The sequence below is a fragment of the Arachis hypogaea genome, chromosome 3, assembly GCF_003086295.3.
Source record: "Arachis hypogaea cultivar Tifrunner chromosome 3, arahy.Tifrunner.gnm2.J5K5, whole genome shotgun sequence".
Taxonomy (NCBI): domain Eukaryota; kingdom Viridiplantae; phylum Streptophyta; class Magnoliopsida; order Fabales; family Fabaceae; genus Arachis; species Arachis hypogaea.
In genome coordinates, this window is record NC_092038.1 from 131,076,846 (window position 1) to 131,147,380 (window position 70,535).

The window sequence follows — 70,535 nt, forward strand, 5'->3', positions numbered from 1 at the left end:
CTCAAAACTAGAGAAATATATAATTAATGTTAAATATATTGGGTTATGTTTTTAAGATCACATGTCTGGAAAAATATTCTAACATGATAAATTTTGGTGGCAAAACTAGGACACTAAATATAAGATAGATATAATTCTCAAATATTTATAAAATATTTTGAATATAGTATAATTTTTATTTCTATCTATTACACTTATCTAAATAGTTAGAGAATTATTTGTTATAATTTTTTAACAATATATTATTATCTTTTACTACTCAAATCAATATTTATCATTATTATTAATTTGACACTATTTTATATAAGTTAAATATATTCATAAATAATTTATTTCAAAAATATATTTCAGACATAAATATAAAGAAATAGACATTTTTCGTATATCGCACGATTACATAGACTGTTTACATGTGAAACTACATGTTATAGCAATTAACAAGTGATTATAACATATCATTTCAAAAAAGGAAAATAGTTGGTAATGAAAATCAAATCCAAACATCTCCATGCAAGTATTGTTACCAAGAAGTTCATGTTGCACATTATAAGGGATGAACAGAATCTTTCATCTAACACCATCTATTACAAGAATATACCATTTCCAAAATTTAATGATAATGGTATCATAGTTTTTCCTAATACATACAGGATTCATATCCAACCTATTGAATTAGTTTCTCATATTATAAAGATACTCCATATCATGAATATACAAGTGCATTTAAAATGACATCTTCTTAGTTATACTGCATATATTTGGTACTGAATGCTACTAACAAGGACTTATCTAAAATTGATTTGGCTATCTCAAATTGAACCATATAAATAAGCACTTGTTAAACAAGAAGATCACAAGAAAAAACGTTTCGTTTTTAAGCATGACTAGAAAGAAGGTGAAATTGGCTTTCATAGTGAATGATTCAGCAAGAAAGGCAACTTTCAAGAAAAGGAAGAAGGGATTATTGAAAAAAGTTGATGAACTCAGTACCCTTTGCGGGATTGATGCATGTGCTATCATCTATAGCCCGTATGATCCCCAACCAGAGGTTTGGCCGTCGCCATTGGGGGTTCAACAAGTGCTTTCCAAGTTCAGGTAACTTTGCAGTTACTTACTGGTTTGTTATATGCACGATTTTTGTATTTAATTTAATTTTCTGATTACTATGATGGTTAGGAGGATGCCTGAAATGGAGCAAAGCAAGAAGATGGTGAACCAAGAGAGTTTTCTAAGGCAGAGGATCGCGAAGTCGACAGAGCAGTTGAAGAAGCAGACCAAAGAGAATAGAGAGAAGGAGATGACCCAGCTCATGTTTCAGTACCTTGGTGAAGGTAACATCATGCACAATGTGAACATGCTTGATTTGAACGATCTTGCATATTTGATTGATCAGTATTTGAAGGATATCAATAGAAGGATTGAATTGTTGACAAGAGAGTCTCAGTCTCAGAGTCAACCCCCAATGCCACCACCACCGGTAGTTAAAGATGAGGTGGCAAATGTTGAAGAAGAGGGACAAGGGAGCCATGCCCAGCAAGGTTTGAACATCAACATGGATTCCATGCAACCAAAGGAAAATTGGTTTGTCAATTTGATGAGTGGTGCTAATGTGGATCAGCCACATGTATTTGGAGATGCTAATCAACAGAGTGGATTTTGGCCTAACACATTTTTCCATTGAAACAAACAAACGAAGAAATTCAAGTGTTATAAAATATAATATAATAGAGATATGATTATGACCTTGTTATGTTCATTTTGAACATTAGAAGATCTAGTTCCTTTTGTTATGTGTTTATATGTGAAAATAAGTGACCATGTGCTGGTGGTCTATGACTCTTAAGTTTGGCTTGTTTTTCTCTTTGTTATGTCGCTCTCTGTTTTAGTTTGATAAACGGACTCTTGGCTTTTGGTGTGGCTTTTTATTTTGAGATTTGCTGCTCCTCTCATGATTCCAAGGGATGCATTTCAAGGAATCAATTGAATATTTGGGCATACATAATGCAATTTCCATGCTCTGTTTAAGAGTCATAGAATGAATTTCAGAGAGAGAGAGAGAATCTCAGATTTTTCCAAAAAATGAATTTCATTATTCAAAGAATGAATTGAATGTTGGAGCATATGCTTCCTTTATGCGAGTATCTTTGTACAACAAAGAATGAATCAATGTTCTATGCTATATTGCTATGAATCTATGACCTACACAAGAAGAAAAAAGATGGAAGTAATTAAGTATTATGTGTCTAATTAGAATGACTTCTTAAGGTAGTTGAGTTCCAATGAAGAAGAATCAACACACTGTGCCTTGCCTCGATAAGCATTCAACAGTTTGAGCAACTCAGTAGCCTTCTCCTTAGTGCTATCATCACAACCAACTTGCAACACAACCAACAATTTCTGAAAGGCACCAACTTGAAGGGCCTCAATCAGAGCCCCTTCATCACTCTTATCCCACACCTTCCAAAGTATAGAAACCGCAAAGCTAGAGGCCAATTCTGACACCCTCAAGATCTTCTTGATTGCAAGGGGAACCATTAGAGCATTGCTCTTGGCAAAATCCTTCCCCTTTTGGAAATCACAAATGGAATCCAAGACCCCCAATGCCTTCTCAGTTATCCCTCTTTCACCATCAAGAATGATATCCAACAGCAATGAGACCAAACCTAATTCCACAAATCTCTCTGCAATTAGTTCTCTACTTTGTGCTAATGAAACCAAATTGAAAATTGTGGCCAAACATGATTTTGTAGCAATTGGACCAATTGGCTCCCTAATCATCTTAACCAAAGACTCAACAAGTTGTTCATTTTTCTCCAGTGCTTCAGCACTTAGCTCCTTAATCACCAAAGAAGCACCTTGTCTTGCTCCAAGGTCATTACCACCTAGGAACAAAACCAACCGAGTCAACGAATTTTCCGAGCCCAAACACCCTTTACCCTCTTCGCCAATAGGAAGCATCCACGTCAGATTCTCCAAAATCTCTGCCAAGACAACCACGTGCTTGTCGAACGAATCACGTGAGAAATTCTGAAACGCACGTGCGAGTACATCAGCGGAACCGTTGCCAACGACGCACCTCTTGTTCCTCTCGTTCTCCTTCCCCCAAGCCTTGATCTTGGCCAAAGATTCCCGACACGTGGCGTCATCACCGTGCTGTGAACCGGACAACAAGGTCTTACATTCCCGGGAAACGTCGTATCTGGAAAGGGGAACCCTAGGAGTGGGGATCCTCTGGACGCCATGGGAGCTGTTATCGACGCACCAATCCTGAATCATCTTTCTGATGGCGTGGTTGGGGATCATGTCGGAGGTAGTTAGGAGCTGTTTGGTGACGGGGCAGGTGTTGTTACCGGATTCAAGCCACTTGTCGATGCTGTCCCTGTCGTAGGTTATGCCGGTTGAGAGGGTAACGGGGTCTTTCATAATGTCCAAGCTCACTGGGCAGCAAAAGTGCACGGGGATGACAATGTCATCGGCGGAGGGAGGTTGATCCTCCTTTGTCACCTTACGGAGATGGCGGAAGACCTTTCTTTTGGTCCAAGACAAAACCATTATGTCTTTCTTCTTTGTACGTAACTGATAGATTGATGAATCTAAGTGTAATTGGAAGCTAAAGAATGTTTGTTTGGGAGAGTTGGGTTATTAGATTTATATACATACGCGGGTCAAAGGAAGGGTAAAGAGTTGAGTGCGTGGTCCAAGAGAATGGTTCAAAGTAAGAAAATGAAATGAAACGAAGGAATATAGTGTTGACCGTTGAATGTTTGAAGCAACGATATTTGTCAATAAGGGACAAACAGAATATTTAATAACGTAGAAGAGTAGTACAAATGAGAAAGTAGGGATAGTACATAGTAGTTTGAAGGGGATTGTGTTATTGCACCCCGAAGCAAGCTCAAAGAAACTCGTGTATAGCGCGTAACAGCTACGCGGCTGTGTCCGTGTAGGCGTAGCGTGTCCGCCACCTTCTAATTTAACAGTAGTATGCACCCGCTAACAACACAAGGTGGGATCAACTGGACAAAGTACTTATGTAAGATTTTTTATATCACAAAAACTTTTCGATAGAATTGAATTCTTTTTTTTTTTAAACAAAGAAGGCTAAACACATTAAAGCGAAGCAATAAACAAAAAAAAGAAAAACAAACAGATTAATTCATAGTCATTTTCGGTCTTATTATCAACAATCAAAAGGATTATTATCAGTTTATTTTTTATAGTTCAAAAACGTCCTTCTTTATATGTCTTCAACACCTGCTTTTTGTTGGTTGAATATTTTGGCATTCTGTTCCAACCAAATATTTTAAATAATTGCAAAAAATCCAACCAGCAACCTCTTTTTTTCTATCTTTTTGTTATGCATGCTCGTCCAACTCTCAAACAGTCCTTTCATGGTTTATAGGATGGCCCACGGTCTATCAATACGTCTCAACCAATTGCACCACACCTGCCACGAAAACTCACATAAAAGAAACAAATCTTCTAGCTCCTTATTGCACAGGACACAAAGATTATCATTCTGATGAATAACACCTACTCTGTTCAATCTCTCTTTAGTATTCACCCTGCCTATTAGAACAAACCATCCAAAAAGCTCAATTCTCGGAGGTACCAACCCTCCCCAAATCGAACTAGTAAAACTGTAATTCGTAATCTCTTTCGAAAGAGTCTCCGTTTGCAATACCTGCACAAAATATTTAGTAGAGAAAATACCTTTATTATCAAATTTCCACACAACATTATCCTCTCTACCAATTGATAGTTTCATTGGCCTTAATCGCTCATGAAGTTGATGAACCAATTCCAGCCCCCATTGGAACAACTCTCTCCTCCAAAGGAAATTCTAAATCTACTCTAACCCATCCCAAAATCCACAGTCCCCTACCACAGATGCTTGTTGATTTGAAATAGAGAAGAGCCTTGGAAAGCTTGCTTTCAGAGGGCCACCTTGCACCCAATTATCTTCCCAAGACAGTGTTCGTCTTCCATTCACTACTTCCAATGCCAAGCCACTAATAAGTTTTTCTTTCACCTGTTGGTCTGTTATATTCAACTGACAGATGTCTTTCCACGGACCCCCCTTAACTGGTAAAGTGTGACTAGATAGCATAACTTTAGGGTTCAGGTTATTACAAGAACAAACAACCTTCTTCCACAGCGGACAGTCCTCCTTAGAAAACCGTCACCACCACTTAAACAAAAGCGCTATGTTCCTAATCACTGCATCTCCGACCCCCAAGCCTCCAGCTTTTTTTGGAGCTTGCTAGAGGCATACCAAAGTTACCATCCTCCTTACACCACATAAATCTCCTCTGAAGGGCAACCAACTTGTCAGTGACCACCTTCGACATCTTGTACAGATTAAGGTAATAGATCGGTAAGCTATTCAACACCGATTTGATGAGAACTAGCTTCCCGGCTTTGTTTAGAACCTTCGCTTTTCATAAGCTGAGCTTCTCTTCCACCTTATCTATGATCGGCTTCCAAGTCTTCGCCAAACGCGGATTCGCTCCTAAAGAGATTCCGAGGTATCTAACTGGTAAAGTCGTCTGCTTACACCCCAAAAGGCCACATACATGCTCCACCCATTCCTGCTCACAATTAACTGAGATTAAATTCGACTTATCAAAATTAATGCTCAGCCCAGACATCATCTCAAAACAACGCAGCAACCTCTTATAATTCACAATTGTTTCTGTCTCTGGAGGGCAAAGCAAGATAGTATCATCTGTGAATTGGAGATGCGACAATTCAATATGATCTCTCCCGACTAGCAACGAAGCAATGCGCCCATTCCTTACGGCGATCCCCAGCATCCTATGCAACACATCAACCACAAGAACAAACAGAAGAGGAGAGAGAGGATCTCCTTGTCTTAAATCCCTCTCCATTTTAAACGGTTTGGATGGTGAATCATTAACCAGGACAGACATAGAGGCCGTAGTGACACACTCTTTCACCCAATTCATCCACCTTTGACCGAAGTCCATCTTTTGAAGGACTATATATACAAAGCTCCATCTGACCCTATCGTAAGCTTTCTGAAAGTTTAGCTTTATGATTGCCGCATTCTTTCTACGCGTCTTGAGCCATTGAACCGTCTCACAAGCAATGAGGGCGCCGTCATGTATTCTTCTACCCTTGACAAAAGCACTCTGTGTATCTCCAACCAAATCTGGCATGACTGTTCTCATTCTTCGCACCAAGACCTTGGAGATCACCTTATATACACACCCCACCATACTAATCGGTCGAAAATCCTTAATCTCTTTAGCACCCACAAATTTTGGAGCTAGCATCACCCACGTGACATTCGCATCGGACGATAGCTTAGCAGTTTTGAAGAAATTCATCACCGCTGCAGTCAACTCCTTACCTATATCCTCCCAGCATTGTTTGATGAAGTTCATATTGTATCCATCACTACTTGGAGCTTTAGAGAATTCACAGTTCCAAACTGCCTCCCTAATTTCCTCCACAGACGGCATAACCTCCAGTGCTGCCGCCTCTGCTCCATCAATCTGTCTCACTCTCACCAACTCATCCTGAAAGCCAATTCTCGGAACATATTCTTGCATATACAACTCCCTAAAAAACCCTCTAGTTGCAACCTTTATTCTTGTTTGATTCCGCACTAACCGACCATGAATCGTCAGAACATCAATCCTGTTATTCCGTCTTCTAGTCGAGGCAATGTTATGAAAAAATCTAGTATTTTTATCCATGTTCTGTTTTCAGTGTAGCTCCTTCCTAATATACCACTTCTCACAAAAACTCACCAACGCCTTCGTGCTAGCCTCCGTTGTACCATCGTAATCATTCTTAATTTAATAATTTTTTTTTCAACAAAACATTAATCAAATTATATAAAGAAAAAAAAACACTCCATCAAAATATTCACCACACGAAAAACCACTTACATTTCTTAACCCTCGCTTTTCTCGATGGCCACATTATCAGTCCATAAAAGCTTCTTTTATAATAATAAGTACTACAATCATAATAACCAACTCAATAATTCAACTCAAACGTACCTGTACTGTGTTAATGTTATACAGATAACTATGCCTAAACCTAAGCCAAACAAAATACAATATTGTTAAGTGGCGGCTTCTGCAATGCACCTCATAAACAGATTTTAAATTCCCATCGTACCCTTAATTGCTGCCTCTAATCCTCCATTATCATTGATTCATTATCATTGTTTCCCAGCTTCATTCATTTTAAATTTTATTATTACACGAATATAGATGAGGTATTATCCGAATTTAAATTTTATTGTATTTGTATGTCTGATTCATATACTTTTAATTTACTCTACAGTATATTGTAGTAATGTTGAATATACAGTTTCATTTGTTTAAAAATTTGATAACATAATTCAATTCTTTGGTTTAAAAAAAAAAAAATCAAACTGCGATCGTACATATTTTACCCTTTTCATATTTGATATTTTCTAGACATAAAAATCTTACATGAAATGTAACCAAGCAAAAGAATATCTCACACTAAAGAACATAAAAGGTTAGAATATATTGTATTCATTTGATTCGTTTGCAACAACGACGAGTGAGTAACGTTGCAAATTAAGGATGATAAAAGGAGTATTGGACTATTGGTCCAGCCACGTGTTACGTGTAGACTATAGATCTTTCAATTTTCTTTTACAATAGACCATGCAAGTCCATGCCCATCTTTCATGTATGGTCACCATGTGATAAAAAATTAAAAACACTGAAAGATTAATTTTATTCATAAGTAAATTTATTGTTCTAAAACTTTCATAAATAAAAATAATTAATAGCTTATTCATCCTTTTGTGTATAAAAGTTAATTTCAGTAACTTTATATAAAAATAGTAGTTTACTTCTAATTTGGTGTGAAGTGTGACATGACTTGTTCCCCTTAACACTTTATTTTGTTTGGTAAACTTTTCCCCAAACACATGAAAATTACTAAAGCAACTTTTGGAACCCTTCTTCGGAAATGGTGAAGCTGAAGTCTCTTTTTGGATGGATAACCACTTGCTTCCTTTTTACCAAGAGAGGTAGGCATGCAAATGCAATGCAGCAAGCAACAAATATTTAAAGCTTTTCCTTAACTACTTCTATACCTGCCTAATTTGTCTGCTTCACAAATTCATGCTCAATTCAAAAACTGCTTAACATGCGCCAGATTCCCCGGAACCATTCAAATTGATGGCTACCTTACAAAGTCATTAGTCAAGTTATTAGGATTCAGAGGCACAGCAACCAAAATAGAACATCTCTATCTCATATAATTGTTACACAACTTGTAGATTTTTTCATTTTAAGAATCCACTGGTTAAAAAGAATGTCATACCTAAAGTTAACCGAGGGAATTTGGCAGTAAAACTCCTTAAACAAATGCTGGGGAGGTACAAGATATACCGTGGAAGAAGTTACAGTTACTACAGTTACACCATGAAACATGATGGAACATGTTCATATAAGAAAAAGCCAGCAAGAAGCAAAGAAAATGATGAACCAAAAATACACACTACAAAACCACAATTAACATTATTTACAGCCAAACCTGAATCACCTCCCATCTGCTGAGGTGAAAGATTCGGCGAATCCGTAAGGACGGGTAGGGATGCTTGTCTGCGTGTTGTCCAAGCTTGGTAGGAGCGAAGAAGACGACGACTCCATTTGGCTTCCACCTTCGTAAGCCTGCCACTTCTTAAGCGCTTGCGGCAAAGACATGTCGAGGTCAATGCCGTATATGTCTTCGGGGTTCTGATCAGATGGTTTCCAGAGTTCTACAAGAGAAGCAAGCACGTTGACAGCATGACCCATGTCAGGCCTTTGATATGGCTCCCTCGCACAGCAGTGGCCGGCTAGCTCTGCCACGGTGTGTACACTAGCCAGCGTTTCCTCATCAAGCTCGATTGTGGGGTCAATGGCCTTTCGGAATGTGTCCTTGTTTATGTACATTCTGCGGAACCATGTAACGAGGTGCACGCTATCCTCCGGCTGGGTCTCGTCAAGTGCTCTTCTTCCGGTTAATAGTTCCATCAATATCACACCAAAGCTGAACACATCAACCTTGGTTGTGACTCGGCCGGTAACTGCAAGAAGAAAGCAATACAATTGCCAGTGTTAAGACTTTTCCCCGAAAAATCACTTATTACACAATAAAGATGAAACTCAGCTTGTGAAGTTTTGATATTAAAGAACAATAAAAATCAGAACAAACACATTCAACCATTCAAGTTGGTATCACCAAGCCAGGAGTCTCGTCATTTCTACACACCAGCAATTGCATTCGCTTGTTTACTTGCATTGAATTGACCAAACATTGACTTAGTTGATATAAGAAAAACACGTCCATACTCCTTACTAGTTACTACCTTGCTTATAAAGAATACTGAATGCTAGCTTACCATAATCCCATAATAAGTTGATCAAACTTTTATAACTTTTTTCCTAACATGCTTTGCCATTGAATTGATATGCATAGGAAGTAACCCACATTTATGGCAATCAGCAAACTAAACCATAGCAATATCTAGATCATGATCAGATTATCATACTCATTGCTTGGCATGAATACAAAAATCGACCTAGCACACAAACAATGGAAGTTATATACTATTTTTTCAGTAAAAAGAAAAATACCTGCATATTCTGGAGCCAAATACCCAAAAGTTCCTGCAATTCTTGTTTCTATTGAAGCCTTGCCTTCTGGAGCAAGTCGCACAAGACCGAAATCTGCAACCTTCGCCCTCATATCATCTCCAAGGAGAATGTTTGAAGGCTTTAAGTCCCTATGTATGAAGCTTTGATGGGCCAAGCTATGAAGATACTCGACAGCCCTTGCCACATCCAATGCAATGGTTAATCTTCTATTCCACTCCAACGGCTTTAGTCCTTCTTCTAACCAATTAAAAAGATGCCTACTTAGCGTCCCCTGAGGCATGTACTCATACACAAGAAGCTTCTCATTCCCATCCAAGCAGTAGCCAAGAAGCGAGACAAGATGCCGGTGGCGAACCTTAGTCAAAACAGCAATTTCAGACTTAAATTCTGCCGCTCCCTTACCGGATATTGCTCCGATCTCCATTCTTTTCACTGCAATTTTTGTGCCATCATGTAATTCACCTTTATAAACTGTTCCAAAACCTCCTTGCCCCAATATATTTTGCTCACTGAAATTGTTAGTGACATTCCTCAGGACTTGTATAGAAATTACCATATTTCCCGCTTCGACCATCTGGATATCCCCTCCTTCGCTGCCAGGCACAGTTTGCGATTCACTAACATTACCAACACTGACACTTGAACCCGCAACAGTTATCTTCACACTTTCATTGTCCGACCCAGAATGACGAGGGTGGACAACTAGCTCACGCGGACTCTGCACCTTGCTCAGCCGTTTCTGCTTCATCCTATACAAGCAGAAAGCCAATAAAGCAATCAAAGCAATCAACAATACACCTCCAACCACAGCAATAACAATCACTAGTACATGCGAAGACTTCTTTTGACCACCATTCCCTTCTATTGTGTTTGGAGCAGTTGAATTTGGAGACGAACCTGGAGGGGATGGGCTAGGCTTATCCTTCCCTATATCCTTGTTACCACTTATGGTAACAGCTACACTGCTCTTAAACTTTGGAACATTCCCATAAAGCTGATTGTTTGCAACATTCAGCTGAGTAAGAACAGGAAGAGCAGCTAGCTCCTCAGGGATTGGACCAGTAAGGTTATTATCAGCAAGAACCAACCTTTGCAGTGACTTGAGTGATGCAAAATCGGGCGATATCGTGCCGTTAAGCCCCATCTTCTGAAAATTAATAACTGAAATGTTCCCATTACTACAAGTAATCCCAATCCAATCACTACAAGGATCATTCCCTTTCCAATTCTCAGCAAACCTTTGGGGATAACCCATAGACCTAACAATAGAAAGTAGAGCATTCACTCTGGAATCACAATTACCGGGTTTAGTCAAACAGAAACTGTTCAAACCACTCATATCAACTACAACACCAGAACCAAACACAGGAACTGGACCCTGCAACAAGTTATTAGTCAAGTTCACGACTTTAAGCGACTTTAGGCTCTGCAGAGAGGGAGGGACAGGACCCGTGAAAGAGTTATCCCTCAAGCTCAAATCTTCCAAGTTTTGGAAGCCAGAAAAATCGGGCAAAGGCCCAGAAAACGAGTTCTGGTGCAACCAAACCTGCGTCAGTGACGTCATGTTCTGCAAAACATCAACGTCCCCACCAAGCTTCGCATCACCCTTTTGCCCGTTCAGCCACAGACTCTGAAGTTCCAAACTGGAAAACCCCGAAGGCAACGTACCCTCGATGCCGTTTATCGCTAAATGCAAATGGCTCAACCCGGGAAACACGTCAGAGTTGAAAAAATCTGGGATTTTTCCAACTATGTTAGCGCTATTCGCTGAGAAGTTCTGAAGCGCCGAAGCGTTCTGCAGAGACAGAGGAAGCTGCCACGCCTGAAAAGGGTTGTCGTCGATCTCCACTGCCTGAAGCTGTGACATTCCGGCGAAGAAACCTGCAGGAATGGAAGTGAAGCCATTGTTACTTAGAATAAGGACTTGAAGCGAACCCAACCCGGATAGGTCCGGTAGTGGACCCGAAATGTTGTTGAACTGAAGCTCAAGGCGCTCCAACTGGGTCAGGGTTTGGAGGGTGTTGTTGGGAATTGTGCCAGCAAGTCCTTGGCGTCCGATTTGGATCCGGGTGACCCGGTTGGAATCGGAGCAGAAGACGCGACTCCATTTGCATGGGTTCGGGTCGGACCAGCCAAGTGATTCGGGTGGGTTTAGTGCATGTTTGAGTGCTAGCATTGCTTGTGCGTCTGGGGAGGCGGGTTGTGAGTGGGTGAAGAGGATTAAGGAGAGGAAGTGGAAGCCACATAGGAAAATGGGTAAAGTTTTGAGCTTTGTGGTTTTGGAGTTGTAGGTGGCTTTCTTCTTCCTCATGGCGGTGCTATTGAGTGCAGAACTGGGAAGAGAAGTAAAAGAGAAGAGAGAAAGAAAGGTGGTGCTGATTGCTGATAACGGTGCGGATTGGGCATTGGGATGGGGGAAGTGTGTAATAACTCGCAACTGATGTGTGCCAAATGAGAACCAATATTTTATTATTTTTTTAATATAATTTCTTAGCTTAACTGAACTCTCGAGAGAAATACCGATTCTTTTGAGAAAATTTTCTCTGTTTCCAATAAATGAATCTAAGAGCATAAACTAAATTTTATTGATAGTAAAATAAATATGTGACAGAAATGGAAATTAGCTGTTGAAAATAATATTTTGTTTTGAGTTGCATGCACATGGGGGTTGGGACCACAGTTGGGCTGGCATTGACTCATATGACATTGCAAAATGGCTGGAAATCACTGGCTATGATTCTCGCCGAGGGGTCCATTCGCCCAACTTGGGTTCCTTTCATTTTTTGCACTTCCCTTCAATTTGTGAAGCACAAAAGAGTTCCATTTATTAAATATTTGCTGAAATGGCCTAAGTGTGAAGGTGAATCCAAAGTTCCAATGATGTATAATTGACATGAAACTTTCGTTTCATATTTCGTCAATTAGTAAAGAAAGGGAATGGTGATGAAATATAGTCTGTGTTTTTCTTATTAGGGGATTAGATGCATCATGCATGTGCGTCTCTGCCCCTATTACGGCACCAACATGATCATTAAAAAGTAATGATACTTGTCATTGTCAATAGATTACAACCTTGTGTGTTTAAAGAATTACAGACTTCCACATGTTTATCTACCAATCTTTTTATTTTTCATTTTAAATAAAAAATTAAATACTAGCAAAATATTATTCGAGCATCATCGAGGCTATCAGCTGTTTGACATTTTCGTTTCTAATCTCTTGTATAAACTGCTGGGATGTCTATATTTTAATCTTCTCAAGTTAGTATTTCTAAGCAAGACAAATATTATTTAAGGTGAAATCTCATGTGCAGTCGACTTCACGTGAAATTGATTATTGAGAATCGTTAAATAAAAATTTAGTCATATCAGTCAAATCATTTAACAACTCTCAGTTATCAACTTTATGTGAAGTCCACTGCACCTGAATTTTCACCATTATTTAATTGTCAACATTTTTGACATTTTTTCTTTACACATCCAAAAATGTTTACCAAATGCACATATATCTCAATTAGCTAGGTGTTGCAACTTTGTGAAAGGTTGTTGAGTGTTGACTCTTTTTCGAGAGTAGTTAACATCTGTATTTCTTAGCTTACAAAAATTCAACACAAAAAGATGACATATTATGTATAATGAAAATTCTTTTTTATTAAATCTGAAAGTGAATGTTATAGTACTTATCATATTGTAGCTAAGTTACTAGTAAACAAATAATATTTAATAAATTTTACATAATTTTTTTTACTTTAAATATTTTATTTTTTATTTTAAAAAATAAATTAGACAATTTAAGTACCATAACAAAAGCACCATAGAACTTACCAAATCTAAAATCAATGTAAAATGTGAAGGACACAATGAAAATTCTTTTCCAATAAGCATGTTACAGAGTAACTCTTACCCTAATAAAAAAGTTCAAACATATATGTTAAAAAAAAACACAGATGCTATGTTAATTTTATTGTAGTTGAAAAATAAAGGTCATTTTAGAATAATATAACCCAATCAAATTTTATGTAAAATTATATATGTGGATAACTGCATTTCTCTACTAGATCCCTCAATGGCATAATCTTGAAGGCGAAGCTATCTACATTTTAAATTGTCTATTTAAAAGCTTTTGTTATCTAATTTTTTATTTTCTTACCGGTCACTTGTTTGTTATCTAGTTTTTTATTTTCCTTTTTTTTAAGACACAAATTTTCGTATAATTATATATGTAAAGTTGATTGCTAATAGTTGTTAGATAATTTGATATATTTATTTAAATTATCATCTAATAATTATTAAATATCAACTTTACTTGAATATAAATATATTTAAGTTTCAATTTTTTTAAATCTTTTTTTCTTAAGTACAATTGGTCATGTCCAGAGAAGTTACCAAATCTGAAGAAAAACAAGGCTGAAGGGACAAGATACAATAAAATGACAAACCAGTGTTTAAAGCATTTTTATAACCTTTTTTTAGCAAGAGATTTTACAAGAACAATGACTGAATGACTCAAATACATGTATCTTTAATTTGTTGAGTATGACTAAAGTCTTTAGTACATGTCTCTATCCTTGATGTAAGGCTATGGGTTTAAAAAGTTATACTTTTTTGTATGGACACCAAAAAATAATTTAAAGTTAAGGATAAGGCATTTTTTTTTAATTAAGAGTAAAGTCTAACCCATTTCATCCTTAACTAGGAGGTTGATCAATAAAGTGTATTATTTTTTAGCAGAATATGACGCAGTGTTTTTTTTTCTTGGTCTTGAATATGAAGCAGTTTGAGTTGGTTGTTCTCACTTTGGGCTTAACCCAATGATCTTTGGGCTTCACTTTTACTGGTCCAGCCCCTCTCTCTTTCCTAAAACTTTGATTCGCCAAATAAGAGTGCCTGACAAAAATATAACGGTCAATTTTATAATCGCTATAAATTGATCTCTAAATTTTGTTTAATTTGTTTTTTATATTAAATTTTAAATTTAAAAATAATTTATTTTTATATTTTTAAATTAAATATTAATTATTAATTTTTTTATAATTTAAGCATCACATTTTAAGTATTATAGTAATAATCAAATATAAAAGAGAAAAATAGGGAAACAAAATCTTGAATGGGAATAACATTATTTTTTGGATCATTTCATCCAAATGTAATATTTGTATTCACTTTCCATGTTTTACAATTTAAACAATATTGAGTCTCATAAATTTTCTCAATATCTCCTATTATTATTATTATTATTATTATTATTATTATTATTATTATTATTATTATTATTATTATTATTATTATAACTAAAATGTATCACATATTATTTTTTATTATAATTAAAATTAATTTTTTTAAATTAAAAAACTATCTCCTTCTTTCTCTTATTTTTTTTATTTTTCTCATTTTTTATCTATTTTATCTCTCTTATATATCATTATCAATAACTAATTATAAATTTGACAATTAAAATATATAATATGGCATTTTCTAATTACGATTAAAATTAAAATTGAAATTAAAACATTAGAATTAAAATATAGTTATATTATATTACTAATTTAACAACCAAAATATGTCACATGACTCTCTCATTAAAATTGAGATGAAATATTTCCCTTCAAAATTAATAAAATTTCATTCCTTCATCTTCTTATGTCTAATTTACCTCTCTGGTTTTCTATTTTTCGTTATCATTCCCACTCTATATATAAATATTATATTACTGATTTGACAAATCAAAATATATTACGAGTAATTCTTTCATTACAATTAAAATAAAATATTTTTTCCAAAATTAACAGACACTCTCTTTCTTCTTTTTTATCCTTCACTCTTTTATTTCTAATTCTCTATCTCTCTCTTGACATTTTTGTTCTATAAAAAAAATTAATTAATAAATAAATTCATAAAATTATAAAAAATGCATCAGATTTATAATTAAATATAATAAAAATAATCCCGTAAGATTATTTACATATATTATTTTTATGCATATTTTTTTAATTTTTTTATTTATCTTTTTACTGTTTATCTTTTTAAATTTTTACTTTTCTTTTTTTGAATATTTATTATATATAATTTTAAGAAAAATACTAATGTTGTAATTAATAATTAGAATCAAGATTCAATAATTAAAAAAATAACTTTTAATTAATTTTATAGCTATTAATATAAACTTTTTGATACTAATATGTAACTATATTTTTATATATAAAAAATATTATTTTTAAATAGAAAACATAAAAATTAATTATTTTCATTTGTGCAAAATCCAATTAAATATAAAAGTATACGCACTAAATTCTTTTAAGTTTTTGATAATGAATATTAAAATTAATTATTAGTAAAAATTTAAATTCTTTTACATGAAAATAATAACTAAAAAACTTATTATTTGATTTTTTTCTATCTATAAAGATCTTGATCTTCCTAATTGACAAAAACTTTTGTTTCCAATAATATTTTTGTAAAGGAAGTTTAATTTTATAAATTTTTTTCTATCACAATTTATAATATTAGGACAAAAACTGACATAATTTAAAAAAATTTATATTCTCATAATATTGTTACGACAAAAACACTATATATCTAATACTCAAATCCGATACCATTAAAAAGAGGGAAACATATACGTTGGCTACCACACTCAACCAATTTAGGGCTGTAATATCTTCTTCAAATTCCAATAGTGTGGGTGCAAATCATTGATGCAAATACGAAGTGAGCTCCAGCAGAGAACCAAACACCATGCAAAGAAAGACACAAGCATGATATAGAATAATATATAGTAATATTATTCATGCTTTGTGATTTCACCATAGAGTATAGACAAAGGTAGATAGAAAAAATCCTCAACCCCATTATAACATATAGAATAATCGACTTTAACTATGTCAACATGGAAAAAAAGAAAAAAAAAAAGATGTGGCTTACAGATATAACTTGACTTTGGATTGTAAACAAAGAAGAATTCCTCAACACACATGGCATCCTATGATGTCATGCATAACACAATAAATAGAAATTGAAGCAAGCAACTATATATATACTTTGATTCGAGATTTCACCACTTATGGTATTTCCCTAATTAAAAATATTATTCCTCTTTTGTATCCTATTATGTATCCATCTAAGGCATAGATTCTATGTACCAATAAGAATCTTTAAGGTATAATACTTCAACCGTTTATGCACTGATCATGTTTGGCCATATCATATGCCAGTAAATTAAAGCATAGTAGTCAATCATCCAATTGATGTTCATATAAATGCTCTAAGCACCAATAGTGTTTTATCTTTTATCCCAATTGAACAATTGTTTTAATGGTGTCTGACCAATATTGGTTTAATATAAAGGCCTAAGGTTCAAAATTCAAATTTAATCAGAACTCAAAGAAGCGTATTAGGAAAGCCCTCCAATTGATGATTGGAATAATGAACATATTTATGTATGTGTTTGACAGTAAGATTGAATTTATATTGGAAAAAGACATGGCTATGAATGAATGACTAAGCCTATAACCTCTGGTGGGCTCTTACTAATCAGCACTAACTACATCTTTGTGGTAAAATTAAAAAAAAAATGTAAAGTAATTGAAGCATAGGAATATATTAATGGTCACCAACTAAGTGGAACTACGAACTTACTTAAAAAATATCAATATCATTAAGAACTGTAATTATCACTAGAGAATTATTATGTATTATCATCTTCTGCACTAATTAATGCTTATTGCTGTTGATTATATCCTATATTGCTATGCATTTTTTATTTTGAAGAAATTAAATACTTCGTTCTTAAAATACTAATATATTTAAATACAAATTATGTCTAATTCTCTAAATATATATTATATGTATTGTTAAAGTAAATAATAATTCAAAAATGGACTAATTTGAGGCAGTAATGGAGGCAAAGGTGGTGAAAGGAGTGTGTGTTGGGAACTGCACTAAGCTGCGGAGACATGGACTTGTCTCTAACTGCCATGACCAAAAGTTGGAGTGTCACTTGGTCACGTGCCATTTCTGTGATCGAGAGTAAAAGAGAAAAGAAAGTATAGGCATGAAACATGAAACATGTAAGTTGTAACACTAATCTTTTGGCTTTGGCACTGTATCCTAAAATTTATAATAATAAGGTACTGTACATTTGTATTGTTTATTCTTGTGACTAATTTCGATTGGACTAAGATCAAACACACGTGGATACTATGATATGTTGACACTACATTGGGCTAATATTTTTTTGAATTAAAAAATAAGAATATTTGTCTTGATCACACACTATTAGAGTCACTAATCTACTTTGAACATGTGCTTAGGCCTTAATGGGGCTACTTAGTAGGTAAAGCATTTGCCTCTAGCCTAGGAGTTCTTTCAGGTGCAAACTATATGGAAATTGTAAAATTTGCATTGATTTGAGGAGCCTATGTGAGTATTCTTCCTCCACCATCTCCAACTTTATAAGACTAATCCTCTTTGAACATGTGCTTAAGCTTCTAAAGTCTAATTAAAATATAATTTTAACTTTGGCTGTTTCAACAAAAATGCCAGATGCAGGATCCAATTTATGCATAAAAATATTCTAACATAAAGTGCTTTTTGTATGATAACTCTAGTTTTTTATACACCTTGCCTTGTCAGCCCCATTAGATAAGTGCTTCCCTTTCATGTACTTTCTATATTATAATATTTATTGGCTTTTATATAGTTTCATTTTTCTGTTTAATCTAACTAAATATTCTTTTGCCATTGCGTAGCTGGTGCCTTCAAGATTACATTCAAGCATAATCCTGACACGTTATACAGTAAAAGAACAAGAAAAAAAAATCTTACAAACAGAGAACCTTAAGTAATTGATCACAAAACAGGTATAAGAACCAGCTTAATTTATAAGAAGATTTATTCCACCTAATCCGTATATTGATAGGAACATAAAGATTGAAATAATACTTGCTTTTGTTTTAGAGACTCTAGTTTGTAGGAGATCATCCGTACAGGGACAATAATGTAAATTTGGTATTATTATTATTATACTAGATAATTTGAAACTCTGCTAATTTGCGGCAGAAAATAGTATAAATTTTGAGAAAGATTAATGAGTGTCTATTTTATAAATGTTCTTAAGATTATCAATTTGTATTTATATAAGATAACATTTCAGAACACATGCTTAAAGTCCAATTGGTCCCTGACGTTTAGTAACTTTAAAAAATGTGTGAAGGCAGTTTTATTTATTTATTTTTAAATGGATTTGTTTTATATTTGAAAAGAATCACAATTGAATATGATGAATACCCATAACCCACCAGATAGATTTAAAAGCTTTTGAATTTATTCTCAAATCACATCACTATTTTATCTTATTTTTTTATTAGCACATTCCTCTATTGATCCTGTACAAGGAAGTGTTTATGATTGAAAAGATAAACCTGTCATATGATTATTTGTGAGAGCATTATTGTCTAGGAGAACCGTTGTGATTGCAATCATGTGAATCCATGTTGGTATGCGTACAATATACCAATGGCTATGTAATTATAAGGAGGGATTTTATATACAAATGTGACTTCCAAAAAATTCTGTTCACATTTTGCATAGGGGGTCTAATATAAGTTACTTTTTTTTGTGAAGAGCCATGAATGTTTATAGCTTAGCATGATGGATTTTGTGAGACCCATCTATTTCAGATCTAATAAATGGGATGAGAACTCTGGCGTGGCTGAAATTATAGATCAAAGGAAGAAGAAAAAAAGGGTGCAAAAACATTGGACCCTATATGGCTATGATGATGCTATAATTTCGTGCGTGGAATAATGGACCATCCCATTAGCAAAAATGTCAGTTTAATGATGGAGATTGAAGGCCATGTATGGTAATCTCTTTTAGTGAACCTTGTTGTGTTTCAATTTGGCCTCACAAATCCTTCTAAATAATCTTAGTATTATGTAATGGCTAAGATTGATGTCCTTTTCCAAGAACAAAGAATCACGCATGTAAAATGTATGTTCAATTGTAAGATTGGTTTATTCGGAAAAACAGTGGCCAAAATTTGATGAAAATGATTAGAGCCAATGACAAGTAACTATATATACTATACTCAATCAAGACCATGCTTAATTACTTTGAGAAATTTTATTATGATTATCTCTTTTACAGTTAAATGTGAAAGACAAAGGGAATAATTAACTGGGCAGGAAAATTGCAAGGAATAAATAAAGTTAAAGAAAAAAGATGTGACAATAATTGATGATATAAAAATGTTATTGTTAAGAGAGGAAGGACATGTGGTGTATTATTTATTATTAGGGGAGTGGGGTTGTTAAAAAAATAATAGGAGATCTAAAATTAAAGAAATGAATGATGTTATATGTTAGTAGCATAGCATAGCAAAGTGGCATAGTGTAATATAATGGTGGACGTGATGGATGGAACCAAATATATATGAAATGAAACTACTGAAAGCTGACCCCATGCACTATATGGTCTATGGAGTTATCTGAACGCACTTTTGAAGTGGGAAAGAGAGAGACTTTGAGAATCTTTGGTGGGAAAAATAAGAATAATAGCTTCACTACTGTTAGCTTGTTTTTGCTTCTATCTCATACTGTGTCCTCAATTCAATCAACTCACTTGAGGTTTCAATTCTCAGGAAACCCCAAAATTTTGGAAAGGATGTGCACTCCCTCACCCTATTTGATCGAATCCTCCTTTAATGTATTTATTTTTTTAAGAATTCAAGATTAAGACATTTTAATGTCTCTTTTGTAAGATGAAAATTTACGTGTAATTTTTATGCAAAGTTGATAATTAAAAACTATTATTTTAAAAGCAGAACCTCATGTTAAGGAGAGGGACAATGATCTTCCTAAATTTGAAAAATTTTTAGATAAATTATACATAAATTTTAGGTGAAAACTCAAGTGAAGTCAACTTCAGGTGAAGTTGATATCAAAGAGTCGTTAGATGAAAATTTAGTCAAATCAGTCAAATTATTTAACGGTTCTCGATTATCAACTTCATATGAAGTTAACTTCACCTGAGTTTCCATCTAAATTTTAATTTAGTTTTCTCAAAATTTTTTATTTGTCTCATTTTTATTATGAAACAAAATTTTTGATTCCTTCTTAAAGTTTAGTCTAATTCTACTTTTTATTAGATGATAATTTAGTTAAACATATTAAATTATTTAATAATTTTTAATTATTAATTTTATACGAAAACAATTGCATGTGCCTGTATATCTTTCCTTGTCTAAATCTATGTATTAAAATTTAGAGATATGTGTTGTTTTCTTTGGATTATAATTTGTGGCAGCACCTTCCTTTCCTCTGAACTCTCCACTTCCCTGTTACCTTTGCTTTACCATAATTAAACATCAATACAATACCCACCATCTCTATGTCTTTTCTCTTTCTCTCATTCTTTTACTCTTCCTTTATTATTATTCCTTCTTCTTTATTTTCAATAATTTCAGTTAAAATATTGTTCTATCATATTAGGAATTAAAAAATTGAAGAAAGAAGAAAAAGCTCTCAGCTCTCTCTCACCTTATTATTATACATACCTTCTCTATTTTAGTGTAACCAGGAACATAAAAAACAGCAGAGGCTTGTGTTTTGTCTTTCTCATAATAATCAAGCATACCAAGAAAAAGCAACACTGGGGATTCATGTCTCCAATTCCATAGCAGTGTTTTATAGGGTGATCTCAGAAGCAAGCAAGCAAGCCACTCTCATCGCTTGATCTTGAAACTTGTATGTGATCCTGTCACCTCTATAGTATATTTAACTGCTTCTTGTCTTCTTTTTTTTCTGGTTCTTTCTTTCTTGGTGTTTCTGAACAAGTTTTCTTGGAATCACTGCATAGAACAAAATGGTTGATATAATTCTTCTATCTTACAACACTGCCTTTCATACCAACCATTGTAGATTTTGATTCTGGTCTTTAAAGTATCACACGTTACAAGTAAGACTTCTTGTTAAGAAAATGAAACAATTATATATGCATGCAATTATCTGACTTGGCGTATGCAGATATTGCCACTCCTTCATGTTTCTGTTAACTGTTTTTTTTTTTCTTTGTTTTGTTTGATGACATGCTGGTCACTCACTCATTCACTCACTCTAACTCTTATAGATTCTGAATCATAACCTGCACTTGCAGACTTGTAGTTAGGTCCGCGGCTCTCTTCTTTTCTTTTTTCTATATGATTAAGTTAGACTAAATTATGGTTTTCAATCTCCAAAACATTTGCCTTTTGCAAATATCTATAACTGTAATAGTCTGCATACAGAGTCCAAATATGATTTCAGATCATAGTAAGTAAATCTTGTTTGCTTATATTTTTAGTACTTATGGAAAACATTTTGTACTACTAAGAGCTTCTTCTTCATGCCTCTTGCTACTTTGTTCCTTATTTTTCTCTTTTCTTTTTTTTTTTTTTTCGTTCACAAACTTACAGAAGAGTGGGCCAGATCACAAGCACATGGTGAAGCGGATTCAGTATTCTTTACTTAAGAGAGTTTAATAATCTGTTCCTATCAGAATTGTCAATACATAACTAGTTTGACCTTAAATTTCAATCACACATTTGCAAGTTAGAAGGATTTGAGTGGTCCATGTTCAGGAATATTGTTTTATTAATAAAGTCTTAAGAAATAATAATAATAATGTTTGGTATTTGGGTCAAACACAGTAGGTAGAGAGATGTTGTTTAGGATAATTAAAGAAAATATTTGACCATTGTATTGGATTTCAGATCTCCCACAATCTAAATAATGGATTTAATATGTATTAGGTAAGCCAAATTGGGAGGAACTGAAGAGAAGCCATAAGAAAAACTTGTTGATAATATTAATTGTTTATTTTTAAAGAAATTTGTCGGTAACTATTTAGTTGCTGCACCTGTGGTACCAGTAGTACAAAAGCTTTTTGATCAGAAAGTCCCACATGCACTTGAATCACAAGACAAGGCATCATTATTATTCCAATGGAAGTGTGTTTCTATGGTAGGAATAGCATGCCTGTGTTTCTTTACCCATTGTGGATAAAACAATAATAGTCTTTCACTATTCTGAGGTCAAACTCATTCAAGAATTCATGAATTTTTCATTGCAGGAGAAAACAGCTCTTAAATAGGCCCTCCCTATTCTGATGGTAGATTGTTTCACACAGACTGAAAGTTCGCATTATCAGAGTTAATTAAACCATGAAACCAAGATTTGATCTGGAATTGGAGGCCTCAGCAGCAGAATATGAATCTGAAGTTAGCAGCCAGGTTGCTTCCAACATATCCTCTCTTCAAGAAACCTCTGCAGGCCCTTCAACTGACACCTTAACCAACTCTTACAAACTCGCGAATCCAATGGAGTTCGATGCTCTGTCGCTTGATTTAACTCTCAGCTTTGGCAACAATGAAACAGGGGAAAAAGCAGGGGATTCAATAGGACTCTCATTCTCTAGCACTAGTGAAAGCAGCAATGAACCAACTTTCCAAACTGGCACTGTACCAAGAGTCTTCTCTTGCAATTACTGCCAGCGCAAATTTTTCAGCTCGCAGGCTCTTGGAGGCCACCAGAACGCGCACAAGAGGGAGCGAACGCTGGCAAAGCGCGCCATGCGAATGGGGCTATTCTCTGAGAGGTATGCTAGTTTAGCATCTCTGCCTCTTCATGGTTCTTTCAGATCCTTGGGGATTAAGGCACACTCTTCAGTTCATCAGCAAGCATTTGCACCATCAATTAGGCCTCCTGAGATAAAAACAAATGCAAGATTCGACCAAGGTTATGTCGGCCTTCCAATATTCTTGGAGGATGATGAGTCAGAACTGCTCTGGCCTGGTAGTTTCCGGCAGGTTACTAGCGAAGGAGGCGATAGCAATCAGGCATTCGTGCTGGCCGGGAGTTCGAATTTGAGTTTTACTGAGGTGAATCCACCAGTTGAGATAGATAACTCTACACCTGAATTAACATTGAAGCTTTAAAAGTGGTTACTTGGCACATAATCTATATGTGGCTTTGAGTTTGTTCTGCTTTGTTGTTATAATTTTGTACAGTTTATCAAGAGAGACATGCATGGAAGGGCTAAGAGTTTCAGATTGGATAGTTATATTTGCTTGGTCTCATGTATAACTTTCTTCGTTCAGTATTCTCTTAAGAATTCTTGATTTGGTGTTTTGCTTAGTATGTTATCTAATTGTATAAGAGCTCTCAGACTGGGAACACCATTTTGGAGCTTCTTTGCTTGTGATATATAAATCATGTTTTTTTTTTCCCTTACTACTACTGCAATGTGTTCGAATCATTTGTTTCTATTTTGGATCATACTAACTCATGAACTATTTAGCTCTTTTTGGTAATGAAGTGGTCAATGAGACTAATACTGACTAATAAAATTCCAGTCTTTTAATATGGCATGTTATATAATATATAATATATAGAGAGATTCTAATAGATAATGCATAAGAATCTGAACAGTGAATAATAGTATAGAACCGAAGAGCTTTCAAGTTTCAACATCATTTACAGTTTTTCACAAAGTTGCCACGAGTGATGCAATAATGATACTTCAACCCATTATTCTCGGTGAGAAATTATGGACACCAACTTAGAGTTTGTTTGAAAAGTATTTGAATGTGAAAAAAGAATTCTATTTTTTTTAAGAAAAGAATTTATTTTTATTTAAAATTTAATTTTATAATTTGAAATAATTTTAATATACTAATAAAATATAATTTAATTTTTTAGTTTGGAATAACTCTTACCTGAGTTAATTTTTTTTTATAATTTTGTTCTTAATAAAATTATTTTATTAAACATCCACTTATTTAAATAAGGATATTTTTTATATTTGATATGTTAAATTAAATTAGTGTGAGAATTAATTTTAAAATCAGATTCTTTTTAGTCTAATTTGTAAATGAGGGAAAAGTGAGAATTGAAATTCTCAAAGAGTTTAAATTATTTTTTTTACGTGTTCTAAAACAAGAAAAAAATTTATAATTTTTGAGTAAATTCTAATTCATAAGTAAATTCTAATTCATCCACACTATACACTTACATACAAAAGATTATATTTGCTAGTAAATTCATGATAGCAAGTACTTTTTGGTCATGATTCTTGTTTTGAGGATTATCTGAAATTGATTGTTTTTGAGTTTGGACTTGAGGTCAAAATACTCTTGAGTGGTCTTTCGTTCGAGTTGTTTGTGAAGAGGTGAGGGCCCGAGGGGTGATACTGCAAGAGAGTCCGAACTCAAGTTAGCAATAGTTTAATACGAATTTTTAGTAGATTGAGTTTTGAATATATCTAAAAGCGTCATTGTATTTATAGTATAATAGATAACTATTTTTTAGAGTAGTTTTATTTTTTAAAGTGAATGACCGTTCAGTTTTTTTTACAAAAGTTGTTAAAATTTGTCTTTTAAAAAAATAAAAAATATTTTAAAAATCAGTTACTTATTTAAATAAATAAAACCAAAATTTAAGTGAATTGAATTAAATCTCTTAATTAGACTTTATTTATGTTAGCCTGATTAAAATTCTTAGGCTGGGATATGAAAAGTATTGTTCGGCCAATGGACTATTTTCATTGTTGGGTAGATTTGAAGACATGGCCAACCATTCATATTATTCTATTTGTAAACCTTACAAATTAATAGATTTGATTAAATAAAAAACAAATAATGTGCCAAATTATAATTAAAATTTTATCATGTAATTTTTTTCTACAGAAAAATTAAAGCAAAAACAATTCCTCGTCAAATAAAAAATATATTCGATTTGGTTCTTGTTATCATAAATTAATATTTTTCTATTACACAATAAAACAACTGTAAACCAATAAAAAATAACACAAAGTGTTGTATTTATATTATTCTAATTTAATTTAAATATTAATAAAAATGTAACTATCGTTAAACAAATCATATAATAAATTACTAAAAAAATAATAATATTCTATTTTTATGATAGAATGGATGATTGGATTATTAAAATGTGACTACTCACACGAAACTTTTTTACATGTTTAAATAAATTATTTGACATTATACGTGTTAACGTCATAGTTACATAATGTATAAAAATTAAATTTAGAAAATAATTTTATTTTAGAGTGTTGGTTAAGAACTTATAAGATTATAAGATGGTTGGTGGCGTTGGCATGAACAAGTGCATAAAAAACTAACCCAAACAGTTTGGCGCTCTTTTGCTTGTAACTCACCGCGTTTTTTCGTCTGTTTATATTCCCTTCTTCCAAACACACCCCTTGACTGCTCCCTCGTTCCATTTTACAGGTTCCCTCTCTCTCTCGAACGAATTTTCCATCATTTTACGGTTACTTCTTAATACCTTTGATTTGTTTATTTGGTTGATCATACACATGTAACATGTTTAACACTCCAATTCTGGAGTAATATTATTTGGTTTGTCTTATTCTTCTACGTGGATTCTTATTTATTAATATTTGTATGGTTGCTTCAATTGAACCTTCTTCCTGATTTTCATTATGGCATTTTCTCATTGTTGTGTCCGGCTATATTAATTTACTTGATACAGAGACAAGAATCTTTTATAGATATATAGATAGATAGAGGCTAAAAATTTTAGATACGAAAGAGGAATGAATAATATATTTTATCATTGTAATTTTTTATATTTTTTAAAAATTTAAAATACAGAAATCGAAGGATTCGATATTCTAAATTTTTTAATTTTTTTAAACATAAATTGAAAAGTCTGAGTACTAAAATTAGATGATCTGATTTCTATTAGAGGTCAGATAGATAATGGCATTTGATTATTTATTTATTTTTTGCATCTTTTAAAATTTTGTAAGAGGAAGAAGATCTCTTTCATGATGTGATGTAATTAATTATTTTAATGAAATATATGAAACCAAAATCTTGAAGATATTTTTTACTGTGAATGACGAATGTGGACTTGTTAAAGCAAACAAGTGTCATCACAATTAGAATTTAGAATTGACTTTATAGTATTTCCTTGAACCCCAAGTCTCTACTTTTTTAAAACGTCGCTATCTAGTAGGAGTATTTAAACCTTGGCTACAGAATTTGTTAATCTACCTAGGTAAAAAATTGTTGATCTTCCTCCTCTTTTTCTCTATTTCTCTCCGTCTCAGGTATAATAGTCAAAGTGCATATAATGCATGCCAAGGAACCCATTATTGTGATTTATGACTTTGCTTTTGTAGATTCGGGAGGAAAAAGAAACATTCATGATTGCATATAACATTTTCTAGTTTTGATTTTGCTCTAATTGGCAAAGACATCATCTTCGTCACTCTCTTCCGTATAGTAAAAATCCAGAGAACTTTGTAACGATTGAACATGCTTTAATTGGTTACTTATAATATTTTACTACTAAATTAATTGTGAAAGCTTGATCTTTCTTTTAATGAATTATTTTGAGGTTCCAATCGGACCAAAGAGTATTAAAAAAGGAAACAGAAACCTAGTCATTCTTGTGTCAAATAAAAACTACGGAGATAATTAAGTGTTTGTTTGGGCACTATTAAATCAATAAAAAAATCTTATTGTTTAGTGTGTTTAATAAATTTTTAATAATAAAAATGATTGATAAAAAGATACTTTTATTTTTGTAAAAGATCTTTTAAAAAAATATAGTTTAAAAAAAAGATTTTTTTCAAATATAAACTAGAATGTATCATTTAAACAAATATCAAATTTAATTCAGCTTTCTTTTCGTTTCATAATTCATTTTATTTTTAGAGTAGAAACTAGAATGTATTGATATCTTGTAAAATCTGGAAACTTTTCGATGCATGGAACACAATCTTATGTATCAAACCTTATAAATTGCTAGCATGATCTCTTCTGGCTGCCAAGAATGATTAATTTGTGGTGTGTTTTGATGCAGGTGTAATCATCATCGGTTATAGACAGCGTAAAGATTTTGATAAAATCCTAAGAGATGAGTCAGAGGATTCATCTACTTGTTATCATTCTACTTTGCTTCTTATTAAGGTGCGAGTCATGGGGTTGGTTTTCATCAGCTAATAAAGGTACTCACTCTAAAGAGGGACCTTATGACAATAACAGAGGCATCTCTAGAGGCTCTAGTTCTGAATTCTCCGTTGAAGGCTTCAACGACCGGAAGGGATTGAAGTTGGTGGAGAATGCTAGGAAGAAAATGGTTGGCACAAACACTTGTTGGCAAAGAGCTTATCAGCACCTTTTGGCAGGATGTTCCGAGATTCTAACTACCGAGGATAAGCGGTCTAGACTTGCTTGGCATCTCAGTGATTGCTTTCAAAGAGACTCTGGCAGGCCTTCTTTTCCGCATTGCGATGAGAAATCCTCCATGACCGTATGCCTAAGAGCCTTAGATGACATTGCTCATAAGGTCTACCTTGAATTCTACCTTGAAACCAACACTATTTGTCATCAGTTACAGTTAAGTCCACTTTGTTTTTTTCATGCCTTATATGATCTCATATTTATTTAATTTTGGTGTATAATCTAAAGTTGTATATCTTGTTTTCTTGCAGGGCATATGCATTCAAACATGAAACAGAGAGGCTTGTGACTGAACTAAAAAGTTCAGCTCAATATGTGGAGGACAAATTAGATAGCATTGATGAGAAATCAGAACATCTATTGCAAGGATCTAAGCATATCGTGGATTCCATGAACTCCATAGATATTCACACCCAACAAGTTGCTCAAACTGCTAAGAACTTGCAAGATCATATAGGCATTGTGTTAAGGCATTCGGAGAGTGTATACGAGCAGACTAAGAAGATTGAAGCCTCCCAATTGCAATTGAAAGATGGACAAGAGGATATGAAGAGGAGTTTGGAGGATGGAGTAGCATTGCTCAAAGAATCTTACGGTTATTTGGGTCAAGAAATAGGCAAGTTAAGAGATGAAGCTATTGTGATTGAGCATGAGGTAACTAAAGTTGGAGATGCAATGGCATTAAAGATGAGTAACTTACAAAGCAAAGCTGAGGACATTGGAAACATGGCTGGGGTTTCTTTAGAAAAGCAACAACAACTTCTACATGGGCAATCTACAGCACTTGAAGGCTTGAATTCTTTATCTGAATTTCAATCCAAAGCACTAGAGGAGAGCAGGTATAGCTTAATTCTATTATAGCAATTACTAATTTGAGCTTAGGAAGCGTATTTGCAAAGATGTTGAGTACTTCATTCTGTGATACAGGAAAACCTTGCAGTATTTTGCTGAATATGGGCATAGACAGCATGAGGAGCTGCTTCAGAAACAAGAACAGATACAAGGACTTCATGATCGTTTGATGGAAAATTCAAAATCAATATTGTCTGCTCAGGTTTGAAGCTTCTTGTAGACGATAAGTTCTAACTATTTGTTTCTGAAATCTATATTATGGATGGTTTTTGAATAAGGAATCTCTATTTTTATTTTACAGGAATCTTTTGAGTCAAAACAAGCTACCATGTTTATTGCTCTAGACAAGCTTTTTGCTTTGCAAAATGCTATGCTGGTTGAATCACGAGTGATTAAAGCTTTCTTCATTTATTCCATATCAATCTTTGTGATCTATATGTTGACTAGTACAAAGCAAACATACAATGTCAGGCCATGGCTATATATTGGTATGTATTCCAATTCTTCTAAACATTTACCTTTGATTTAAGCATAATTTACTTAGTAGTTTTGATTATTTTCAGGGCTTTGTGCTACTTTCTTTATCGAAGTAACCATTATTCGTTACACCAATGATAACATGGAGCAACAAACATGGATAATAAACACAACCCGGTTATTGTTCATGATAGCTGCCTCGGTCCATCTTCTATACGCCATTTGCACATACAGGTACATGTTCAAACACCCTAAAACATGGTTGTTCATATTTGGATTTTTTTGTCTTACACAGAGTCAATTATTAACCATGCAGGGACTATGAAATGTTGAACCATCAAATGCTACTCAGTCTCATGAACAAGCTTAACAACATGCAAGCACAAAAGGGGTTGCCATGGGACATGCATACTGATTATGTTGAATGGACAGAGTGGGTAGATGCTGATTTACCCGATGACGTCAATTGCCTTGATGATTCTGACTATGTACTTCCAGAAGAAGTTGCAGAGAATTCGATCACATCGTCGACAAAGACAAAAAGTTATAATCTACGCCCACGCAACCAGTCACGTTGATGGATAGTTTAGAAACAGAACATTTAAGCCGTGCGCTAGCTGTTTTGCTCTATTAATTTGTTCCATAACTCTAAATTATGTTATAGTGTATGTGTAATTTATATTGGGGATACTATCATAAGAATTTTATAATTGTTTTTATATGAAAATGTTTTTTTTATTATTAGATGATGAATTGTAAAATTTAATTTTAATATATTATAAAAGTGTTATTATTTTTAAAGTATGGCTAAACAAATAAAATATACTTTTAACACAAAAATTTTCATAAAAGATATTTTTAATATTTTCATTTGAGTAGGTGCCATTTATATTAAGTTTACAATACCTTAAATCCCTGTATCAGAAGGATTTTATTGATTATCTATACATGGTGAGTACCGAGTACGATTGAATTTGAATAGATTATTGAAACACTTTACCGAGGCCAAGAGGGTCTACAAGGAAACGGGTTTGCAGCCGAGGTCTAACGACTTGTTGACCGCATCAACGACGAGCTGAGTCTTTCTAGTAATCTGAGGCCACTTGTTATCGGGGCCAGTGGCGACAAGGCTAGCAAACTCTTGCACCATAAGTGCTTCTTGAGGGAGCACATTGGCTACATGAACTTCCTCTGGCTTCACATTCCACCCAATGTGAAGATCAACAAACTTGGCACCAAATGTGAAGTCAAAGGAAGCAACGTGTTCCTGGTATGGGATTATGAAATCCCTAACATGCAGGGAGCCGTTGGAACCACATATGGCAAGGTCCATGGAAGTGTGAGAGAGAAAGGAACAGTGGATGGTTGCGACGGTTTGGTCTGGTTGGTCCCAATGCAAAGAGGCGGTGATGGACAAGATGACTCCGGCGGCGTTTCTTGTGACATCGGGAAGAGCGGTGACGGTGGCTGGCAATTGGTATCCCTTTGCCCACAAGGAAGCACCAATGCAGTACCATGCCAGGTCACCCAACGCACCAAGCCCATCCAACTCTGCCTTCACTCTGATGTTGCTCTCCAGGAATCCAGCTCTTGTTTGCATTGTTGATGTGCTGTGAATCTTCATATTCAGATCACTCAATTATGTTAGCTTCTTTACTCATATAATATTAAACTCAATCAACTAATTCGGACAAACTCAGACTTACAAATTGAATGTTTCCAATGCTTCCAGAATGCGAAAGGGACAAAAGTTGCTTCATATGAGAGGTCCTAGGGTGATGCAGCCACATGCTCCCGTCCATGAACTGCACGCCATTCGACTCGCACGCCTCCAAGATCAGCTCTAGCTCCGCCGCATCTAGCGCAGCCGGCTTCTCCAACAGCACGTGCTTCCTCCGGGCGGCGGCCGCCACCGCCCACCGCACGTGCAGAGAAGTTGGGAGGGGCAGGTACACTGCGTCCACAGTTGGATCGTCAAGCAGCTCTTGGTAACTGCCATAAAGGGCGACGGTGTCGGGGAGGGCGTTTTGGGCGGCGAAGGTTTGGGCCTTTTGGAGGGAACGGCTGGCAACGGCACAAAGTGTGGCGTTGGGTGCTAAGGCAATGGCTCGAGCCACTTTTCTTGCGATGTGGGCGCAGCCCATGATGGCGAAACGCACCGTTTCAGGTTTGGCCATTGTTTTCAGCGTGGAGTCTGGTTTTTGAGTAGTAAACTAGTTTCAAACGAGCAGCCTGCATAGTGTGGCTTCTAAAGTAGTTGATTGTTGTGGATAGGATAGTACGAGCCTCTCGTGTCGTGTCGTTTGTTGACTGGCAAAGCTAGGATGCCATCGCTAATTCGCTATGCCACAAAATATTCTTCATTTTACAAAATTTTAAAAAGTTGCTATTGCTATTCTTTAAGGGAAAAAAAAATTAATACCATTAGATTTTATTATTTTTTATTATTAATTTATTTTTTTAGTTTAACAACTAACAATATATTTTTAGTCTATATTTTTAAATATTAATAATAAATTATGATAATTTTTAATATTTTTCTAAAATCAATTCTATATATCTATAATTTTTTTGGTTTAAATTACTTAAATATAAATGTTAAGGGATTAAATTCATTTTTTTGTAAAATTAAAACATATATAAATTTTGGACATCATAGAACACATTATATCTATATCAGTCCAGCTATATATTCAAGTCTTTTTGACAACTAAGTCCAACTAAGTTAGCCCAAACTCAATAAAAAAAATTTTTACTACATCAGCGTGTACACATGCGCTTCACTAATACATACATATCCTTCTTCGTCTCCACGTTCCTTTTTTTCACATTATTCCTTTTTCTTCATATTATTCCTTCTTCTTCGCATTCCTTTTTCTTCGTCTTCGCATTCTTCCTTCTTTTTCTTTGTTGTTCTTTTATTGCTGCATTTTTTCTTTTCCTCCTTAGTTTAATTGAGGTTCATATGGATTTAGAAATTAATTCGATGTGTTTTTATTAATGATTGAGTCTTTTAATTGCTTGTTCAAAATTAAACTAATTTCAATTCATTTGTTTGTTAATTGAGGTTCACCTGATGCTGCTGATAAGTATTGACCAAATTTTTTATTCCTTAAGTAATTTTAGTTTATTTCTTAGTTTAATTGAGATTCATTTGAATCCAAAAATACTTGTTCCAAACTGAACTAATTTCGATTCATTTGTGTGTTAATTGAGGTTCACTTGATGCTATTGTTTAGTATTGACCGGATGTATTTTGTTGATGGTTGAATCCATAGTTATTAAAACCGGATCGGACTGGCCGGTTCGACCAAAAAATTAGTAAACCGAATCCAATCCCGGTCTGGTCCAAAGTTAGGACCGCTTAAGGTAGAGAACTGGTATGAACCGATCAAATCCAGAATGAACCAGCACAAACTGGTCTAATCCTGTGATAATCGGACCGGATCGAACCGCTCGGATTGAAGGCGAATCTACGATGCACCAGCATTCTGCATGTCCACCGTGCTCCGTGTACTCCAGCACTGCCAAGTGTCAAAGCTGGTGAATTTTGGAAAATTTATCCAAAATACTTCACATCATAGTTATCAGAACCGAACCGGTAATTGACACGGTCATGCGACTGGATCACTGGTTCAACCGATGAGTCACTGATTTACTCGGTTGACCCGATCATAATTAAATAAAAATATAAAATTATAACAATAAAAATAAAAATAAAAAATTAAATGCATGTTTTCAAAAAATATATTAATGATTAATCAAATATCAATTCTTAGATATAATTTATAGTGCAAAAACATATAATAAATTAGTCATTAGTACAAAATACTTTCTCAATTTAAACGAACGAGATAAAATAAAAGATAACATAACCAATATCAATATATTAATATGTTTGTATATTAGGTATTGTTACTTATTTGGTATCTATGTAAATCCATGCTTAAAAGGATAAAAAATAAATAAAAAATTATTCATAATTTATTATATATTTAGTTTTTGTCACATATATTATGAAGAACCCAGATGGCACAGTGGCAAGGGAGAGATTCGAATCTTCCTGCCGGTTTTTAATAAATTTGACCACCGTTGACCAATTCAATAACATGTTCGGTTTAATTCGCTAACCGAACCAACTAGACCATCGGTTCAATTACATGTTCCATTCACATGGGGTTCGAACCCCTTCCCCAAAGAATGCAAATAAGGATTGTTGACCACCTAAGATGTAATGTTTTTTACCAATAAATATACAAATTATAATGCATATAGCAATCTTTGAATTTACTTATATTCAATTTATTTTAATTTTAAAGTCATTCATTTTTAAATCAGTTATATTTTATTTAATAATAGATTTTATTAAATATATACAAATTAAAAATATAAACAAAAAAAATTATTAATTACAATTTATTTTTTTTAATAAATACTTGTAATATATGAAAATCGTTAGATGATATTTAGTCAAACTTGTAAAATTATCTAATGGTTCTTAAATATCAACTTCATATGAAAACAACTGTATGTGAATTTTTATTTATAATAATATAATAATAAAATAAATATCAACTAATTAATAAAGTTTAAAATTTAAAAATTATAATTATTTAATTATGTCGGGTTAACTGGTTCGACTAGTGATCTACCGATTGAACTAGTGATCCAGTAACTTGATCGGTTCGATCATCGATTCGGTTCTAACAACTATGGTTGAATCTTTTTGACTATTTGTTTAAAACTGAACTAATTTCGATTTATTTGTGTATTAATTGAGGTTCACTTGATATTGCTGTTAAGTATTGACCAAGTTTTTTATTTCTTGAGTAATTTTGGTTCATTTTTTAGTTTATTTGAGGTTCATTTGGATCCAAAAATGAATTCAATGTGTGTTTTGTTGATGATTGAGTTTTTTTTACTATTTGTTCAAAACTGAACTAATTGAATAAAATGGAGTGGAATCTAATGCAATTGAATAAAGTGATAATGAATAATTTCATTCTTTGCTAAAAAATTTGGCCAATACTTATCAGCAGCATCAATTGGACCTCAATTAACACATAAATGAATCGAAATTAGTTCAGTTTTGAACAAATAGTTAAAAAGACTCAATCATCAACAAAGCACACATCGAAATTCATTTTTGGATCCAAATGAACCTCAATTAAACTAAAAAATGAATTGAAATTACTTAAGGAATAAAAAAGTTAGTCAATACTTATGAGCAACATCAAATGAACATCAATAAACACAAATGAACGGAAATAAACTAAAAAATGAACCGAAATTATTTAATAATTGCAGAGAATGTAAAGGAAAAGTTGGAGAAGAAGGCACATGATTTAAAAAGTGGTTATGATGATTTAATTAGACTTAATTAAATATTTTACTTGAATGTAAATATTTATTCATATCTATGAATAGATGCTAGTTGAATGTTCACCAAGTACTTTTTACCTATAATTTTTTATAAGTATGTTACTTTTTTTACATAAAAAAATAATTATTATCAGTCTAAATTATATATTAATTAAAATATAAAATATATTAAATAATACTAACTATGTTATTGTCGAACAATTCGTTTATCAAATTATAATTTTATATATAGATGTATATATTTTATATGAATTTAATTTTGATACACTGTTAGTATAAAATAGTTTTATATATGTAACTAATTATATAATATCACGTCAGTAAAATAACTACTTTTTACATTAACCGCACAAATGATTATTTAAAAGAACGGATGTGATTGTATAAACATAGTATAAAATCAATCATTTATAGTTTAGAAGTTAAATGTTATGTATAAATAATTTTTATAGGCTAAAACTACTATATCCATTTTTAGATTTTATACTAGAAAATTAATTTAGGTAATACACTTAACCTATTTTTATAGACTGATTGGTTTTTTTGCTATCATTTGGAATATGTGGTTAGAAAGGAATGGCATGATTTTAGGAATCAAAAAACATGCGTTGCAAGAATTATTAACAAGTCGATTAGGAGTTATAAAGAGTGGGTTGGCTTTGTTCATCTAGTTATTGATGGCAATACCAAAAATAACTATGATTTTTTATTTAATGTTTGTATTGTAACTCTAGACTTTATAAATACTCCGCCTTACTATATCAACTTTTTATTTAAAAAAAAAAAACACTTAACCTAGTTTGATTTTATAACTTTGATAATATATGAGTATAGATATAAAAAATAACAGACTATGGAAATAACCTGGTAATATACAAGTATAAACATAAAAAAAGAATAAAGAATTAAAATAGTTAGCAATTATAAAATGGGGGATGTTCTCATAAAAATGCATAAAACGTCTTTTGTAAACGTTTATGTGTCGCATTATTATTGAATGTATTAGTTATTTTTTAATTTTTTAACAAATTAGAATAAAACTAATTTTTTTATAATAATAACAAATTAGAATAAAACTGATTTTTTTATAATATTAACAATAAATCTAAAAATTTAGAGATATATTTATCTTTTTATCAAAGAATTTAAAAATATTCGGTTTAGATTGTGTAATATGATCGGATCAAATTGGATCTAATAATTATAATACAGATAATTGAGTTTATTATTGTTGCTATAATAAATCGATTTTCTTTTAATTTATTAAAAAATAAATTATTAACATGACACATGTAAACGTCTTTAAAAAAAAAACATAACACATGTAAACGTCTTTAAAAAAAATAAATTTTAATGTCTTTATTAAAGTGATCTCCTTATAAAATACATATAGATAGAGATAGAAGACATACGTAAACGTGTATACACTGATTAAATATTGAGTTGTAACAAAAAAATGATATTAATCCAATGTAAAGAAACTTATGATCGTATTAGATTAGATAAAAAAAATAAACAATATTTTATGAAACATTTGTGTTAAAAAATAAAAAAGTATATAAAAAATTGATGAAACATGTGTGTTAAAAAATAGTAGGATGAAATTGGGGCCAAAAGTGAGTGTGGCTGAAGCCAATGCATGATATGAAAGGCACGAAGAAGTTTATGATTTGTTCCGTTTTAGCATCATGAGAATCACGCCTGCCACTCCTAGCTACCATCTAATTCTGATGATTAACAGAAAGAATCCCACGGCGCCGCCATATCACTGATTACATTCACTCTATGAGTACAGTCAACACATTCAAAGAAATCATGGAGTCGGATAAAGAATTCCCAACCGAACTGCAATCCATAACCTTCCAGATCCTTAGCTCCAACGACACCGCACATATGGAAGCTATCTTCTACAATCTCTTCTCTCCCGAACCTAAACCCAAACCTCACTCCGAAGCACTCGCCTTCCTCCAATGCTCCAAGAAACACCACCCGGATCTCCTCTTCATCAAGCTCTTCTTCCTCCTCCGATGCGGCGCCACCCCGCTCACGCGCGCCAACTCCGCACGCGCCCTCCACCTCCTCAGCCAACCGGACATCTGGCCCAAACTCAAGCCCATCGCCCAGGCCAGCCTCAAGGCCCACTTCACAGCCTACCTCAAGGAAGAAACCTCCCTGCACGTCCTCAGGCTCGTTGCACCCGTCCTCGCCGAAACCCTTTCCATTATATATAAAGACCACCAACAACAATGGCCTGAGCTTCTTGACTTATTAGTGTCGTTTACTGCCTCAAACGACGACAAGTCCCGCGAAACGGCGCTCTTGGTTTTCGCCAATTTGCGCAAAGACTGCCGTTTACGCGTTTCCGATGCGCTCCGCGGGGCAGTTCCCGTGCTCCGCACCTCGTTTATGGAATCGCTGGGATCATCCAACGCTGACATTCAGGTGGCGGCTTTCGGCACCGTGGTGAGCCTCGTCCGTTTGTTCTCCGATCCATGCGTGTTCCACGAGCTCCTCCGCGCTATGATGGTGGCAGCTTTCGCTCTCCTGCATGGCTCCGACGGGAGCTATTTTCGGCGCGCTTTCGCGGAGATGGTGAGGCTAGTGATGGAGGAACCGGCCCCGCTGAAGCCTTACGCGAGCGACATGGTACTGGACGTGCTCCAGATCGTGGAGAGCGACGCAGGTTTGAGCATCGAGACGCAGCAAGCTGCGTTCGAGCTGGTGATGGCGATGACGGAGGTGGAGGATTATGCGACGGTGCTGAAGAGCCATAACCACCAGACTCTGGTCAGGGTTTTCATGATCCCGATGAAGATGCTGATGTTCGTTGAGGACGAAGATGATAAAAAAGAGAAAGACGGGTGTGGTGTGTACAAAGTTGGATTGAAGTGGTTGAATCGGCTTTGCGTGACGGTTGGAGGGGACATAGTTGTGAACATTGGCTGTCATATTTTAAACATTTTCTTGGATTCACCGTACTGGAAGAAGCGCCATGCAGGGATTGCTTTGCTCACTGTGCTTTCAAAAGATTTCTCAGACGAAATGGTGATCTCATCTACTCTCTCTCTTCTTCTTTATTTACATAACTGTAACAAACTTTTTCTTTTTCTTTTTATTTAAAACAAGTTCTGCTAGGATTGCAGTTAGGGTTATGTTACAGTGAGAGAAGAACTGAACTGGTCCTTATTATGGTCAAGGTTTGAAAATTTATTTGTTGTGCGTGCATGCATAGGTGATGAGAGAAAATTTTCTAATGGAAGTTGTAGCAAAATTTTTCAAGTCATTCCAAGATTGCCATGATCGAGTTCGGTTGGCAGCTTTTAGCTTTATGCAGATGCCTACAAACTTTGTCCAAGCGATGCATGTCCTCTATCATCATAGGCTTATGCATGCCTTTGCCGCTGCACTTGACACTACCCATAACTATAAAGTCAAGGTATATAGGTAGTGTATGCCGTCTTTATTTGATGTGTATGCAAGTTGATATCTTATATTTATGTTGCTTTTCTAGGAACAAACAGCATCGGCAATGCTATTTTTTCTAAAGACTACTCTTCCCGACAGCTTAACATTGTACAAGAATGCAGATGTTATAACAAACAAATTTTTGTCAATACTTAAGGTAAAAATTATTATCTTACAGTAAGCTGCATTTCAGTTTATTATTCATGGCATTTTTTTTTGTCTTATTTTCTTTTTTAATTTGTTGCTGAGGCTCGTGAGAATTAATGTTTATGTGATTCAATATCACTCTATTTTGACTTTTAACTATTATTATGATTTGAACGGTCAGAGACCTTGGATCGGCTCAATAGTATATACCTCAGTTTTGTTAGTTATGTAATGAGCTATGTGTAAAAATGAGTTTGTCTTGTGATTTTTTATATAAAAATATGAATGATTGGACATGCATATATGTAGTTATGGCTTTTATATATGAATCTCCATGATATATGGTCCTCTTCTACTTTGGTGTTTCTCAGCCATGTGCTTGCAGGGTAAAGAAGGTGCTAAGCTTAGAAGTATTGCTCTGGTAACTCTCAACATAATTGCACAGCAGTGTCATGAACTAGCTCACAAGTGCGTGCTGCTGTTCCATTTCTTTTCTTTCTTGTCTTTACTGTTAACACATGTATCACTCTTATAAAGATGATAGCATTATGAGAAATTTCTTCATGTTCTTGTCAGGTATTGTGCGAGTTATCTTCCAATCTTACTAGAAGAATGTCAGGACAATAATTCTGAAATCAAAGAGGTTTTATTTCCTCATGTTTGTTTTCATTGGTACACTTGTTAATTGTCATGGATATATGCTCAAATTCTTTTGTCTCTCAATATTTTTCAGGAAGCAACACGTGGAATTCGAATATGTGCAGAACTTGGAACACCTCATTTAAAGCCTCTTGTCAATAGTACCCTGTTTGTTCCATAATTCCTGCTATCCGTTGTTGATAAGTTCAGAACTAAGATTTGTGTTCTGTCCTTCAATTTGTAGGGATACTGTCATATCTCAGTAGTGTTTTGATCAAAGAACCAAATCATTCAATTTCGGAGAATGCAAAAGTATATGATATAGCAGTTTCTGTTCTAGGAAGAATTTGTGAGTTCCATCGTGACACCATTGATGGCTCAAAGGTGATAGTTTCCTTCTACATTCTGGAGTTATCTAATCGTTAGGATTTAACTCTTTTAGTCCGTTCAATTCGAATATCTACTAAAATTAAATAACAGTTCAAAATCCGAACTAACTTGATTTCAAGATGGCACTTACAAAATGATGATGTATACAGATTGTTCCTGCCTGGTTAAGTTGCTTGCCACTTAAAAATGATTTGATTGAGGCCAAACTCATGCATGAACAGCTTTGCTTAATGGTTAAAAGGTTGGAAGTTTAGTCCTTGAGATTGATCTTTTCGAATGATTAGTTTCAAAATACATGAAGCGTCAGTTTCCATTAATGGAGTGCTTTCCATAACTTTTCAGACTAGATAAGGATCTTTCAGGAGCTGGTAACCAAAACCTTCTCAAGGTTCTCGTAGTGTTCCTTGAGGTGAGTTACTCGCATTCATTTGACCGATTGAATATTGATCACAATAGTATACGACTATACGTTCCTTTTATAAATTGTATAATAATTCTATTACAGGTTATTGATAACGGTGACAAACTAGGTTCACCTCAAACAATAACGCAGATGAACAATTTGTTGAGGCAGCTTGGACGGAACATTCCTCGTACGGCGATTAATACAGTTTTGTTTTCTTTAAATGACCGGCAACGGGAACTGTTGTTGCCTTTCCTAGCGTCCTAGTATGCAGTAATGTAGTATCTCAATCATTTTAGCTTTTCTGATGGAAGGAAATTTAAAAAAAAAATGTATAGCTGATTGAATTGAATAGGGTCACTTGTTAAATTCATAGGACTCTATCTTATGTGACGCCCTCACGAAAGGGTTTCTGAATAAAATTGTTGGTTTCATGCTAAACAAAATCATGTTCTTCTCATGTAAAACAAAATCACTACCATTATAATCTTTGTTTAAAATGTTTATTTAACTAGTAAATTAGTGAAATACATGCGAGAGCTACTAACAGGTAACGAACAAAACACAATTTACTTTGAAGTATATCAGAGAAACATACAACAGTACAAATCTAATCCAGTATCAAAACTGCATAATTTCCCCTCCCCCTTTGCAACTCCGACATAACCAGCTAGCAGTGACAACCACCAACTCTTAAATCAAAATCTTAATAGATAACAGAGCAAGAAAGGATAACAGAAAGAGATCAGCTCGTTAAAGAAGCAATGACCAGCCAACCCTCAATATGCAAGCTACGTTAGATTTTCTTCTAAGAAATCTTGGATTTTGTATTCATATTCAGGTACTTGAAAGGTTATAATACCCTTGACCATTGCTGGTACTTCCCCTAGTAAGTTTGGCAAAAAAGTGTTTTATAAAACCTATTTATATAGTGCAAAATGAACATGTTCACATGCTTTTCGAAATCATAACAGTAACATAGATTACATGTGAACTTAGAAAGATGACTGCGAAATTCACTTGAACATTACATAACGTGAGCAATAAAAAGAAAACGATTTTACTTCAAAATACTTGGTTTTACTCTTCCATATCCTCGTCCCCATCCTCGTCCTCACTCAGATCAAGATCAGCCAACAACTCATCTAGTGGAACTGAAGGCACCTCTTCCCCATCTGTCACTGATGCCATCTCTGATTGTTGGTACTCTTTATTACGATACAATGATAAATTGAACCTCAGTTCAGGGTTTTCTTCTATATCCTTTAAGAACTGTTCATAATCTGAGGTCTTCTTGTCTTGTTCAATTCTACCCTTATCATCAACTTCCATGGTAAGTGATTTAAGCTTCCATGAACGAGGCTTGGAGCGTTTCTTCTGGCGCTTCTCTTCATAACTCTTCTTTACTAAAACTGCTTCGGGAAGGACAAGTCCTCTGTACTTGTCCAGTTCAATATCATTAGTGTTAGCCCCATACAGGTCATACCCAAGAGCATAATCACCAGGACTCAAAATATGACCCAAATGAGTCTTGATGGAAAATATCGTGTCATTCTTCCCAAAATCTGACACACGGGCCACTTGAGCCTCCGCCAAAACATATTTAGTACCAGCAATATATACCTCAGCAGAACGAATAACTTCCACATCTAGCACAATATATTCCACCAGCTGTCGGCTAGTAAGCAGAGACTTAAAGGATGCCCTCCAGTACTGATCAGCATCCAAGAAGCAATGTCTCAGGGTAAATGGATCAAGCAGAGCAATGCTGCTGCTAACCTTGGTACAAATCACAAGGGGACCAAGGTTTCCCAAACTAACAGCAACTTTTGGTGGCAGACATATTAAATCCTCGCGGCAAATAGGGGGGATTTCAACAGAAAATGTATATTTGTAGTTGTAGTTATTACTCTTAGGATCATGGGATACAAGTTGCTTATCATGACGGCCTTTCACAGGAGCAACTTTCCCCAGAAATTCCACAAATTTGACACCATGACTCCGATTAGAGAAAAAGAAGTCAATTCCCTGATCTGTCTCTTTAATTCTTATAGCACTGGCAGCGGCATCATGTTTCAGAATCAGCTGCTCCAAATAAAAGAAAGTACGCCTATGAGAAACGTGCTGTCGGAGTTGCACGGCGGCGACCCACTGGTCAGGGTTAGCCTGGATCCTGGAGCAAGGTTCACACATTTGATCCCGTTGAATATACTCGACAGGATAAGACTGTTCAAGGATTACTCCATTCAGAATCTCCTTCTGAACCTTAACCTTGACTTTGATCCTCTTGGAGTGGGGCTCAGTCCAAATAAACTCAGCATGTACCATCCTCGCTTTATTAGAATTCAAATTCTTCTGCAACTTCTTCAAGCAAAATGTTAGCAGCTCCTTCGATTCTAACTGTAGCTTGATCCAATTTCTTGGCGGCTGAAGGTAGCTATCACATTCAGGGCAATGCTTGAGCTCAAGACGCTTCAGTAGACCCTCAGTGATATTATTTTCTGAGCTTAAACACTTGACACACATGTTGGCAGCATTTGGTTGCATTTGAATTCCACATTTGCAACACAGAACACTGCCAATTGTATGATGAACCGTGAACATACCATTTTCCATCCTTGAAGGACCTACAATTGTGAAACTTAGAACGCATGAGCATGGAATCATGAACTAAAATAAAATAAAATAAAAAACTCAACTCGTACAATCATAAGAAAAATTTAAAAAAATAGAAACACTAATATCGAACAATTGATGCGTATATAGCTATATAAAACTGAACACTGGACGTAATTCCATACTATTCAACGACTGATTCAAGTATTAAAAAAAAAGACTCAATTGTAATGGATTTGTAATAAATCAGCTAAGAAATTTATGATGATGAACACTACAGAACAGGCCGAAAAGAAAGAGAGACAGATTTAATGGAAAAATTAGTATCATACTTACGGTGAACGATCTACGCGATGCAGAGACAGAGGCGGCAGCGTCTTCAGAAGACCGACTACAAGCACAGCAATATAGATAGGTTTCCAGGTGAGGCGGAGGGTCTGCGGCGGCGATGGTGTTATAAGGACAATGGAGAATTTCGTTTGGGATTTTCCTTCTTTCGGATTACCTATTTTTGTTTTCTCTCTTTCAGTTAAACGTGGACTGAGAAATACACAGCCCAAATAAAACCGTGGCCCAAGTGTGCTCCTCCAACTTAATATAGGGTCCATAATGATATTCAATGTCGTTCTCAGCCCCAAAGAGAAAAACTAAAAACCAAATTGGATTAGTCGAGTCAGTCGTTTGTTTATACAAGTGTGGGAGTTTTAATCTCGTCTTAAATCCGCGATGTATTAATCTTTGTCCCCCGTCGGATTATATATATATAAGGTGGGATCCACTCTTTCACCTTTTATCTTTTAGATAAATTAGGCACAAGTTTTATAGGTATTATAGAATTTATCTCTTCTCCCTCTATTTATTCAATTTATGTTTTTATTTTATCTATTTTATTATATAAAAATTAAATTTTAATACTTAATAATAAAATTAATATAACATGTTTCTAAGAATATTTTTATTTATTTTTTAATTCATTTAATATAATTTACTACAATAAATTAATTATATCAACTAATTAATTTAATTAAATATTTAAATATTATATAATTTATTATAATTTATATTTATCAATTAATTATAATTCATTATATCAGTTATTTTAATTTATTAATTTACAAAAGACATAGTAAAATAAACGATTTGTTACTTGTTTTGATTGAATGCAATAAATACATATTACTTTAATGAATAAAATGATCGTCTTCTGTATAGAACAATGAATTTATAAATATAATGATTTGGTCTAATTTTGTCTAATTCATATTAAACTAAAAAGTTCTATTATTTTTCATTTTAATAATTTATTCAAATATTTAAATAAAATATTTTTTTATTTGTAATTATTTCTGTTAGACTTAATTCAAATTGTTTTATTTTTGTCTATAATTTAAGTTAATTAAATTATCACCACTAATTTGTCATAGTTTAGATTAATCAAATGGTATATTTCTCAAGTCACCAAAAAAAAATGGTATATTTCTCCCGTTTGTGTTTCTTAAATTGATTATTTGATGTGATATATGTTATAAATAATGTGGATCAAATGAACGAATGTAGAATAATTTATTGCAATAACTATACTAGTAAAAATGTATTTTTTTCAACAAATTATTATTATTATTATTATTATTATTATTATTATTATTATTATTATTATTATTATGATGGATGATGATGCTTGAAACATATCATAAAGTTATATTTAATTTCGAATTCTTAATCTAATTTCAATTATTGAAATTAGTATATGTTGAATATTTTGTGCTTAAAAATAGAATTATGAGGAGAAGTATATTAAATGATGATTAAGAAACTAATCAAACTATTTTCTTAAATAAATTTTTTTTTTTGTTTCCCACGGTATCCCCCAACCCGGCAGGTCAAGGACTAATCCGTCGCGGTACTGAATTTTCTTAAATAAATATTCTTATTCATATGGTTATTAGCTTATGTATGTAAAAATAAATATTGTTATGGATAATATAAGAGTTTTGTTTAACTTTTTTTTTCTCTATCAAATATAAGATTGGTTAATTGAATAATTATTTGTTAGCTTTATTATTATTTTTCTTTGACTTATCAGTCTGAAAAAACGATAATACAAATTTCAACATATATAAAAATGTGCAATATATTAATGTAATTTAAAAAATCATGTGTCAAAAAATTAATTGAGATAAATATTAATTATTTTTAATACTTTTAATATTAAAATTTATTAAACTTTAATTTTAGTTATAATTTTATAAAATATTTATAGTGATAAACTGATCATTATTATATATTATTTATTAATTTTTTAATAGCAAATTTCATATATATATATTAGTTTTTTACCTGTAATATTATTATGGGAATATAAATCTTTTAAAATGATGTCAGTTCTGGTATTATAAATTATGACACGAAAAAATTATAGTATTAAACTACTTTTATAAAATGGTTATAAGGGACAAAAGTCTCCGTCGTCGGCTAAGAAGACCAGAGTCTTAAACAAAATTAAATAATAAAATTTTTAGTTATTATTTTCAAATGAAAGGGTCTAATTTTTTTATTTTATTTTAAAATTCATTATCTAAAATTTAAAGAAATTTAACGTGTATATTTTTATATTTAATTAGGTATTAAATTTGTTGCACAAATAAAGATAATTAATTTTTATACTTGTTATTTAAAAATAATATTTTTTTAAATATATAAAAATATAATTAGATATTAACATAAAAAAATTTTCTATTGATAGTTATAAAATTAACTCATTTTTTAAAAATAATTGAATATTGATTCTAACTTCTAATCAGATCATTAGTATTTTTTAAATTATATGTAATAAATATTTTAAAAAAAGTGAAAATATATATTAAAAAGATAAGCAGTAAAAATTTAAAATTAAATAAAAAATATGTATATAATAATATTTTTATTTAAATTATATTATGTTATTAATTTTATTTTTTTAGAACATAAAGGTAGAGAAAAATAGAGAATAAGAGAAAAGAGAGAGAAAGATAAAGAAGAAAAATGAGAGAGGGAGTTTGTTAATTTTGGAAGTTAAGAAATTTTTATTTTAATTATAATGAAAATATATGGTGGCACATTTTGATTTGTCAAATTACTAATATAAAATATGAATTATAAATTATATATAGAGTGAGAAGGACGGAGAGAAATAGAAAAGAAAGAGAGAAGTAGATAAGAAAATATAAGAAGGATGTTTACTAATTTTAGAGGAAAATATTTTCTTTAAATTTTAATAAGAGTGTCATGTGACACATTTTAGTTATTAAATTAGTTAATAATATATAAATATAATATATAATATAGCTATATTTCAATTTTAATTTAATTTAAATACAATTAAAGAATGTTATGTTGTATATTTTGATTGTAAAATTCGTAATTAGTGATTGATAATGATATATAAAAGAGATAAAATGAGTAAAGAAATGAGAGAGATAGAGAAAGAAAGAGATAAGAGGGAAAAGTTTTTTAATTTTATTTAGAAAAAAATTTTGATTTCAATTACAATAAAAGAGTGATATGTGACACATTTTAATCCTAAAATTAATAATATATAATAAATGTATGTATTATTCCGTGCAGAAAAGGAACGTACATTAGTTTTCAAATTAAAAAACTTGAAATCTTAAAAAATATATAAAAAAGTTTAGAAGATGTAATATCTAATTAAATAATGTAACGTAAGTAGAGGGTGTAATTAATATGGTTGCAGCTGTACACGATGAATCAGCAAGGAAGCAGATCACCGTCCATGTGGATGATTAATGGGCAGCCGTCTCTATCTCTCTGTTAATCAGTTGATCTGAATGGCGACCTACTTCATCACACTTTTCTCATTCTCTTCTCTCACTCGCTAACACTCATATTATGGCGGAGGACAAGCACAGCACCAACTCCAATGCTAATGGCGTCTACGTTGAGGTCACCGGAGAAGAAGAATCTAATAATAATAAACGAGAAAGCGAGAGCAGCATCACCTTATACCAAGTTCTTAACCGCCTCGCTTACGCTATTCTCTTCCCGGACCCTTCTACCAGCGCCTCCCTGCTTAAACGGATCAAGATCTCCCTCGCCGAAAACGCTCCGCTCCTTCCAGAAGCTTCTAGAAAATCCGCCCTCGACCTTCTCCTCTGGACTCGCCAAGGCAGCCCCTTCCGCGCCATCTTAGTCATCACCGTAACTTCTGAACTCCATCATCCACCTCTTTCACTTTCCTAATTTACTTAGTTTAGCTCCTTCTGGATTTTGTTTTCAAATTGAATTACTAGCCTTTTCTAATTAAAATGTTGATCTACGAGTCTTCAATTTTGATTTGATCCAATTCCCCTTGCCACTGTTGTTGTTAGACGACATTTTCTTCATATTGTGCTCAAATTTTGATGCTACATAATAGTTTTGAACTAATATTTTTGACGTTATTACGAAATTGTAAGTTTTTAAAATAAAATGTATCTTCATATTTAATTTTTATTGTAAAATTTTAAAAAGTTAATTATATCTAATGTTTTATAATAAATATTAAAGATTTTATCAAATGAAGAAAAGAAAAAGATATGAAATTTGTGTTTTACTTCTTCTAGTGAACTGGTACATGGATTACCATTTTTCTTGTTAGAATAGCTCTTTGGATAGGCACCTTCAAGTTGGAATACCAAAAAGGAAAAAGAAAAGGTGCCACCGAAGTAAAATGATAGCATCTATCTAAATAGTTTAAAAATAATATTATTTTGATAATAAGTTTTAAAAATGGTAGTATATAAGTTAAAAAGCAAAGAGAAATAGAGTTGGTGGATATCATGATAATGCAACATAAGCTCATGAAAGGAATTTATAGAGAACTCATCTAGTGGATTTCCTCACATCCAGAATATAGTTAGACATCGATATACTAGAATTAGAAGCAAGCAAGCAAGATAATTTCTTCTTATGTTTTCTAATTTTATTCATGGAGAACGAAAGGGGGGGGGGGGGGGGGTATGTTCTTGTTGTCTCCGTAAGAATAGGCAAAACAATTGTCTCCGTCTATGCCAGCTTCATGGATAATTAAGCATCAGATTGTCCTGTATATAAATAAATATTCGTGTATCAAGGTGTGTGATTATTTTCCTTGCCACTGCAGGTTGGGACAATTACTTCTGTTGCGCTCACAGGACTGCTTGTCTTCTTACTTTTCTTTCTTGCTGCCACCATAAACGCTGTTGTCATATCACTTCTTGTGTCTTTGGCAGCAGCTGGAGGATTCTTGGCTATTTTCTTTGCCTGTGTTGCAGCTGTATATGTTGGGGCACTATTAGTAGCTGCGTTTGCAATTTCCGTTACCACATTTTGGGCAAGTGTTGCTGTTCTGTTCGCCACAGGTAAGAAGTTTACTATTCAGAATCCAGATGATACCATATGCCATGTTTCAGATTGATATTTTGTACTGTTTTGCTATTCCATTATTGTGAAATATTTCATCAATTGTGCGGTTTGAGTAGGTAGGCCATGAATATTTATGATTTGAACAAAATGTGCATCAAGATTTGAAATGCATACTTCTGTTGCAATTAGGCGAACTTTATGCGTATAAGTACACTGATACTTGCCGTATGTTATTTGAGAAAAACAACCTTTTCTACTCCCAATTGGCACCAGGGATGTAATGGGTTACATACTTATATGTCCATTATTTGAATGTTTCTTCACTTAGCTACTTCACAGTCAAAATAGTTGCCCCAGCATTGCCTGCTGGGGCTGTATTACAATCTTTGGGTTTTCAACAAAATCACTGACTATTAGGTGCAGATGACAACCACGAACGAGGCTCTGTGGCATCTATAACTTTAAAACTGCAACTGAGATTGCTTTCTTTAAATATAAGTTTATATTTGATGTTTCCATGATAGTTTATGTGATTTTGCACTCTGTTTCTCCGTTTCCCATTTCTTCTTTTTCCTGTGGGTTTACACTATTATCTTTGGAAACCAATGTGAATCAGGCTGGATTGGATTCTTTTACATCGTGTGGTTGGTAACTAGTAAGAGTTTCGGATATGCCAAACATACATTGAGTGCCACTGGCTCTGCAATCTCAACTTACTCTGCTGCGCGGCATGTCCGCCACCAAATGCGCAAAGATTCAGATTAAGAAGATCATAGATTGAAGCTTATTTATAAATCTCCAGTTTTCCTTTTGGCTGGTAGGGTGCTATGTTCATAAGATGTTAGGTGGTATGTTTCGGATGCCTATCTTCGGTTTTCTTCTTATTTATGAACGGTGTTCATTTTATTATAAATGGGCCTCTATGCTTGATGTTAATATAAAATAGTTCGCCTTTTCCCTACCTATGCCTGGTATTGTACATCCTATTACAGATGAAATTACACTTTGTAAAATGATGTAATGTACAAACGAGTAACAATTGCTGTATTGGTGTTTAGAAAGGATGGTATGGCTTTGGTACTTTTGTTTTACCATTATCTTTTTAACATTCATATGTAGATAAACCATTAAACGCTTTTCAGAAAATTTGGCTTTCTCATAGTGTAAGTGCAAAATGTTATTCGTTTTGTTTGTTAAATGGAAAAGTATAGGTAAACAACTCATAATCAATCAATTTTAAACAACTGTAATTAATAATTATTAATTTTATATTTTTAAAAAAATAAAATTTAAATAATCATTATTTGTGATAATCAATTAATATGGAATGTAATTTAAAAATGTTTGTTAGTTTGTTGTTGGTTAGATTTTTGTTGGTTATCTAGCAGGAACAATGGAATCTCATATTTATATTACTGACATGTTTTCACCACAAAATCATTCTTTATCACAACTTATGGTTTGACAATTTGGAGAACTAATTTAATTTACGAGAGAAATTTGATGGATTGTATTTGACCATTTTCTCAAAAGATAACTATCAAGATGTGATTGTAATTGTACATGTGAATTAATTTCATTAAGATTGCACATTTCAATGTTCCCCTGCTTCCTTCTGATAGATATGGCAACTATCCTCACGGAATCTGTATAATTTTTTTATTCTGATGGGCTGCTTCCATAACAACAAATAGCATGCCCTTTTAGGGTACAATCACGGGCCAGGTACCAAAACAAAAATTAAATAAGCTAGTAGCTAGCTACATAAAAAAGCTGGCCTGAGTCCTAATAAAAATAGTAAAAATAAGTGTATATATATAAGAAATAACAAATAAGTAACGGACCCAGACAAAAAAAAAAACCCAAATAAGTAACGGATGGAAATATGGGACAAGAAGAATGAAACTGATGTAATAGCTGTGTGTATTTAATCACCAAAAAAAGGCTGTGTGTATTTATTATTTAATATACAGCCGTTTGATTAATAAAATTCTTCCAGATCTCAACAGTTTCATGGCCGAGCTGAAGGGCTGCTAAGTTCTATAATTTGATGTATTGGTAACAAAATTTGTGTAATTTCAATTTATATATATTTTTTTATTTGTAATAATGTATATTATTATTCTTTGTAATTCATTAAAAACTAGATGCATGTGATCCTCAGGGATGATGTTCGTTCGTTATGGTTGTTCAAGGACGATAAAATGACTAGAAAAAAAATGTTTAGTTAAAGTCATTACCTTAGCTTATTATCATATGACAGTGTGTGAAATGTGATACATATTCCATCTTACGATAAAAAGGTCACAATTCAGTAAGTCACAAAAGTATTTTTCTTATAGTTATAGGTAAGGTTATATTTAACTACTGCTATCTCATGATCATCATTTCAATGAACGTAATTTATTTCAATAAGGAAATGGATGCAGTAAATATCAGAATGAAAGTGGAGAGCTTCTCTTACGTGATAATTTTTCTGAGTTCTGTGATATATATATATATATGTCAATATTTATAATTAGTTATTTTCAACTATATTAAGTGTATAAAAAAATCAATTACAAAGATATTAAAATATAAAATATATATTAAAAATAAATTAAATTACATATATATTTATACATAAATATACGATAATTAATTTATTGTCTAATTTTTTTGTGTGTATATAGTATTTTTTTAACTATTTTAGTATACATTGTCTTGATTCCATTTTTTTAAAGTTTTGAAAACAACATAATTTATTTTCCTACCCTCATAAAAGTATGATTCTTTCGGTTATGGTTGCTTCATATTCAATATTTGAACTAGTCTGAAAAAGGATCTATCTCTCACATGTTGATATATTCCATTGATTTTATATATCTAATTTTGAGACATAAAGATTTTTTAAAAAATTTTTTATTTATATTTGAAAGACATATTTTAAATTTATCGAGGTTTAAAATCATATTAATCGTTGCAACAATTAGCGAAGATTAAATAAAGTAAGTTCTAATTTTTTTCTTCTAGTATTACGGTATTATAATATTTGAGTAATGTTACACATTCAAGTCTTTTTATAAATTAAGTCCAACCAAGCTAAACAGAAAACTTACAATAATGCTAGTTATCACTTATTTTTATTATGTTTATCAACTTGATTGAATTTAATTAACAAAAAAAACTTAAATGTATAGCATTATTCATAATATTTACTGTAACCATAACATTGTTGCCACAAATGTGGTTGAAATTGTCAAATGCAAACTTGCAAATTGAAATCTGGTATTTACAATGGTTTATGTTAAATGTTTAAACATCAAAAGTTACGGATTACAAGTTTATTAAGATAACTAGATTTAATCATTACACTTAAACAATTATTTTTCTCTTCAAATATAAATCATAACATTATTAGTACGTATCTTTGATATTTTGATTACCTGTTATAATAAAAATCAGAAGTAAAAATAGGAGAAGAATAAAAAAATTAAGAGAAAAAAATGAAAAATATTTTATTTACTAAAACAAATTTTATATTTCTTTCATTTTTTTTCTAACAACTCCATCAATCTCCTCTTCTACATTTTTGCAGCTTCATCCTCAATTTCTTTAAATTGAGTAGACTTTATTACCAATAAATAATTAAAAAAATTAAAATAAATATTATAAATTAAATGATTAGACAAAATTATTGTTCTTAATGAACTCCGAAAACCACTTTCAAATATTATATAAAACCTTGTAGATTATGTGGTTTTTTTCTTTCTTTCTTCTCATCATTGACACTAATTTTTATATATATCTAACATACAGCACCTAATTATTTTCTATTTGAGGATAACTGAAATACAAAAATATATAAAGACAAATAAAAAGAAGCAATCAAAATTATTAGGCTTGTCCTTTGCCATTCCAATCTGGTCTGCCTAATGTGAACTCCAAACTTGGGTTCTTGCACTCTAAATTATTATTAGATCCTGACAAACTGCTCTTGATTTGGGTTGAATCACACGCCTGTATGGGAAAATAATATTTGATTAAACAATAATTTATCATTATTTATGATAAATGAGATATTGGGAAAATACTTTATTCTATTTTTTTTTTCTTTTATCTATGTATTGTGTATATCTATTTTTGAGATCAATTCCAATTTACAAGAGAATACTTCATAGTATTAGTACCTGCTGGATTTGATGGCCTATGGATTGAGACTGAAACATTGATATTTGTCTGAAACCATCTATGTCGTTTGAATTAGCTTGTGGCCATGGGTCCCTATTGCTGATGAAAACCATTAAAGATCAGAAGTGATCAAATTTTGGATTATTAGCTATTAACAGTAACAAAAATCCAATAAAACTTATACTTAGGAACAACTGATCCAATCTCCACATACAACTGTGTGTTATTGGTGAAATTTCTTATATGTCCTATCTTCCTATGATATTTTAATTAACAAACATGCATACCCTAACCAACTTAATAACCAAGAGTAGAAACGCTATTTATCCCAAAAAAATAACTATCAATAAACAGTAGTTATTATAAAATCTAATAGAACATCATATTTCAGGTATTTAATTTTGTATCTTTAAGTAATTAAAGTGGTGACAGGAGAATTTAGGGTATGGTACTGATGTAATAAAGGATACATTTTTTTAGATCATCAATTTAAACTTTTACACTCCAATAAATTAGTACATGCAACTTATTAGATTTGTGTGATCTCAAACCATAATTGATCATATATTCTTTTTCTGGAATAGAATAGTCCTATTATAATAGTCAAAAGATATCTATCATCACTGTTAAAATTTAAAAAATATGCATCAATTAAACAAAAAGAAGTTCCAAAACTATTATTTGAATTGCAAATTTATTTAACCTATTAATGTTTGTAAAAAAAAAAATTACATATTTATGCATATATATTAGATATAAGTGACAAACCCTTGTTAAAGAAAGATTCAGAAAAATAATTTTGAACCGGTTAACAAAGTTTTTGGCCAAACTATACAACTCCATTACCTACGGCATTAATTAGCATCCACTTTTGCCTTATTTTTCATTATTCTACTTTATCTTTTATATATCTGAGTGTACATACATTCCCGTCCCTTGTTAACAATCAATGGACTTGGTAGAATTTCATGTCTTATTATTCCATTCCATGTACGGCATGATTCGTGAAGATGTATTCCATGAGAATCTATCTACTAAGATTTCTCGGTGGAAACATATCTAACACAATCAAATAAAGAAGTACCATTTTCCGGTAAAAGAAAACTAAGTAAGATGTATGTGAAGGATTATTGGCTCATTTTGGGTTTTATGCTATGTACTTGAGGATAGAATAAGAACCACACTTTTTTATTTTTATTTTTATCAACAATATTCGACAAATCACACACAATTCTAAAGGGAGGAAAGGAAACGAAATTAACGAGGGAAAGAATGAAAAGTGAATGAAGCCGTGTAATTGGATTGCTTTCCTTTTATCCCAATGAACGTTTGATTATTATGTCTAGTAGCTTTCTCTGTTACACACATACCAAAGGCGAAAAAAATTCGGTGAGTTACCAAAAGATATAAAAAGTAACCAAAAGAAAGAAGAAAAATCACACACAATAAGTAAAGTAAAAGCTGCCACAAGAACCCTTTTTAATCTTCATGAGAAAAAACAAAACATATGTGGTGGTGGTGGACGTGGGTTTTGCATTGATTTCTAAGCCATACCATGCAAAAGCAAAAGCAAAAAATAAATCAAACTAACACAAAAGCATTATCCGAAAATAATAATTATTAAATACGCATACTTTTTTTTATATATATATAATAAGCACATAAACCATATGAATGAATTAAGTTTTCAATATATGCTATATATATAGTACCTTGAAGAATTATTACTCCATAGTGTTGGGGTGGAAGAATAATCCATATCTTGTTGGCCTCTTTGCTCTTGAAATTGACGCATACCACTACTTCCCATTGGAGGAGACATTTCATCCTCTCCTGATCCATCCGAAAGCCCTGAAAAAAAAAAATACTAAAAAGATGACTCCAATAATTTGAAATTCATATATGTGTTTACTAGCATGATATGTATGATGCTTGTATTAACATGTGTGTGAATGCATGCATGCAACTTTATAATTTATTTTTACCATATATATGTATATGTGAATCTGTGTTAAGAGTACTAATGGGGAGTCTTGTTGCATATATATTATGTGTGGGGAAAAGACTTAAAGGGCTTGCATTTTGTGTCAGGCAAGGGACTCTGCAAACAAGGCAACACTCATGCGGTAAAATTTAAAATATGTAATTTAATAATTAATATATTGAAATATATATAAATACACGATGATTAATTTTTAGTACATATATAATAATTTTACCTAACAAAAAAGTAATGTGGTAGAAGAAACGTGCCATTTTTCCTACACTATTTTTGTTTTAAACAAAAAAATGAAATTGGTTGAAGAATGCGAATTACCGGAAGAAGCTGCAGGCTTGTCAGTAGTCTTAACAGTTCGATACATCTGTGTTGAAGAAGAAAAAGAAGAAGCCATAAAATTAGCAGTAACCCAGATTGAAGTCGTATATATTAGATCCGTTTGGTTGTAGTGTGTGAGAGTTTGGGTTTGATGTCATTAATCAGGAGGTTGAAGAAGAAGGTAGCTTTGTATTATTACAACATGATGAGTTTACTTTATTGTCCCTTTTTCTTTTGAAAGAAACTATACCTGCAAATGGCTTTTGACATGGGCTAATGTGAGATCTTTCACATCCATCAACTCAAGTACGGACTTGGGTGTTGCTCCTAAAATTCACCATCTATCTAACATTAGCACCCCAATTTCAAATTACCTCCTACCATATACCAAATTAAATTAAATTAAATTATTACTTTCATGGCCACCAAGAAGCTCAACGGCGTGAACAAATCGAGCATGGAGGGTGCTAGTCCACCGCATCCTGGGTGCTCTCATGCTCCTCTTGCTTGGGAGCTTAGGCAAGAACCTTGATCTCATCATCTCCGACGAGCCGTAGTGGTGGTGCAATGGATGATGCTGATGGCTTGGGATCCCATTATTGAACCTAGTTGTGGCAGCAGCCCTATTATTATAAGGCCCTCCCGCTCCCCCGGAATTCAAGAAGGAAATGGGATCTAAACCCACTCCCACAGGGAAAGGAGAAGAAGATGCAGGCATGTGATGATATAAGCACATCTTGGGATTTGGATTGTTGTGATCCCTATCCATGGGTAAGAAAGGGAAAGAACGGTTGTGATAAACCGGGATCCCTTTGATGGGTCTCAAGGCTTCGTTTATGTGGTTCATGTTAGTCGGCAGTGATGGTGGTGGTGGTGGTGGTTCTCGTCTCCCAAGAGAGAGGTCGGTGTGATGTCCTCCGGCATAGTTAGTGGTGGTTGGAGGGCTTATGTGAAGGGAAAGATCAGGAACACAAGTAGAAGAAGCAGAAGCAGAAGTAGCAGAAGTAGAGGGTGGTTGAATGAAAACCCCTTCCAAGGGCATCTTAATTGTTTAGAACAGCTTTATTTGCTTTTAGTATAGTAGGCTTTTCCCGGAAAAAGAACAATCTGGAAAGCAAGGGAGGGTAGCTAGGTAGAAGAGAAAGAAAAGAGAGGATGATGGATTTGAGTTTTGTTTTCCTCGAGACGAGTATATCTCGGAAAATGACACTAGCTACCAGCTACTTACACTCACATTTTTATAAATCCATCAATCCTCTTTTCTATTCACATAAATCATCATCATCTATATACATTCTTTTCATTTCTTTTAATGCTCCTGCTTTAAACAATAACTAAAATAAATTAAATCCTTCTCTTAAACCTTTTATCACCCTACTTTTTACCAATTACTACAATGAAGGAAATGTACCATTATGAAATTCGATAATGTTAAAAAAATTAAAAAAAACGTCACCATTTATTTTATTTAATATTTATTTTAATTATTTTTAGTTACTTCTTTTTTGTTATTAAATATTTTTATATAAAATTATACTATTCAATTTACGAATCCATTCATTAATTTAAATAATCTAAAAAGTCACAAATACAAAATATTAATTTTTTATTTATTAAAATTTTTGATATTTTATTTTAATTCATGTAAAACTTTTTCAAAAAAATGTAAAATTTTAAAGTTCAAAAATCTAATTTTAGTTGGTTTTCATTTGACCAAGGCATAAAAGGTTTAAGCTAGCTTAACATACATCATATATAATTTGGTATATACTTACAAAAATATTTTCATATGAAAATAATATTATAAATATGTCAAACTATCAAATGGTTTGTAATATCATTTTCATTTAGATGTGTCTTCATATAAGTATTTAGGTTTAATTACTTTATTCCTATATTTTTGCGAAATTTTCAATTAGGTCCCTATATTTTTGTTTTTTTTTTAATTGGATTCCTGCATTAATTTTTTTTTTCAATTAGATCTCACTTAGTAATAATTGACTTAATTTTATAGGGACTCAACTAAAAAAAAATTTGGTATAGAAACCCAAATAAAAGAAAAAAAATGTAGGGACCCAATTAAAAAAAATTGGTGCAAAGACTTAATTAAAAAGAAAAAAAATACAAAAACATAATTAAAAATTTTGTGAAACTACAGGGACCAACAAAATAATTAAATCAAGTATTTACTAATATAATTTGTCATTTCATATGTTAGATCAGCATTTTCTAATAACAAAATCAAAAATAACATTTTACATTTATAGGACAAAGGCCCAAAAAAATATTTTAAAGAAATAAAAATAACATACCCAAACCAAACCTTACTTTTTGGAAGTTAGGTTACTAGAACAAAAACAACTTGACGTACAATTTTTTAAAAAATAAAGTAAAAATTGATTGTTGATCCCCATTTTATGTATAGAAAGAACTAAAATTTTGTGTTATTTATTCTATTTATTAAGATGCGTACAAGGTTATTTTTTCTTAAAAAAAAAAAGAAATATCACTGTATTCGACCTTAGATAAATACTTTAATAAAAAAAAAAACCCCTTAAAAAGACAATTTATCACAGGATTGCATGTCATATTGTCATTTAAGATTTTTGCTAGTTTCAAGAAGCAGTACATAGGCACACAGATGGAAAGGATTTTTTTAATATGTTGAAAAAAATGTGTAAAATGTTTATAACATCGCCATCTTAATAATCAATTTTTTTTAATTTTTTTTTGTTGAAAAAAATGTGTAAAAAGTTTATAATATTGGCATCTTAATAATCAAATGTTTAGAAATGTTGTAATTAAAAATGTACATCCAGAACAAAAAAAAGGGGGGGGGGGGATAACATTCTTTCTCTGTCCCTTTACATTATTCTAATAAAAAAAAAAACAACAAAATTTGATTCTATTGAAAATTAATACATAGACTGGCCTGGCTTACTATGAATTTTCGTTTTCACGTATCCACAAAATAACAAAGAAAATTTATTAGGCTCAGAGGTAGCCTCGTGTGTGATTCCTTACCTCTACTAACTGTTCATAAATAAACAAATATATCTTTCTTCCTTTCTTTGTTGTATTTAAATACGGAAGTAATTATTAATTAAATGGTTATCGTGGTCTCATTTTCTTGCTTAAATAGGAATGCTCACTGATAGGACAATACTTCTTTGTTGTTACAATCTTCAAATTCTCAGGTCATTCATTGATTTTTATAATGTTCTCGTGTACTACATACTTGTATTAAAGAAAACAAAACTGCAACCAGAAAAAAAAAAAAAACATTGACTTAAGTGTGAGAGTTAGAGTGAGAAAGACCCACACAAACAAACGCATTTTGTTGGATTCTCCAATTAATTTAATTTGTATGTATGCATCTCCAAAACTAATGCCGATTATTTTATTAAAGAACCGCATATCTAAGAGCTTACGGCAATCAGCATCAAAGAATTAACATTTTTGTACAGTAAAAACTTATATGGAATTTTTTTAAAGTTATTAGTTAAAATTTATTAAATAATTTAGTATATTTAATTAAATTATTATTTAATATTTATCAACAATTAACTTTACATAAAAATAAAAATAATTATACGTAAATTTTTATCTTTTATATTTCAGTAGAACTACAAAATTTTCATCTTAGCTAGCTGTACCACAAATTTTTTATATAACTCAAATGTTATAGTCTTTTTAATTTTTATTTTTTTTGTCCAAAGATAAGGAAATTTAAATTTGCGATCGCTTATAGCGAGTATGAAAAGACTATGTCATTTGAGTTATAACTCATTGGTGAGTTTCTCTATATTTGGTAAAGAAAAAAGTATATATATACATGAAATAACAAAATATTACTTATTGTATAATTAGTTGTTTGATAAGGATATTTTTTATAAATATCAATTTTATAATTAATTTTAAATTTGATACCTTAATTTTTATTTCATTTTGTTGAGATTTGGAATGAATATATATATATATGTATAACGAAAAACGAAAGACAAGCATTTACGTTTGATATACTACTAGCCAGTATGGCTTTCCCATTATATTTTTCTCTTGGAATGATTTGAAAAAAAAAAATCCGATAGCATTGACCAATGACCAAAGTTGAGGGGGTGCGTTATTGTTTCCAAAACCCTAGGCTAAATCAAATCAAAGATATATAATGATAAACAATATGGGATCTTTAACTCCTAATTTAATTAATTGCTGACACCGTAAATAACAAAACTTAGACATTGGAGTCTCAACCTTCTAATCAAGCACCCAATTAATGAAAGGTAAAGTTTTTTATTCGGTTTGCCACAGTGTGCCAGTGCCACCATCTGCAATGTTACTACTACCAAAAAGAAAATAAAAAAAAAACTACTATAGGCTCATTAAATGCACAAATTGGGTACAGTGAATGTGCAAATTGGTTCTCAAAATTAAACTCTCTTTTTTTTTTTCTTTTTTTTCCCTGGCATCTTCTTTTAACGCGTTGCTGTAAGAAATGGTCCTTGACCGACATGCACAGAGAAGTAGTTAAACATTTCATTCAAATTGTTCGTCGTATAATGGCAAATATTAAATATTTGTAACCAGTTCTACAGAGCATGATCTTGGAAACACATTAGACCTTATTCAATCACACTTTTGTCATCACACTCAGCAACTTTGTATGTCTGTTACACACTCTCTATATATTAAATTCCGATTTTGAGATGTGTCATAAAAATTGAAAGAAAAAAATATATTTTATATCGCAATTATTATTACTGAAATGATTGTAAACTGTTTGTTCATTAATCATTTAGACTAGATATAATATGTACATCATATTTAATTTTAATATAGGTTTCCATTCTAAACAAACCACTAGCTCGTGCTGTCTTATTAATCAAATAATAATCATTCTGTCAACAGTCACAATCATAATTCGTAATTTGAGTATGTCAATTGTCATCTATCTCCAACAGTTTGTTGAAATCTCATTAGGAGTTAGCTAATATTAATGTAATAAGCTCAATTAGGACATCCTTAATCGTGAAACAAAACTCTATATATACTATTAATTAATTATTAATTAGTTCGTTTTTAATGTCAAAGGAGGTGTGAGGATTGACATTTGGAGATGAAAAATTGATTTCTGGATCGAGAGTCAAATAACTGCCGTAACATTCGCGAATATTCGATCTCTTTGACGTTGGCATACTCAAAATTGGTCACAGTCAGAGAAAAAGGGTTTAAACGGATCCATATGCATGATGAGCACTCTACATATATATATAATTATTAGGTATATATACATAGAAAGTCGTCAATTCGAGTCAATTACAGATTACATTCTTACAGAACAGTAGTAGTATAAATCGGGCCACGGAGCCGACAGATGGAACACACAAATAAAGAAAAATCTAGTCACATTTGCTTCCTGCATCCCTTCCCTCTTTTTTTTTTTTCTTTCAATTCAACGGCTGAAATAAAACAATATACCATAATTAAAGAATTTTAATTTGAGTAAACATTTAAAATAATCTTCAAAAAAAATTAAATCAGACATTTTAATACTCAACAAATTTTTATTATTTTAGGGATTCTTGAAACAGATTAATTTCAATATAAAAAAGACTAATTTATTTTATAAAAGTATTTGTCATAAATCAAATTATCATATAATAAAATTTGTTAAAATTTATTTATTCAATATAAATGGACCACTCTATCTGATAATATGTGTAATTCTCAGAAACTTTTTAAAATGACGATGTTGTCCTCATGCTCCATTACGCTTACGACGCCTACAAGAAAGTCTGGGGAGGCCTGCACCACCCGCGCCCCAACGGCCACGCTGGGGATTTGTTTTCTTAGTGATAAATTAGGATTTGTTCTACATTTTAGTTTTTATTTTTTTAAAATGATTAAATTAGGTTTATTTGATTTTAATTTTTTTTAGTGTAAAAGAATAATAATTTTGTCACAACGATAAAAGAGTTATTTAATTTTTTAACAAAAATATTTTTTTATATCTATCTACAAGAATATTTTAATATATATAATTATATAATATTTTTAAAATAAAAAGATAAATACTGATAAAGATAAATATAATTAACATATAATTTTTTAATTTGTTCATATATTTCATCTTATTAATACATATTAGAGATATAATTATTTATATATTTTTTTATCGGTTTAATCTTTTTAAAAAAGTAATCTCATGAATCTAAATATATTGATGAACTTAAATAATTAATACTTTATAGTAATTTATTTATTTATATGTATTATTAAAAAGTGGGAAAAGGTAGAATGGTTAGTTAGAGAAGGCGGCAGCATAGAGAGGGCTGAAAAAAGATTTGGTTGAGAAGATTAGATTATTAGCACATAATACTAACTTTTAGAAATTCCCCATTCATCATATTCATCAGAACAGGGTTTTTGCCCCACAAGCTTCTTATTTATTGGCTGTCAATTTGACAAGAATGTATGGTGGAGAATATGGAATAGCCTGTACCATCAAAACTTAGTATTGTACACACCCTATATGTGTACCATTCACAGCATTCAGCTCTCTATTCTCCTCTCCCACACCCCTTCCTTATTTACAATAAGGTATATGAGACATTATAATATATCGTAACGTAAAATTAAAATAATCCACGAGGGAAACAACAGTGTAGACACATAGCAGAAAATTCTTGCTAAAAGCCTCATTTTTTTTATGCTATTGAGGATTGTTATAAGTATTACATATTTTTCTTCATGCTACTATTAGATATATGCATTGCTGAAAAAATGTGACGAGGTTCCAAAATCATTGAGAAAATAAATAGTTAAATATATAATCATTTATATTTTTATTTATTATTGGTTTACATTTTTTTAATAAGTAATATTATGATGTAATATTAAATTTTTATAATTAAAAATTAAAAATTTGATTTTTATTAATTTTTAAAAAAATCCTAACATATAAAATAAATAAATAAATAACTATAAAAAATATTGAAAAAGAAAAATTTAAATTCTAAATCCTAAATCTATTAATTTGGACCGGATTGATAATACGGAACTAAGGGCATTCAATTGAATTGGGCAAAAAATAAAATAAAAATATGTAATGTAATTAAAAATCAATGAACCTCTAATTTTAAACACATGTGTTGTTTCTCTTGGAAACTTGGATTGACAACACAAAAACTAACCGAAAAAAGGAAAAGGATCGAGTTCCAAGTAACACAAAACCTAAAGAGCGTAAGAATGGAAGAAGTGATATGGTCATCCGCGACCCCTATGCTTTCCCATAAATGTGACATATTCATTGCACAAATTAAAATCAAACCCACCAAAGTTTTCTTTTTTCTTTAAAAAAAAAAGAAGAAGCAAGAATATATTAGAGAAACATATAACTGTGCCTTTTTTGAACTCAATTTGAGCAACCAAACCACATGATGACACAGACATCCATCCTCTCCATAATTGGCAAAATATCACTATGATGCGTCTTCTCTCGCACAAGTAATGCTCTTTTCATAAGGTTTTTATTTTTATTTTTTGTCACTCCACATATTTAAACCTTTTTAAACTTCTCAATGTATTGGAATAATTAATGACATTCCCTTTTAAGAATGATTTATCTAATACATATATCATCATTCAAATATTTCTATTTATCAACTTAATTTTTTGAAGCTAAGTTATTTCATGACATGCCATTACATTCTTGATGAGAGTCGATGGTAGCAAGAACTTAATTGAATGAGTTCTTAATTATTTGGCTCTTCTTTAATTTGGATTCATTATTCCTCAAGAATATAATTTTATTGCTTTTTTTTATTTTTTAATTCTTCTTCTTCTTTTTCTCGATGTGATTACGTTACTATATATATGTGTATGTTCTGTTCCACTATAAAGCTCTTTCAATTTGAAATGCGTGCTCCCAACCACAGTCACCATGTTCTGTACTTCTGTTTAATGAGTGATTGTCTCGTGACATCCTAGCTAATAATACATAGCTACATAATATGACTCTTTTCTTCTTTGCGGTGTAAAAGAAAAAAAAAAGAATATTTTTCTGTGTTCTATAAACTATATTACGTATACACTAAGATCAGCTATAAAAAATAGTTGTAAGTATAAAATATATGTTAAAATAGAAACATACATTGAAAATAAATTAAATCATATATATATTTATACATAAATATGTTAATAGCTGATTTTAATTGTTAATTTCGATGTAAAAATAATATTTTTGATAATTCAATCATACCGTATGAGAAGATATACATATCACAAAATTAAAATTCAAGATTTTGTCTTACTAAATTCAAAGAATAAATTATAAAGTTAAACAAAACAAGATATGTATGTATATTATTAGGTATTATTAGGTGAGAGTATTAATTTGTGATTTTTGTTAGATCAGAGGATTAAAATGTTTCACAGAAGAATCAATTTTAGGGCATGGAAAGGTAAATGATAAATGATTGTTTTCATAAGGTTGGTTATGAAGTCAATTTTGTGTGGGTATAAGCAGGGGAACCACCTCTCCCATTTCGAAGTAATTTATGAGCCATAAACTAAAAATAGAGATTCTAAATTAATTTTATTGGGATAGTAACAGATATTTTAAAATTTAAATAAAAGATTTAGTCAAATAAAAAGTAATTAATTTAAAATTTTTTCATTTTTGCATTCTAAAAAAAACGGAGTCACTCAAATAAAAATATCTAAAACGTCTTTTTTTAAAAATATTTTTTTATTAATTATAATTTAGTACAGATAATCGATTAAATCGTATTATTTTTATTAAAATTAAGATAAAAAATGGTGAATTAAATTTTGAACCGGTCTAAATTAATATTATTTTTCATAAAAAATGACTACCATATCTTTATTATAGAAATTGACTAAAATACTCTAATTATATATATATATATATATATATTTTAAAAACTCTAAATTCTAATCCTATGATAACAGAGAAATAAAAGATTAAAATTTAGAATTTTCAAAATTAATATATATAATAAGAGTATTTTAATTTTTTATAATAAAAGTATTGTAATAATTTTTTATAAAAAAATATTAATTTATATCAGTTTAAAATTTAATTCACTATTTTTTCAATTAAATTAATTTGTTTGGCCTAATTTCAACAAAAATAACATAATTTAATCGGATTATATCTGTTAAATTTTAATTATTAAAAAATATCTTAAAAAAAAGATATTCTAGACGTCTTTATCTTAGTGGTTAAAAAAAAACACTTGTTAGCAGCAAAACGTTTTCAAATATCCCAAGCCTTATATATAATGATTTATGAACTTTCAAGAAAGATTAATTGGCGTTTAGTTTGGTTTAGATTCCTGACTACTATTGAGAAAAAAAAAATCGTAATAACATGACTACTCTAAACTTAAATTACTATAAATTAAAAGATTTAACTATATAATATATATCCTAAAAATACAAATTAAAATTTTTATTAATAGAAGATTTTAATTTTTTTATTTGTAATAAATACATAACAATTACATTAAAAATTAAATTTTATACAATTTTTCTATGTTAAGTTTTTTATGATAACTTTTTTTTCGTAACTTCTAAATTAAATTGAAGTATGTTTGGCTTTCATAATATAAAATAGTGTGTCTGGGATCATTGAACCTTAACAAGGATACAGACTCATTAAGTTAATAAGAGATTATGAACAATAACAATAACAATAACATACCCCACTTCCAACAACCACCACTTATCCCACATCAATGTCATTTAGAGAATGTGGTTTCCATATTTATGTAATCATTGACTCTAAAAAGTTCTTGCAAGTCTTCCAGGAACATTATTTACACGGAAGAGAAGAAATTTTCAAAAATTACAAAAAAAAAAAGGTAGAAACGAATCCTTTATTTTAAATATATATATTGATAGAGGTTGGTTAGGCCTATGCGCACAAAAAAGTAACATAATTATTTCATAGTCACGACATTCACTATATATTATTCCTGATGATAATATTAGAATGACTAGTCCAAATCTACGTTTTGGACGTTAGGCCAAAGATATTTCCTTCTCTTAGAGGGAATTTAATTATAATGCCAAGGGTCCCAATATAATTAAAACCCATTGGATGTGAAGTTTGTGAATAGCCCCATACATGCAAATATGCATACATGGCTGAAAACAAATGGCGACATAAATGATAGTGAACCATCAAAATATATATATTAAAACTGATATATATATGTCGCCCTTTTCTTTTTGATATGATCGATTCATAGATTAGTATATATAGTGGATTATTGTATTAAGAAATTTGGACCGCAAAATTTAGCTAAGAATTTGTCATTGCTTGTATCATGCCCAACCTTCTCAATAATTGCTATGCATATTCACTTACTTCTATAGAGTAACCGTGCCCCTTTGATAACGTTACTTACATGAATCCAATCTTAGCATGCATAAAATATAAGATAGATATATCCATATTATAGTAATTAGTGGAATTTTTTGTTTCATAAAAATTTGCCTCCTTCTTGTTAAGGATCAATCGTGACTCGTGATGTGCGACCTAGAAATTCTGAAATATAACGCTATGAATAAATACTCAAATTAATATTTAAAAAAATATGATTTAACGTCTTGATCCTTAATGAATTTTTATTATTTAAAAATTTTATAAATTATTCTATTTTGATGCATAAAATCCTAACAAATAAAGGTGTTTATCGGTCAAATTGGTTCAGTGTGGATTGGAGAAGAATTAGAATCTAATTTATTAAATTTTAGTTTGTTTGCATTAATTTGGGTTTGAGGTTTTCTTTTTTAGTAAATTCGAATCAATCTAAACTGATTATTAAACATGAGTCGGATCAGTTTGAATAATTATATATCCAATTGAAAATAAAATTAAATAAATATTTTTTTTTAAAATAAAAGATTCTAATAGTTTAAAAAAACAATACATGATCAAATTTGTACTTAAATAAATATCATGATTTGGCACGGTTTTGGTCGAGAATTTGGGGCAGACAGTGATGAGAAAGTTGGACTTTGTGATGTTGTATCGAAAAATCCATAATTGATTGATAGTGAGAGTGCATACTTGGTGAGGAAGTGTTTGCAACAATAGTGTTCCTAATAGGCATAATTCATTTTCACTATTTTTTAATCTATAAAAAAATAATGAAAATATAATTTTCTAATATTCACCAATTTCACAACACCTCAACATAACTGAGATCCGTAAACCTCAAAACAGTTGAATTTTAAAAAGTTTGAATGAGTAAATTTAAGACAAAATGTGAGAGCAGCAATGAGTTAAAAGTAAATTTGATGGTTAAAATTTAAAAATAATTAGAAACGATTGTCTATATTTAGTTTTAATTTAAACTATTTGTTTATTAGAATATATTAAATTTAAATGTAAAAAAAAATATAAATACATTGTAATTATTTCATAAATAACGATACATAAATACATTCAATACATTCTTCTTTATTTTATATTCTTCGTGAGTGTGTGCTTTGTTCTTTTATTTTCCAACAAAGTGGTATCAGAGCCACTCATAAAATATCTTCGTCAAAAGGAACTATTTTATCTTTTCAATGCCCAGAATTATCTAAGTTCAACTATGACAATTGGGCAGCCCGAATGAAAGCAATTCTTGGTGCTCAAAGAGTGTGGGAGATAGTTGAAAAAGGCTATGTAGAACTAGAATATGTGGACAAGCTAACAGAAGCTTAGAAGGAAGAATTAGAAAATAAAAGAAAGAAAGATCAATGTGCACTTACTATCATTCATCAAGGTTTGGATGATGATATGTTTGAGAAGAATACTGATATAACCAATGCAAAGAAATTTTGGTATACTCTTCAAAATTTCGTCATAGGAGTTGAAAAGGTGAAGAAGGTTCGTCTTCAAACTCTAAGGGCTGAGTTTGAGTCTCTAATGATGAAGGAGACCGAATCCATTTCGGATTATTTCACCAAAGTTTTGACGGTAGTGCACTAAATGAAAAGACTTGGAGAAAAATTAGAAGATGTTCGTGTTGTTGAGAAAATTCTTCGTTCTCTCAATTCAGAATTTTACCATGTGGTGGTAGCCATTAAGGAGTCCAAAGATTTGGATACGATGTTCATTGATCATTTGAATGGTTCTTTACGGGCCCATGAAGAAAGAATGGATAAAGGCAAGCAAGAACGTGTGGAACATGTCTTGCAGGCAAAATTTTCGTGGAATGCTAGAGGAGAAATCAATGAAAGTGGAAGACAAGGACGAGGTCGAGGCCGTGGACGAGGACGAAGACGTGGTTACGGAAGAGGAAGAGATGAGAAAAATTATTATCAAGAGAAAAGAAATCAAAATTTTTCTCGAGGTCGTGGAAGAGGAAGAACAGTTGACAAAAGACACATTGAATGCTATTCATGTGGAAAGAATGGACATTATTTTTGGGAGTGTAAGAAAATAAACTTGTTGTGCACAGTGAAGATGTTGAAGAACCAACATTATTCATTACGCTCAAGGAAGATCAAAATTCTGAAGATAGTACATAGTATCTTGACAATGGAGTCAGTAACCATATGACAGGTGATTGGAGTAAATTTGTAGCACTCGACACCAATGTAAAAGGACACATGCGTTTTGGTAATGAATCAAAAGTAGAAATCAATGGCAAAAGGACGATTCTATTCGAGCTGAAGAATGAAAATCATAAGATTCTTTCCAATGTTTATTACATCCCAAAAATAAAGAATAATATCTTGATTATTGGGCAACTTATGGAGAATGGTTGCAAGATAGTCATGAAAGATCTCTATCTTTGGCTTAGAGATAAAAATGGAAATCTTATTGCTAAGGTTTCTATGACAAGAAATCGTATGTTCTTGTTAAACATAAGAAGCGGTGGAGCTATATGTTTGAAGTCATGTATTGAAGATCCACCATAGATTTGGCATATGAGATATGCATATTTAAATTTTGGTGGGCTCAAATAATTGAGAACAAAAAAGATGGTAAAAGAAATTCCAACGATTGATCATCCACATCAGTTATGTGAAGCTTGCTTACTTGGAAAACATTCAAAAAAGAGTTTTTCAAAGTAGTCCAAATCAAGAGCTACCAAGCCACTTTAGTTTATTCACGCGGATGTTTGTGGACCTATCAAGCCTTTATCACTTGGTAAGACCGTCTATTTTTTTATTTTTTATTGATGATTATTCAAGAAAAACATGGGTTTATTTCTTGAACCAAAAGAACAAAGCATTTGAAGCATTAAAGAAGTTTAAAGTCCTCGTTGAAAAAGAAGGTGGCTATGAGATAAAAGCTCTCAGAATTGACAAAGGTGGAGAATTCACTTCGCATAAATTCAAATTGTTTTGTGAAAATTATGGTATTCGACGTCCCCTAATTGCTCCTAGATTGCCTCAACAAAATGGGGTTGCTGAAAGAAAGAATAGGACAATTCTAAATATAACAAGAACGATGTTAAAAAGTAAGTCATTACCAAAAGAATTATGGGCAGATGCAGTTACACGTGCAATTTATTTCTCAAACTGCTCACTTACCAAGAGTTTGAGAGATATAACACCTCAAAAAGTATGGACTGGTTTGAAGCCTAAGTATCACATTTAAGGGTATTTGGATCTATTGCATATGTCTAAATTCCTGAACAAGAAAGATCGAAACTTGATGATAGGTGCCAAAAGCTTGTATTTATTAGTTATGAGGAGAATACTAAAGGCTACAAATTCTTTAATCCCATCAATAATAAAGTAATAATAAGTAGAGATGTTGTGTTTGAAGAAAATGCAAAGTGGGACTAGAGTACACAAAATGAAGTCACTTGTAATTTTCTGTCTTACTTTGAGGAAAAAGAAACCCCGATGCAAGAAGTGCAAGGCGAAATCGATCCTTCAACACCAGCATTAACCCCACTATCATCATCATCGTCATCTCCATCCTCTAGTTCAAGCGAAGGCCTTCATAGATATCGAAGTCTTCCTGATCTCTATAAGCAAAACAGAAATGCTAGAGGATGAAAATTTATTGTGTTTACTCTCCAATGATGAGCCTTTAAATTTTAAAGAAGCTGTCAAAGATGAGAAATGGATACAAGCCATGGAGAAAGAAATTCAAGCAATTGAGAAGAACAACACTTGAAAACTTGCATTACTTCCAAGTGGTCATCAGGCTATTAGAATCAAATGAGTTTACAAAGTTAAGAAGAACTCTAATGGTGATGTAGAAAGGTATAAGGCAAGACTCGTTGCAAAAGGGTATAAGCAGAAGCAAGGAATAGATTATGATGTGGTGTTTGCTCCAATTGCTCGCTTGGAGACGATAAGGCTATTGTTGTCACTTGCAACATAGAACAACCAAAAAATCCACCAAATGGATGTGAAGTCTGCTTTTCTGAACAATAATCTTCTGGAAGAAGTTTATATTGAACAATCTTTGGGTTTTGTTGTTGAGGGTTGTGAAGATAAAGTGTTAAGGCTTAAAAAGGCCTTATATGGATTGAAGCAAGCTCCAAGAGCTTGAAATGGTCGTCTTGATACGTATTTTCAAGATAATGATTTCACTAGGTGCATTCATGAATATGCACTCTATGTGAAAGAGAAAAGAGGAAATTTGTTATTTGTTTGTGTCTATGTGAATGATCTTATATTCACAGGAAACAATCAAATAATATTTAAAGAATTTGAGATGAGTGATATGGGACTAATGTCTTATTATTTGGGAATTGAAGTGAAACAAATAGAGGATGGAATTTTCTTCTCACAAGAGGTTTATGTAAGAGAGCTATTGAAGAAACTCAACATGCTAGATTGCAATGCTACCAATACACCTATAGAGTGTGGAGTCAAACTTTCCAAAGAGGAAGAAAGTGTAAGAAAGTTAACCAAACATTATTCAGAAGTCTCGTGGGGAGTTTAAGGTATTTGATCTGTACCGGACCTGAAATTTTATTTTTAGTTGGCTTAGTTAGTCGTTACATGGAGAATCCAACAGAAACCCATATGAAGGCAGCAAAGAGAATTCTTCGCTATCTTAGAGGCACTCTTGAGTATGGCGTGTTTTATTCAGTTTCAGATGAATTCAAATTAATGGGCTATTGTGATAGTGATTATGTTGGGGATATTAATGACAGGAAGAGTACTACTGGATTTGTTTTCTTTTTAGGAAATAATGCAATTTCTTAGTGTTCAAAGAAACAACCTATAGTCACTCTTTCAACTTGTGAAGTTGAATATGTTGTTGCTACTGCCTGTGCATGTCATACAATTTGGCTGAAGATACTACTAAAGGAACTTCATTTTGAGCAAGCTAAATCCACGAAGATCATGATGGACAATAAGTCAGCGATTGCCCTAACAAAGAATCCAGTGTTTCACGACAGAAGCAAGCACATAGAAACAAAGTATCATTTCATTCGACAATGTATTGAGAATATGCATGTAGAGGTTGAGTATGTGAAATCACTTGATCAAGTTACTGACATTTTCACAAAACCTCTGAAATATGATGCTTTTCAAAGGTTAAGGACTATGATTGGAGTCGAAAAATTATCAAGTTTAAGGGAGAATGTTAAAAATAATCTTGATGGTTAGAATTTAAGAATGATTAGAAACCACAGTTTGAATAAGTTGTCTATATTTAGTTTTAATTTAAACTATTTGTTTATTAGGATGTATTAAGTTTAGACGTTAAAGAAAAGTATAAATACATTTGTAATTATTTCATAAATAACAACACACAAATACATTCAATACATTCCTTTTCATTTTATATTCTTCGTGAGTGTGTGTGCCTTGTTCTTTTATTTTCCAACACAATGGACCAGACAGTTGCGACATTAAGAAGATGAAAGGAACGATGGAGAGTTCCATGAAGAGCGCCGGAGACAAGAGAAGACAACACCAATGCTTGAGAAGACGAGGTGAAAAGCCATGGAGATCAGAATTCAGAAGACCCCAATTAACAGTGTTAGCCGGAGAAGAATCGAAGATGATGCAGAGTGAAGAAGATTGGGGGTTGCCGCTGTGACTGAGTGTGTGACGATCGCTGGCTGCCGGTCCGCCACCGTGAATATAACTTAATCGAGTAAATGGATTGGTTTAGGATTACATGATGCCAAAATTAATACCCGAATCAATTAAGATCAGGTTTAATCGAGTCTGATTTTATTGTACTCAATTAATTATTCATTGTGTATATAACTATCCAGAGGAGTTTTAGGAGGCAGATTTATAGCCGTCAATTAGTTATTATTAGTATTTTTAATGGTATGAAATTTTATCTAAGGAAAAGTATATGGAACCAACTTCTAACCAGCCAAAAATTAAACAACTCAATTAATTAGAATTA

The 70,535-nt window shown here is 32.1% G+C and overlaps 10 protein-coding genes across 14 annotated transcripts; 5 read left to right on the plus strand and 5 right to left on the minus strand.

The window, feature by feature from the left end:
• Positions 1-787: 787 nt before the first annotated feature.
• On the plus strand, positions 788-3,623 carry LOC112791661 (agamous-like MADS-box protein AGL80). Its single transcript, XM_025834574.2, has 2 exons — positions 788-1,095; positions 1,177-3,623. Exons 1-2 carry the CDS (start codon positions 881-883, stop codon positions 1,679-1,681), a joined length of 720 nt encoding a protein of 239 aa, XP_025690359.1. The 5' UTR covers positions 788-880; the 3' UTR covers positions 1,682-3,623.
• LOC112791660 (U-box domain-containing protein 21) lies at positions 2,067-3,552 on the minus strand. The gene has a single exon (XM_025834573.3). The coding sequence runs from the start codon at positions 3,550-3,552 to the stop codon at positions 2,248-2,250; it is 1,305 nt and encodes a 434-aa protein (XP_025690358.1). The 3' UTR covers positions 2,067-2,247.
• A 4,630-nt stretch (positions 3,624-8,253) lies between the features above and the next one.
• On the minus strand, positions 8,254-12,277 carry LOC112791662 (receptor protein kinase TMK1). Its single transcript, XM_025834575.3, has 2 exons — positions 9,642-12,277; positions 8,254-9,091 (listed from the first exon to the last, which is right to left on the minus strand). The coding sequence occupies exons 1-2, from the start codon at positions 12,232-12,234 to the stop codon at positions 8,562-8,564; spliced, it is 3,123 nt and encodes a 1,040-aa protein (XP_025690360.2). The 5' UTR covers positions 12,235-12,277; the 3' UTR covers positions 8,254-8,561.
• Positions 12,278-20,784: 8,507 nt separating this feature from the next.
• Positions 20,785-23,934, plus strand: LOC112791663 (zinc finger protein 4). 2 transcript variants are annotated; one of them, XM_025834577.3, is made up of 3 exons: positions 20,785-21,405; positions 22,113-22,659; positions 22,769-23,934. In XM_025834577.3, exon 3 carries the CDS (start codon positions 22,860-22,862, stop codon positions 23,631-23,633), a length of 774 nt encoding a protein of 257 aa, XP_025690362.1. In that variant the 5' UTR covers positions 20,785-21,405; positions 22,113-22,659; positions 22,769-22,859; the 3' UTR covers positions 23,634-23,934. The 2 variants fall into 2 exon arrangements, with proteins under 2 accessions (XP_025690362.1, XP_025690361.1); XM_025834576.2 differs by lacking the exon at positions 22,113-22,659.
• A 2,799-nt stretch (positions 23,935-26,733) lies between these two features.
• LOC112791665 (protein GAMETE EXPRESSED 1) lies at positions 26,734-29,999 on the plus strand. Of its 2 annotated transcripts, none has more exons than XM_072233543.1 (7): positions 26,734-26,791; positions 27,550-28,085; positions 28,181-28,768; positions 28,857-28,983; positions 29,083-29,269; positions 29,345-29,492; positions 29,575-29,999. In XM_072233543.1, the coding sequence occupies exons 2-7, from the start codon at positions 27,604-27,606 to the stop codon at positions 29,834-29,836; spliced, it is 1,794 nt and encodes a 597-aa protein (XP_072089644.1). In that variant the 5' UTR covers positions 26,734-26,791; positions 27,550-27,603; the 3' UTR covers positions 29,837-29,999. The 2 variants fall into 2 exon arrangements, with proteins under 2 accessions (XP_072089644.1, XP_072089645.1); XM_072233544.1 differs by lacking the exon at positions 26,734-26,791 and having other exon boundaries at positions 27,467-27,656; positions 27,732-28,085.
• A 99-nt stretch (positions 30,000-30,098) lies between these two features.
• Positions 30,099-31,627, minus strand: LOC112791666 (uncharacterized oxidoreductase At4g09670-like). Its single transcript, XM_025834580.2, has 2 exons — positions 30,965-31,627; positions 30,099-30,876 (listed from the first exon to the last, which is right to left on the minus strand). The coding sequence occupies exons 1-2, from the start codon at positions 31,433-31,435 to the stop codon at positions 30,274-30,276; spliced, it is 1,074 nt and encodes a 357-aa protein (XP_025690365.1). The 5' UTR covers positions 31,436-31,627; the 3' UTR covers positions 30,099-30,273.
• Positions 31,628-36,455: 4,828 nt separating this feature from the next.
• LOC112791667 (uncharacterized) lies at positions 36,456-39,072 on the plus strand. The gene is made up of 6 exons (XM_025834582.3): positions 36,456-37,685; positions 37,873-38,076; positions 38,152-38,262; positions 38,638-38,720; positions 38,829-38,895; positions 38,986-39,072. The coding sequence occupies exons 1-6, from the start codon at positions 36,456-36,458 to the stop codon at positions 39,070-39,072; spliced, it is 1,782 nt and encodes a 593-aa protein (XP_025690367.2).
• A 1,521-nt stretch (positions 39,073-40,593) lies between these two features.
• On the minus strand, positions 40,594-42,913 carry LOC112791668 (uncharacterized). Of its 2 annotated transcripts, none has more exons than XM_025834583.2 (2): positions 42,637-42,913; positions 40,594-42,311 (listed from the first exon to the last, which is right to left on the minus strand). In XM_025834583.2, exon 2 carries the CDS (start codon positions 42,298-42,300, stop codon positions 40,765-40,767), a length of 1,536 nt encoding a protein of 511 aa, XP_025690368.1. In that variant the 5' UTR covers positions 42,301-42,311; positions 42,637-42,913; the 3' UTR covers positions 40,594-40,764. The 2 variants fall into 2 exon arrangements, with proteins under 2 accessions (XP_025690368.1, XP_025690369.1); XM_025834584.3 differs by having other exon boundaries at positions 42,633-42,868.
• A 3,070-nt stretch (positions 42,914-45,983) lies between these two features.
• LOC112791669 (uncharacterized) lies at positions 45,984-48,773 on the plus strand. Its single transcript, XM_025834586.3, has 3 exons — positions 45,984-46,497; positions 47,441-47,678; positions 48,299-48,773. The coding sequence occupies exons 1-3, from the start codon at positions 46,189-46,191 to the stop codon at positions 48,445-48,447; spliced, it is 696 nt and encodes a 231-aa protein (XP_025690371.1). The 5' UTR covers positions 45,984-46,188; the 3' UTR covers positions 48,448-48,773.
• Positions 48,774-51,306: 2,533 nt separating this feature from the next.
• Positions 51,307-55,510, minus strand: LOC112791671 (transcription repressor KAN1). Of its 2 annotated transcripts, none has more exons than XR_011880373.1 (6): positions 54,584-55,430; positions 54,420-54,496; positions 54,170-54,215; positions 53,565-53,703; positions 51,852-53,207; positions 51,307-51,681 (listed from the first exon to the last, which is right to left on the minus strand). XR_011880373.1 is itself a non-coding variant. In XM_025834587.3 (6 exons), exons 1-6 carry the CDS (start codon positions 55,209-55,211, stop codon positions 51,559-51,561), a joined length of 1,113 nt encoding a protein of 370 aa, XP_025690372.1. In that variant the 5' UTR covers positions 55,212-55,510; the 3' UTR covers positions 51,307-51,558. The 2 variants fall into 2 exon arrangements, 1 of the variants encoding a protein (XP_025690372.1); XM_025834587.3 differs by having other exon boundaries at positions 51,852-51,951; positions 54,584-55,510.
• Between the last annotated feature and the right edge of the window lie 15,025 nt (positions 55,511-70,535).

Coding starts and splice junctions, on each gene's coding strand:
- LOC112791662 (XM_025834575.3), bottom strand. CDS start 12,234: ATGCTCTTAGATTCATTTATTGGAAACAGAGAAAATTTTCTCAAAAGA. Junction 9,092..9,641: donor TTTGGCTCCAGAATATGCAG/GTATTTTTCTTT, acceptor TTCTTCTTGCAG/TTACCGGCCGAGTCACAACC.
- LOC112791665 (XM_072233543.1), top strand. CDS start 27,604: ATGAGTCAGAGGATTCATCTACTTGTTATCATTCTACTTTGCTTCTTA. Junction 28,086..28,180: donor ACTATTTGTCATCAGTTACA/GTTAAGTCCACT, acceptor GTTTTCTTGCAG/GGCATATGCATTCAAACATG. Junction 28,984..29,082: donor AATCAATATTGTCTGCTCAG/GTTTGAAGCTTC, acceptor TTTATTTTACAG/GAATCTTTTGAGTCAAAACA.
- LOC112791660 (XM_025834573.3), bottom strand. CDS start 3,552: ATGGTTTTGTCTTGGACCAAAAGAAAGGTCTTCCGCCATCTCCGTAAG.
- LOC112791661 (XM_025834574.2), top strand. CDS start 881: ATGACTAGAAAGAAGGTGAAATTGGCTTTCATAGTGAATGATTCAGCA. Junction 1,096..1,176: donor CAAGTGCTTTCCAAGTTCAG/GTAACTTTGCAG, acceptor TATGATGGTTAG/GAGGATGCCTGAAATGGAGC.
- LOC112791667 (XM_025834582.3), top strand. CDS start 36,456: ATGGAGTCGGATAAAGAATTCCCAACCGAACTGCAATCCATAACCTTC. Junction 37,686..37,872: donor AAGATTTCTCAGACGAAATG/GTGATCTCATCT, acceptor GTGCATGCATAG/GTGATGAGAGAAAATTTTCT. Junction 38,263..38,637: donor AATTTTTGTCAATACTTAAG/GTAAAAATTATT, acceptor ATGTGCTTGCAG/GGTAAAGAAGGTGCTAAGCT.
- LOC112791671 (XM_025834587.3), bottom strand. CDS start 55,211: ATGCCCTTGGAAGGGGTTTTCATTCAACCACCCTCTACTTCTGCTACT. Junction 53,704..54,169: donor CAAGCCTGCAGCTTCTTCCG/GTAATTCGCATT, acceptor TTTTTTTTTCAG/GGCTTTCGGATGGATCAGGA. Junction 51,952..53,564: donor TGGAGTAATAATTCTTCAAG/GTACTATATATA, acceptor GGTTTTCATCAG/CAATAGGGACCCATGGCCAC.
- LOC112791663 (XM_025834577.3), top strand. CDS start 22,860: ATGAAACCAAGATTTGATCTGGAATTGGAGGCCTCAGCAGCAGAATAT.
- LOC112791666 (XM_025834580.2), bottom strand. CDS start 31,435: ATGGCCAAACCTGAAACGGTGCGTTTCGCCATCATGGGCTGCGCCCAC. Junction 30,877..30,964: donor GCATTGGAAACATTCAATTT/GTAAGTCTGAGT, acceptor CTGAATATGAAG/ATTCACAGCACATCAACAAT.
- LOC112791668 (XM_025834583.2), bottom strand. CDS start 42,300: ATGGAAAATGGTATGTTCACGGTTCATCATACAATTGGCAGTGTTCTG.
- LOC112791669 (XM_025834586.3), top strand. CDS start 46,189: ATGGCGGAGGACAAGCACAGCACCAACTCCAATGCTAATGGCGTCTAC. Junction 46,498..47,440: donor GCGCCATCTTAGTCATCACC/GTAACTTCTGAA, acceptor TTGCCACTGCAG/GTTGGGACAATTACTTCTGT. Junction 47,679..48,298: donor TGCTGTTCTGTTCGCCACAG/GTAAGAAGTTTA, acceptor AATGTGAATCAG/GCTGGATTGGATTCTTTTAC.